Genomic DNA, 72,089 nt, shown 5'->3' with positions numbered 1-72,089 from the left:
ATTAAGGAAGAGAAAGCTCAAAAGCCCTAGCTCCAGAGCAATGGTTGGATAGTCAAAGGGGATGCAACATTCAGAAAACACTGCTGCAACGTACGACGTCTGTTACATACGGCGTCTGTTCGTGTGGTTTCAATAGACACCCAAAGTTACTGTTGAGTACAACTACAACCCGGGTCTGTCTTCACTCCCCATGGTACAAATGTATCTTCCTCATAAAAGAGATTCTATTCTTTTAGACGAGATTTAGGTTAAACCAAAAGGTGCTATAAACACAGCTAACTGTTGATTGTCACATTGATAATCCATATCTCCCCTTAGGAACCAGAGAGTGATCCCTAGTCAGAAAGACACATTATTCTTGCTCAAAATCCCCCATCTCTTGATCGACTGGTTTGAAGGAACACATTGTTCTCTCTAACAGTAGTTTCCCCCAAACGACCGGCTAATCTAAGGGAATAGACATGAGATAATAACAGGGTTAATGAAAATGTATTATTTGTGACAAGAAATTTAGATTTAAAGCCTATGATTAGATTTGTTAAATTTGAACAACACTGCTTATTCTTGTCATTTCCCCTCACGTTGCTCTCGATCAACATCTTTACCAGCACTATCACCCTAATCATTTTATTATATTATGAATAGAATACATTTCTGTTTCAGTTTTATTTTATTTTTTTGTCCATGAAATATAACATTAAGGCCGAATCATGAGACTTGAGGTCTGGAGAGAATTAAAATGAATGGATTCAAAAAGATGGTGTGTAACAATAATCTTACCCAACAAGACCATGCCACAAAACAAACCCTCATTGTCTTACAGTACATACTTTTGATGCATTCGTGCCCATGCCGATTAAACAAATAGCCTGTTGATAGCCCTATGATCCTGGTCAATTTAACCAGCCTGAATCATCAAGACCCAGATTTATCAGTAGACTCTTTTGTCTATCAGCTTCAGCATGAAAGTCAAGAGTTCAAGCTCAATTTCCAAGCTTTCTCAGCAGTTTTATGTTAAAATGGAAATGTGTCTTTGGCTTGTTGATTTTTCCACCTCAATCACAGGAATGCCAAAAATGGAGACTAAATCCCACAACACATACTTAACATACAGATGTCTAGGTAAGCCATCATCATAATGTATAATCTTGTCTCCACTGATTAGCCCACATCGGGACCCACTAGCAGACGCATTTTCCAGATTGTTTTTTAAATGGTAGATAAACGTTTTGTGTTCCATATTTCCGAAAACCATCGATGCATTCAACTGCAAGTAGAGGTTCAGAAAAGTGATCTATATCATCGATCTGTATTGATTACCGGGTTTCCCGGAATGGCATGTTTTCTTTTTCTTCCTTCTGATTGTGCTTCCTATAGTCATAATCAAGGCTGGCTGGTGTTATTTACAATTGGATTTATATTCTGTCATCTTCACTTTGTCTACAGATGAGCATAATCATCTCCTTTTCCCTGATCCTGTGATTCTAATGCTGATCCCTTATTTATGTCACTTGTTAAATCCACTTCAATCAGTGTAGATGAAGGGGAGGAGACGGGTTAGGTCACGATATGCCCTTATATGGAGCTTGATGTCACAGATTAAAGTTTTTTGGGGGGAGAAGGAGCTGATAGAGTTGATAGTTAGGCATATTGCAGGTAAAGATAGTTATGCAAAGTGGAAAAAGAGATGGCAGCAAGCTAGTGTTTGGTCCCTGGATGCACTTTATACAGAAAATCAAGGGAAGAAGGCACCAAATGTCACTGTTTTCCGATACAAGAAACAGAGAGATGCAGAAGATTGTTAGTAGCAGTTTGAAATGATGGGGACAAAAAACCGAAGGATACTAAAAGATACTGCTGTTGCTACTGTATTTCCAAATCAAATGTTATTCATCACGTGCCGAATACAACAGTGAAATGCTTACTTATAGCCCTTAACCAACAATGCAGTTAAGAAAGTAGAGTTAAGAAAGTATTTATTAAATAGACAAAATGTAAAAAAATATATAATAATGAGGCTATATATAGGGGGTACCGGTACTGAGTCAATGTGCAGGGGTATAGGGACACTGCATAGATAATAAACAGCGAGTAGCAGCAGTGTAAAAACAAAGTGGGGGGGGTGTCAATGGAAATAGTCCGGGTGGCCATTTGATTAATTGTTCAGCAGTATTATGGCTTGGGGGGTAGAAGCTGTTGAGGAGCCTTTTGGTCCTAGACTTGGCGCTCCAGTACCGCTTGCCATGCGGTAGCAGAGAGAACAGTCTATGACTTGGGTGACTGGAGTCTTTGACAGTTTTTTTGGGCCTTCCTCTGACAAAGCCTCAGACACCTGGATCTGGCGCAGTGTAAAAATACAAAGGCGTGTTTTTCAGGACCCTGTCTTTCAAAGATAATTAGTAAAAATCCAAATAACTTTAAACACTGTTTCCCATGCTTGTTCAATTAACCATAAACAGTTAATGAACATGCACCTGTGGAATGGTCGTTAAGACAATAACAGCTTACAGACGGTATGCAATTAAGGTCATAGTTATGAAAACTTAGGACACTAAAGAGGCCTTTCTACTGACTCTGAAAAACACCAAAGAAAGATGCCCAGGTTCCCTGCTCATCTGCGTGAACGTGCCTTAGGCATGCTGCAAGGAGGCATGAGGACTGCAGATGTGACCAGGGCAATAAATTGCAATGTCAGTACTGTGAGACGCCTAAGACAGCGCTACAGGGAGACAGGACGGACAGCTGATGGTCCTCGCAGTGGCAGACCACGTGTAACAACACCCGCACAGGATCGGTACATCCGAACATCACACCTGCAGGACAGGTACAGGATGGCAACAACAACTGCCTGAGTTACACCAGGAACGCACAATCCTTCCATCAGTGCTCAGAATGTCCGCAACAGGCTGAGAGAGGCTGGACTGATGGCTTGTAGGCATGTTGCAAGGCAGGTCCTTCCTGCAGGCTCATCCTGACATGACCCTCCAGCATGACAATGCCACCAGCCATACTGCTCGTTCTGTGCGTGATTTCCTGCAAGACAGGAATGTCAGTGTTCTGCCATGGCCAGCGAAGAGCCCAGATCTCAATCCCATTGAGCATGTCTGGGACCTGTTGAATTGGAGGGCTATGGCCATTCCCCCCAGAAATGTCCAGGAACTTGCAGGTGCCTTGGTGGAAGAGTGGGGTAACATCTCACAGCAAGAACGGGCAAATATGGTGCAGTCCATGAGGAGGAGATGCACTGCAGTACTTAATGCAGCTGGTGGCCACACCAGATACTGAATGTTAATTTTGATTTTGACCCCCCCTTTGTTCAGCGACACATTACGTTTCTGTTGGTCACAAGTCAGTGGAACTTGTTCAGTTTATGTCTCAGTTGTTGAATCTTGTTATGTTCATACAAATATTTACACGTGTTAAGTTTGCTGAAAATCAACACAGTTGACAGTGAGAGGATGTTTCTTTTTTTGCTGAGTTTATTTATGTCAGGGGGTTTGAGAGACAATAGACATTGTGTGACCTTACATTGCAAAACAGAACATCCCAAAAACATTGTGATAAATAAACATAGGCTATATAATGTTTTGGGATAATGTGAAAACATAAACATTCAATAAAGTAAAGTAGGTACTTAAAAATCAAATCGTATGTCACATGCGCCGAATACCACAGGTAGACCTTACAGTGAAATGCTTGCTTACAAGCCCTAACCAACAATGCAGTTGACTAGTATTTACGTTGTAGAATAATAGTGAAGACATCAAAACTATGAAATAACACATGTAGTAACCAAAAAGGTGTTAAACAAATCAAAATATATTTTATATTTGAGATTCTTCAAAGTAGCCACCCTTTGCCTTGATGACAGCTTTGCACACTCTTGGCATTCTCTCAACCAGCTTCATGAGGCTGTCACCTGGAATGCATTTCAATTAACTGGTGTGCCTTATTAAAAGTTAATTTGTGGAATTTCTTTCCTTAATGCATTTGAGCCAATTAGTTGTGTTGTGACAAGGTAGGGTTGGTATACAGAAGATAGCCTTATTTGGTAAAAGACCAAGTCCATATTATGGCAAGAACAACTCAAATAAGCAAAGAGACACGACAGTCGATCAATACTTTAAGACATGAAGGTCAGTCAATTCGGAAAATGTCATGAACTTTGAACATTTCTTTATGTGCAGTCGCAAAAACCATCCAGCTCTAAGATGAAACTGGCTCTCATGAGGACCACCGCAGGAATGGAAGCCCCAGAGTTACCTCTGCTGTGGTATGATGAAACTGGCTTTCATGAGGACCACCACAGAAATGGAAGACCCAGAGTTACCTCTGCTGTGGTATGATGAAACTGGCTCTCATGAGGACCACCGCAGGAATGGAAGCCCCAGAGTTACCTCTGCTGTGGTATGATGAAACTGTCTCTCATGAGGAGCGCCGCAGGAATGGAAGACCCAGAGTTACCTCTGCTGTGGTATGATGAAACTGGCTCTCATGAGGAGCGCCGCAGGAAAGGAAGACCCAGAGTTACCTCTGCTGTGGTATGATGAAACTGGCTCTCATGAGGATCACCACAGGAATGGAAGACCCAGAGTTACCTCTGCTGTGGTATGATGAAACTGGCTCTCATGAGGACCACCGCAGGAATGGAAGACCCAGAGTTACCTCTGCTGTGGTATGATGAAACTGGCTCTCATGAGGACCACCGCAGGAATGGAAGACCCAGAGTTACCTCTGCTGCAGAGGATAAGCTCATTAGTTAACTGCACCTCCGATTGCAGCTCAAATAAATGCTTCACAGAGTTCAAGTAACAGACACATCTCTAGATCAACCGTTCAGAGGAGACTGTGTGAATCAAGCCTTTATGGTCGAATACACAACTACTAAAGGACACCAATAAGAATAAGAGACTTGCTTGGGCCAAGAAACACGAGCAATGGACATTAGACCAGTGGAAATCTGTTCTTTGGTCTGAGTCCAAATTTGAGATTTTTGGTTTCCACCGCCGTGTCTTTGTGAGATGCAGAATAGGTGAACGGATGATCTCCGCATGTGTGGTTCCCACTGTTGAGCATGGAGGTGTGGGGGTGCTTTGCTGGTGACACTGTCAGTGATTTATTTAGAATTCAAGGAACGCTTAACCAGCTTGGCTACCACAGCATTCTGAAGCGGTACACCATCCCATCTAGTTTGCGCTTAGTGGGACCATCATTTGTTTTTCAACAAATGAGATGGTTTGGGGATGAGTCGGACCGCAGAGTGAAGGAAAAGCAGCTAACAAGTGCTCAGCATATGTGGGAACTCCTTCAAGATAGTTGAAAATCATTCCAGGTGAAGCTGGTTGAGAGAATGCCAAGAGTGTTCCAAGCTCTCAAGGCAAAGGGTGGCTACTTTGACAAATCTAAAATATAAGTGCTTTAACACTTTTTTTTGGTTACTACATGATTCCATATGTGTTATTTAAAGTTTTTGTTGTCTTCACTATTTTTCTACAATGTAGAAAATAGTAAAAAATAAAGATAAACCCTTGAATGAGTAGGTGTGTCAACTTATGACCGGTACTGTGTATTTTGATTAACAGCTGCATGGGAACTTTTTAAAGGAAGATAAGATATTTTCACCTCTCTCACTCTTCCTGTTGGTTTCAGTTTAGAAAGCTCATCATTTAGACAGATTTCAGTTGAATTTTATGTTCAAGTGTTCAACAGTTTTTTTAAATCATTCTCTTCAAAATGTTTCCAACTGTGTGACCTCAAGCACAGCAATGATGATGGTTCATGTGTGTAATAATATGTGAGTGGGTCCGGAAGGAGGCAATCATGTGTAGAGGCTTACTGACAAGAAGACATTGTGTACCTTTGTCCGTGGGTCACAGTATAATTCCTTTCTCTCTGCCTCTCTTTGAAGGTCACTTAGCATTGGAAAGGAGCTACATGGCTGATCAGGTATAGAGAGGCTGTCAGGCCAGGGTAATGTAAATTACCAAATGTTTTGTCTATGGTGTGTTATCCCTTCAGGTTTTAAACAGGCCATGGAACCAATCATATACTTTGACCTGAGGCAAATGGAGACGACAGGTTTAGGACCTATTCATAGAAAGGTGGGCAAGGGAGAAGGAAGGGGGACTGAGGTAGGGGGGGGGGGGAGTGAGAGAAAAGGAAGGTTAGAGGGGGAATGAAGGAGGGAAAATTAGAGGATATGAAGATGAGAGTACGAGGGAGAAGAGAGGAGAGCGAAAGGGAGAAAATAAGAAAGGAGATTCTCTTCAGGGCTCGTCTGTGTTCTTGGACCAACTCAGTGGCCTTGTGGTTGGTGTCAGTTGCCTGCTTGTCACTCAGCATAAAGGAGATAGATAGGGGGTAATGCCCTGCAATAGACTAGTGTACATCAAGCTGTCTCACGCTATAGAAAACGGAGATAGGCTCCTGCTCCTATAAGCTAAGGCTACTATACTTACTTATGTTCTCTTAACTATGAAGTATTGCTGGTTGTCATCTGACGTTATGAGATGTCTTACCTAAAGCATCTTCAGAGAAGAGGAGTTTGTGCCAGTGCTTCCTTATTAAGGCATCTCTACTGAGGTACATCTCAGATGTTGAGTATGAAGCATTGTTAGTTGTTTCCTGCGTGATCATGTCTTGATTAGTGTGTATGTGTGCTACTGCATCCTCGAGACAGTATAAGTGGATCCTTTGTCAGACTGGGTTTAGGACAATGAGGTGGGAAAGGAGAGGATGTGAAGAGGATAGTGGGAGGGAGATGAGAGGAAGGCAAAAGGGAGAAAAGAGGAAAGGAGATTATCTTAAGCGTTTGACTGTGTTCTCTGTGTGCAGTGTTTCCCCTATATTCTTTTAGCAGCAGTGCACCGAATAGAATTGGTTGGCGATGTCATTAAGATCAAGAGATCAAATTAAACTGTCCTCGATTTTCTGATAAGTTTCAAAGGAAGAGAGAATATTCAAATGTTCATGCATTTGAGTAATTGTCCTTTAGATTTCCATCCAATTGGAGACAGATTTTCAGATGAATATAAAATAAATCTGCCTAAAAACTATGTGTGCATTTTCCCACCAGAGATGTTTCCATCAAATTTACTTGTTGCTCGGCGTGATGACATAGTGCATTTAAAAATACATTCCCATGTACCGAATAAGTTAAATGGGTTTTCATCACATTTTCAACTCTACTGATTTTGTCACTAAAAGTGTAGCATTATAAAGCAAATGTGCCCACTCTGGTCTAGCGTACAGCTCGCAAATACAGTGTGGGTATAGCCTACACGATGAGATTATTATGGACAAAAGAGTAAGATTATTTTTATTTGTCAAACGGCAGCCAAGCATTGATCATCATGTCACCAGAATAAGACCCTTGATATTTGTTGGGAAGGAGCATCAAACTCATCACCTTGCACTTTCACCAACCTGTGAAGTACAAAATGTATTTAATGCATTATACATTTTATTTACACAAACAGATCCCACTCGCATAAAAGGTTTGTATGGAAACCTAATTATAATCGTTAAAAAATTTCTCTAGGAAGACCCCACCCGTCTTACACTCCTCAATTCTACCTCTGCCATCGCTTTAAAAATGATTTTTTTAATACTTTGTTTTTATTGTAGGAACACAAAGAAAGTACAAATAAAGTCAAATAAAATAACAAACAAAAAAAGATCTACAGTGCACTTCATACCTTCCTCATCATATCATCATATTAGTTACATTGACATCTTTGAATTAGACCTTTTCCAAGTATGAAACCCATTTTCCCAGTATTCTTGACCTCTCTCCTGTTGAGTTCTTAAAGGTCAAACGCTCCATGTGGTGTATTTCTTCTACAATGTCTATCCATTGTGTCACTGTGGGAGGGTCTTTTTGTAGCCATTTCCTAGTGACAGCCTTTTTATTGGCTGCCAGTAGGACCTTCAAGAGGTACTTTTCTCTATTGTGTAAGTTATCAGGTATTTCACCCATGTACAAAGAAACGAATGTTTGTTCTATGTCAAATCCCATTATTTTTCCAATGTTAGATCTTATTTCTCCCCAGTAAGTTTCGATTGCGGGTCTGCCACCACTTTTGAATAAAATCCTGAAGGAAACACTGGTGTGTTGAGTAAAAATCTGTGTATTGTATCATATTGTACAATAACTGATGAAACTAACACTGTAAAGTGTGAATGTTTTATCAGTGTTATTTCCTGATAGTTGCTGGTTGAAAATACACTCTACACAGTAGAGGTGTAAAATTGTGATCCTTAACGTTAAGAAAAATCCCTAACCAAAAAGTAAACCGCATATTGCGTCAATTTCCGTAACAACTAAGAGTGTTGAGACACGAGGCTCAACTTCTTCCCTATTTTGGTGCCCTGGCTAACATTCTATGAACAGTGTGACGTACAGGTATTGTGTGTGACTGTGTGAGAGCGAAGTGTTGCATCTCGCTTATCTCAATATCCTAGCCTATTCATTGATGATATGCCCTGCGTTACGGAAGTTGCGAAAAATTTCAAGCCAAGAAATTGCGGGATACACCATTCCATTGCTAGAGACGGCTTGTGATTGCCGATAAATGGGCCTAGTGCACGGTTCTGACTGTCTGCCTGGTGGCCGACCTGCCTATACTGTGCCACTCCCCTCTCCGTCCTTTGCTAGCTTGCAGTTTCCTGTGTGATCACGTCTTGATTGGTGTGTGTGTGCTACTGTGTCCTCAAGGCTGAGTATTTTTTCCCCCTGATTCTCTATATTGTTGTCCCAATCACACTCACAATCACTGCTACTGGAAAAGACTCCTCGGCCAGTCAGGACAGGTCAATTAAGACAATCTCATTACCAAACTGCCAATATCTGGTATTGTGTTTTCACTATTATGGTGCTGTGTTTCTAACAGGGTTGATTAGGACAGAAACACATGGTAACAACTGGGATTACAAATGTAAAAAAACTGGAGAGTGATGGCACTTTGTCAAAATGTAATTACAAACAGGGGAGTTTGAGCCATGAATGCTGATTGACTGACAGCCATGGTATATCAGACCATATACTACAGGTATGACATTTATTTATTATTTTTACTGCTCTAATTACATTGGTAACCAGTTCCAGCAGCATCTGGTCTCCCATCCAGTGACCTACCAGGACCAACCCTGCTTAGCTTCAGAAGCCAGCCAGCGGTGGGATGTAGGGTAGTATGCTGCTGGCTGTAACACATCAACATGTGGATTAAGTCAAGGGGTATGAATACTTGACGGCACTGTATACAGTTGCGGCCAAATATATCGGCACCCTTGCCCTTTTCTTAAATAATTCTATATTTTCTACTAAAATAAGACATTTAACAACACTTTGTCTCCACGCGTTATTGGATTTTCAACATTGCAGAACCAAATGTATTTTTGGTAACTTAAGTTTACTATTTTCATTTAGAAAATAAAGACAAATGGCATGAACAAAATTATTGGCACCCCAGAGCTAGTACTTGGAAGAACAGCCTTTGGCCAGGATAACTGTAGCCGCAAGGGGAAAGAGGATACCTAGTCAGATGCGCAACTGATCGCATTCAACCGAAATGTGTCTTCTGCATTTAACCCAACCCCTTTGAATCAGAGAGGTGTGGGGGGCTGCCTTAATGGACATCCACTTCATCAGCGCCCAGGGGTTAGTTGTAGGGGGTTAACTGCCTTGCTCAAGGGCAGAACAACAGATTTTTCCACCTTGCCGGCTCTGGGATTGGAAACAGCAACCTTTCGGTTACTAGCCCAACACTCTTAACCACTAGGCTACATGCCACCCTTGCTGAGCTTGCTGCACCTACTGGCAATTTGGCCGCTTTTCAGCAGCAAACTGCTCTAATTCTTCAATGTTTAATGGGTTCCCTCCACCAACTGCTGTTTTTAGCTCTCACCATAGGTTATGGATGTGATTCAGATCTGGACTCTTCTCTGACCACTCCAGAACAGTCCAATGTTCCTTTTTGAGACATTCCAGGGTGCTTTTGATGTTTGTTTAGGGTTGTTGTCCTGCTGGAAGGCCCACAACCTTTAACAGAGAGACAGATTTTGGACACATTGCGCTCTAAAACACCTTGATAATCGGCTGATTCCATGATGGCACACATTCAAAATCCCCAGTACCAGAGGCAGCAAAGCAACCCCACAGCGTTATCTAACCTTTCCCATGTTTGATTGTGGGCAGGGTGTTCTTTTCTTTGAATGCTTCATTTATTTATTGTATTTGGCAGCAACTGTATATATGGTTCCCTGGAGATGCACTGTTGAGGCCATTTGCTTCACTAGGAGTTAAAGGAATAAGTAAGTTAAGATCTATTTCTATATGTATATCAAGTCTATGTCTCTCTCTTGCAGGTGAGTGCGAGTCGTAATGCTGAGGCTGCGAAGAGGTGTTTGGCGACCATAGAGGAGTGTGCTCGTACCAGGGAGGGGAACCTGCTGGAGCTGGCTGTGTAGCCTGCCAGAGCCAGGTGAGGAACTAGTAAACATCGCTAGTCCCGTGGTCAGAAACCCTGGGCCCATTGTCACTTTAAAGGAAACTTTGGCAGTATGGTTTGTATAAGTAAGCAAACAATATAATAGAATACCAGGTAAGTATCGGTGTAAACAGCACTGTAATATAAAGCGCTACCATGACGGATATGTGGTTGTTTTTCCTACTAAAGATGAATGTACAGAATGTAAATCACTCTGGATTAGAGCATCTGATAAATTGACTAAAACGTAAATATGTCTAAATGAATTGCCCTTGAAGGAAATGTGATTTGCAAATGCATAAAAGACCTGTAATGTGTGCGCTGGGAGTCGGAAAGCAAGTTCAGGGAGTGCATAATTTAATAAACAAATGAACAAAACAAGTGACACGAACAACGCACAGACAAGAAACAGAAACAATGACACCTGGGGAAGGAACCAAAGGGAGTGACATATATAGCGCAGGCAATCAAGGAGGTGATGGAGTCCAGGTGAGTGTCAGTATGCGCTGATGTGCGTAACGATGGTGACAGGTGTGCACCATAACGAGCAGCCTAGTGACCTAGAGTGATAAGATTGACTATTCATTATACCCAAAGTGGGAACATGATATGCCCAACAATAATACAAGCAATTCATCCAACTTCAGCTGAGTAAAATGTAAATGAATCTACACAAGTAACACTGGTCTTGTGAATGACCACATATCCCTTCCTCCAAAGACACTCTGTTGCGAAGCATCATAAAGAACAGCTGGTTTGAAAGTTATTTATGTGGCAGGTACAGGAACAGGTGCAGTTGAAGTCGGAAGTTTACATACACTTATGTTTGAGTCATTAAAATTTGTTTTTCAACCACTCCACAAATTTCTTGTTAATACACAGTGTTTGCAAATGAGGTAAGATTAGGGAGGTAATGCAATAAATAGGCCATGGTGGAGAAGTAATTACAATTTAGCAATTAAACACTGGAGTGATAGATGTGCAGAAGATGAATGTGCAAGTAGAGATACTGGGGTGCAAAGGAACAACAACAAAAAAATTACAATATGGGGATGAGGTTGTTGGAAGGGCTATTTACAAATAGGCTATGTACAGGTGCAATGATCTGTGAGCTGCTCTGACAGCTGTTGCTTAAAGTTAGTGAGGGAGATATGAGTCTCCAGCTTCAGTGATTTTTGCAATTCGTTCCAGTAATTGGCAGCAGAGAACTGGAAGGAAAGGCGGCCAAAGGAGGAATTGGCTTTGGGGGTGACCAGTGAAATATACCTGCTGGAGTGCGTGCTACGGGTGGGTGATGCTATGGTGACCAGTGAGCTGAGATAAGGTGGAGCTTTACCTAGCAAAGACTTATAAATGACCTGGAGCCAGTGGGTTTGGCGGCGAATATGAAGCGAGGGCCAGCCAACTAGAGCATACAGGTCGCAGTGGTGGGTAGTATATGGGGCTTTGGTGACAAAACGGATGGCACTGTGATAGACTGCATCCAATTTGCTGAGTAGAGTGTTGGAGGCTTTTTTGTAAATGACATCGCCGATGTCAAGGATCGGTAGGATAGTCTGTTTTACGAGGGTATGTTTGGCAGCATGAGTGAAGGATGCTTTGTTGCGAAATAGGAAGCCATTTCTAGATTTAATTTTGGAGATTTTGGAGATGCTTAATGTGAGTATGGAATGAGTGTTTACAGCCTAACCAGACACCTAGGCATTTATAATTGCCCACATATTCTAAGTCAGAGTCGTCCAGAGTAGTGATGCTGGATGGGTGGGCGGGTGCGGGCAACGATGGGTTGAAGAGCATGCAATTAGTTTTACTTGCATTTAAGAGCAGTTGGAGGTCATGGAAGGAGAGTTGTATGGCATTTAAACTCGTCTGGAGGTTAGTTAACACAGTGTCCAAAGAAGGGCCAGAAGTATACAGAATGGTGTCATCTGTGTAGAGGTGGATCAGAGAATCACCAGCAGCAAGAGCGACACCATTGATGTATACAGAGAAAAGAGTCGGCCCGAGAATTGAACCCTGTGTCACCCCCATAGAGACTGCCAGAGGTCCGGACAATAGGCCCTCCGATTTGATACACTAAACTCTGTGAAGTAGTTGGTCAACCAGGCGAGGCAGTCATTTGAGAAACCAAGGCGGTTGAGTCTGCTGATAAGAATGTGGTGATTGAGTCGAAAGCCTTGGTCAGGTCGATGAATACGGCTGCACAGTATTGTATTTTATCGATGGTGGTTATGATATCGTTTAGGACCTTGAGTGTGGCTGAGGTACACCCATGACCAGCTCTGAAACCAGATTGCATAGCGGAGAAGGTACGGTGGGATTCGAAATGGTCGGTGATCTGTTTGTTAACTTGGCTTTCGAAGACCTTAGAAAGGCAGGGTAGAATAGATATAGGTCTGTAACAGTTTGGGTCTAGAGTGTCTCCCCCCTTGAAGAGGGGGATGACCACAGCAGCTTTCCAATCTTTGGGGATCTCAGATGATACGAGAGGTTGAACAGGCTAGTAATAGGGGTTGCTCTGGGAGGAGGTGCTCTTATTCTCCATGGACTTTACAGTGTCCCAGAACTTTTTTGATTTTGTGCTACAGGATGCACATTTCTGTTTGAAAAAGCTAGCCTCTGCTTTCCTAACTGCCTGTGTATATTGGTTCCTAACTTCCCTGAAAAATTACATATTGTGGGGGCTATTCGATGCTAATGCAGTACGCAACAGGATGTTTTTGTGCTGGTCAAGGGCAGTCAGGTCTGGAGTGAACCAAGGGCTATATCTGTTCCTGGTTCTACATTTTTTTGAATGGGGCATGCTTATTTAAGATGGTGAGGAAGGAACTTTTAAAGAATAACCAGGCATCCTCTACTGACGGAATGAGGTCAATATCCTTCCAGGACACCCCGTTCAGGTCGATTAGAAAGGCCTGCTCGCTGAAGTGTTTTCTAGGGAGCGTTTGACAGTGATGAGGGGTGGTTGTTTGACCGCAGACCCATTACGGACACAGGCAATGAGGCAGTGATCGCTGAGATCCTGATTGAAGACAGCAGAGGTGTATTTGGAGGGCTGGGTGGTCAGGATGATATCTATGGTGCTGTCAAGACAACTGGGAACTCAGAAAAATACTAGGTCAAATATTGACATCGGTGATCTTTAGGTCGGAAAGTCTGAGCTCTAGAAAGAGGCCTGAGCTCCCGAGTTGGAATCCCGAGTTGGATGACCGTTGAAAAAGATTTCCCAGTCGGAGCTTGTTTCTTTCCGAATGCCCAGTTGTCTTGAATGCACTGAAGTCGGAGATTTCCAAATTCCCAGTTGTTTTGAATGCGAAATTAATGCTCAGAGGAAGACGGCAAGGTATGCCCTTTGAGCCATGAACCAAATCTCCTCCGTAGTGACAGTGAATGAGTTGTCTGCAGCATTCGGTCACATGAGCTCGATCAGCTGTTCGATTTCACTGACCAGCATGTCAACTGAGCCAGGATAACAGTCCAACGAATTGTGAAGTTGTTCCCAAAGTTCCCTTCCAAGCGTTGGAGGTGAGCAGTCATCACTCATGTGGAACACTTACTGATGCTGTTTTCTGTTATTTTCAGAAAGTCAACCAAGTCAGTTGTTTTTACATCCATTGTGAATGACAACAGTTCCTCTCTCAATGTGAAAAATCTTTCCAACACTCCCCCTCGATAACCACCAAGCCTCGGAGTGAAATAGAACATTGTCATGCTCTGATCCCATATCGCCACATTGTTTTGTGAACAGGCGTGTGCGCAGTGGATGTGGTTTGATGTAGTTTACAGTGGAAGTTACCTGCTGCAGTAAATCTTGAGTTCTGTGCTCAGCTCTTTTGCCGTCAGTTGCTCTCAGTGTATCATACAATGCCTCCATATAGAAGAGGGAGACGCATTCATAACCAGAGTTCAGAGGCCTGCCTGCCGTCCCGGGATAGATGGAGCTCCATCTGTGCAAAAGCCCACCATTCGATCCCATATGGAATCTGTTTTTCGTCAACATGCCATATGCCGTTTCATGCTCGGGATTCGTAAGACAGAATAAGGTCCTTGTGATTAGCATCCCCCGACATGTATAGAGAACAAAAGTCAATGCATGGGCATCTCGGCCGTCAGCGCTAACGTCCATTTGGAACATAAGCTGGGGAGTTTGAGTCGGTCAGTCAGTTTCCTCTTGATTGCTAGCAATAACATCAATTCTTTGTTTAACAGTGTTCAGTGCGCTTTCTGGTTGAATTTTTTTATTTTTAAGGTTAACCACATTACAATGATTTTGAGATACAAAGTCGATATTATAATATACATAATTTTTTGTACATATTATTTTTTTCTCAGGATTCTGGATATTCTCCAGCAACCCAATTTTCATTTCAGGCTACCCATAGTTTGTGAACCGCTGGCCTATGACATTGGACTACACTTTTCTTATCGTAGCGGATGGTGGCTAGTCTCGTATTGCACTTCATAGGACTTTTAAACCATTTAATTCAGCAGCAATTGCATACTTTAACTTGATTATACATGCAATTAAAAATAACATTTAACATACATTTTATTGCTGTATATGAAATCAAAGGAGACATGGGTATATTTGATGGAAAATGGGCTAAGTAAAAAATGGACCATTATTCCCTATGTAGTGCACTGCTTTTGGCTAGAGCCATATAGTATGTGAGATGGTAGTGTTTCCTCTGCAGTCATTTATATGTGACGCTGCGCCATGGCAAAATCATTGCCGCCCAGGAAAGGCGGTAGAACTAATCAGTTGGACTGGCCTTTGGTTTCCATAGGCGGGCATGGTTTTTCACTGGACCTCCTATGTGTGCACGTGCTTGCGCATTCCACATTTTTTAAAATGAGTGTTATACTTATGCAATTAGGCCCAAGGAGGTGTTGTGGTATATGGTCACTAAACCACAGCTGAGGGATGTTCTTATGCACGACACAACGCGGAGTGCCTGGACACAGCCCTTAGCTATGGTATAATGGCCATATGTCACAAACCCCCGAGGAGCCTTATTGCTATTATAAACTGGTTACCAACGTAATTAGAGCAGTAAAACTAAATGTCTTGTCATACCCGTGGTATACGGTCTGGTATACCATGGCTTTCAGCCAATCAGAATTCAGGGCTCAAACCAGCCAGTTTATAATAAAAACCATAGGCAGCTCGTGAGTTTCAAGTTTGGGGAAGCTTACAATTTATCCTACCATTTCTACCGATCTGTGTGCCAGTTCTAATAATTTTTATATGCTCATTTTTGTGAAACTTTAATTTCAATGATAACGTTTTTGTTTCTCAAAATGATTGTCACGTGGTTCATCATAAAAATCTGAAGTAAAATGATAAAAATCGAAAAAGTTCAAATTCAACTAGGGTGAGAGCACCAGCTTCTGCCATATGGACACATACAGTGCCTTGCGAAAGTATTCGGCCCCCTTGAACTTTGCGACCTTTTGCCACATTTCAGGCTTCAAACATAAAGATATAAAACTGTATTTTTTTGTGAAGAATCAACAACAAGTGGGACACAATCATGAAGTGGAACGACATTTATTGGATATTTCAAACTTTTTTAACAAATCAAAAACTTAAAAATTGGGCGTGCAAAATTATTCAGCCCCCTTAAGTTAATACTTTGTAGCGTCACCTTTTGCTGCGATTACAGCTGTAAGTCGCTTGGGGTATGTCTCTATCAGTTTTGCACATCGAGAGACTGAATTTTTTTCCCATTCCTCCTTGCAAAACAGCTCGAGCTCAATGAGGTTGGATGGAGAGCATTTGTGAACAGCAGTTTTCAGTTCTTTCCACAGATTCTCGATTGGATTCAGGTCTGGACTTTGACTTGGCCATTCTAACACCTGGATATGTTTATTTTTGAACCATTCCATTGTAGATTTTGCTTTATGTTTTGGATCATTGTCTTGTTGGAAGACAAATCTCCGTCCCAGTCTCAGGTCTTTTGCAGATTCCATCAGGTTTTCTTCCAGAATGGTCCTGTATTTGGCTCCATCCATCTTCCCATCAATTTTAACCATCTTCCCTGTCCCTGCTGAAGAAAAGCAGGCCCAAACCATGATGCTGCCACCACCATGTTTGACAGTGGGGATGGTGTGTTCAGGGTGATGAGCTGTGTTGCTTTTACGCCAAACATAACGTTTTGCATTGTTGCCAAAAAGTTACATTTTGGTTTCATCTGACCAGAGCACCTTCTTCCACATGTTTGGTGTGTCTCCCAGGTGGCTTGTGGCAAACTTTAAACAACACTTTTTATGGATATCTTTAAGAAATGGCTTTCTTCTTGCCACTCTTCCATAAAGGCCAGATTTGTGCAATATACGACTGATTGTTGTCCTATGGACAGAGTCTCCCACCTCAGCTGTAGATCTCTGCAGTTCATCCAGAGTGATCATGGGCCTCTTGGCTGCATCTCTGATCAGTCTTCTCCTTGTATGAGCTGAAAGTTTAGAGGGACGGCCAGGTCTTGGTAGATTTGCAGTGGTCTGATACTCCTTCCATTTCTATATTATCGCTTGCACAGTGCTCTTTGGGATGTTTAAAGCTTGGGAAATCTTTTTGTATCCAAATCCGGCTTTAAACTTCTTCACAACAGTATCTCGGACCTGCCTGGTGTATTCCTTGTTCTTCATGATGCTCTCTGCGCTTTTAACGTACCTCTGAGACTATCACAGTGCAGGTGCATTTATACGGAGACTTGATTACACACAGGTGGATTGTATTTATCATCATTAGTCATTTAGGTCAACATTGGATCATTCAGAGATCCTCACTGAACTTCTGGAGAGAGTTTGCTGCACTGAAAGTAAAGGGGCTGAATAATTTTGCACCCCCAATTTTTCAGTTTTTGATTTGTTAAAAAAGTTTGAAATATCCAATAAATGTCGTTCCACTTCATGATTGTGTCCCACTTGTTGTTGATTCTTCACAAAAAAATACAGTTTTATATCTTTATGTTTGAAGCCTGAAATGTGGCAAGAGGTCGCAAAGTTCAAGGGGGCCGAATACTTTCGCAAGGCACTGTATATACACTGATCTATTGGCAGCTAAAGAAATGAGTGCATAGAAGTCAGAGATATTCTATAGGCCAATGCAGCAGTAAACCTATAACATCATTGTCAAGTAAGTAAAATACATAGACCTAAAGTAGAAACATTAAAACAGTAGGAAATATTTAATTAATCTCTAGTCTGCTTGTCTGCCTCCCTTTCTATCAGTCTTGAATTGAGCTATTGCTAGTGAAGTGCAACATTATACCAAATCATCAACTGAGTCGCCCTAAAGCAGTACTGAGCCAATGTGCGGGATACAGGTTAGTCGAGGTAATTTGTACATGTAGGTAGGAGTGAAGTGACTATGCATAGATAATAAACAGCGAGTAGCAGCAGTGTACAAAAGAAATGGGGGGGTCAATGTAAATAGTCCGGGTGGCCATCTGATTAATTGTTCAGCAGTCTTATAGCTTGGGGGTAGAAGCTTTTAAGGAGCCTTTTGGTCTTAGACTACTGGGCCATACGCACTACCCTCTGTAACGCCTTACGGTCAGATGCCGAGCAGTTGCCATACCAGGCGGTGATGCAACCGGTCAAGATGCTCTCGATGGTGCAGCTGTTGAACTTTAAGGATCTGGGGACCCATACCAAATCTTTTCAGTCTCCTGAGTGGGAAAAGGTGTTGTTTCCGCCTCTTCACAACGGTTTTGGTGTGTTTGGACCATGATAGTTCGTTGGTGATGTGGAGACCAAGGAACTTCAAACTCTCGAACCCGCTCTAATACAGCCCCGTCAATGTTAATGGGGACCTGTTTGGCTCACTTTTTCCTGTAGTCCACGATCATCTCCTTTGTCTTGTTCACATTGAGGGAGAGGTTGTTGTCCTGGCAACACAAAGCCAGGTCTCTGACCTCCCTACGGGCTGTTTTGTCGTTGATCAGGCCTACCACTGTTGTGTCGTCAGCAATCTTAATGATGTTTGGAGTCGTGTTTGGGAGTACAGGAGGGGACTAAGTACACACTCCTGAGGGGCCCCAGTGTTGAGGATGAGCGCGGCAGACGTGTTGTTGCCTATCCTTACCACCTGGGGGCGGCCCGTCAGGAAGTCCAGGATCATGTTGCAGAGGGAGGTGTTTAGTCCCAGGGTCCTTAGCTTAGTGATGAGCTTCATGGGCACTTTGGTGTTGAATGCTGAGCTGTAGTCAATGACCAGCATTCTCACATAGGTGTTCCTTTTGTCCAGGTGGGGAAGGGCAGTTCGGAGTGCTATTGAGATTGCGTCATCTGTGGAGCTGTTGGGGCGGTACGTGAATTGTAGTGGTTCTATGGTATCTGGGAGGATGTTGTTGATGTGAGCCCATGACCAGTCCTTCAAAGCACTTCATGGCTACCGACGTGAGTGCTATGGGGCGGTAATCATTTAGGCAGGTTACCGTCGCTATCTTGGGCACAATACCAACATGCTTGAAACATGTTGGTATTACAGACTCCGTCAGGGAGAGGTTGCAAATGTCAGTGAAGACACTTGCCAGTTGGTCCGCCATGCTTTGAGTACACATCCTGGTAATCCGCCTGGCCCCGCGGCTTTGTGATTGTTGACGTGTTTAAAGGGCTTGCTCACATCGGCTACCGAGAGTGTTATCACACAGTCATCCAGAACAGCTGGTGCTGTCGTGCATGCTTCAGTGTTGCTTGCCTCGAAGCGAGCATAAAAGGAATTTAGCTTGTCTGGTAGGCTTGCGTCACTGGGCAGCAGTGACCAGAATGGTGAGTGGAGCCTATCGCAGCGAGTTTGGAGAGCATGAGGAGATCTCTACAGCACACAACCAGTAAAAGCAAAAGAGAATAATACTTCAAATTGTCTTCTCCTCTGCTCTGTTTTCAATCTCCTGAGTCTCACTATTGATATGATTTATTAATCTTCTCCCAGGGTAGTGGAGTTTAAGAAGCATGAGGGCAGAAACCCTTGTCTGCTGGTGGCCAAGATGGGCCAGGACGGCCATGACAGGGGGGGGGGGGGGCAAAGGTCATCGCCACGGGATTTGCCGAGCTGGGATTCGACATCGACATCGGACCGCTTTTTCCAGGTGAACTTAGTAGCTAGCTAGCTACTGGACTTGGGAAATAAATACTCTTTCAATTCTCTTCAAGTCTTCATAGAACTCCAGGACAGCATGTGGAGATCAACTGAGGCAGGGATTCAAACCAAAGCAGATAAACAACCTGTGTACTGCGATTAAGACGTTAACAGCGAATGTGATCTCTGCCATTGTCTGGGAAGTTGCCTTTATATTTAAATCTGTTGCTTTGCATAGGTTGTTAATTTGCTTTGGATTGAATCCTGGCCTCAATGTAATTTTATTCATAACTTAACTAATGTTTACAGGTTAAGGCAGTCAATCACATATCAGCTACAATGATCACGCTATGGAACTCAGTGTGCTAACAATGGCCCTCTAATGCAGCAATGTTAACATGTGCAGACATACCACATAACACTCGTACGTGGAAAAAGGTGGGCCATACCTCGGTAAAGCCTCCTTTCAAATGATTAAAGCTGTAATTCATCTGTGTCTGTCAGTCCTTCTGGTCCACTCCATGGAAGGCAAATACAACCAAAACATTCCCTACATAGGCATACCAACTTCAAAGCTGCATACCGGCCTGTTAAGCTACCGTTTCACCACTGTTTTCACAATAAGGCTAATCTCAGTCTTATGTTCTGTTATTGGTGCTCTAGTAGCTACTTCCCCTTAGGTAGACCTACTGTACCCTATACTCCTGAGTTTCATTAGCAGGCAGCAGTCTAAACCTCTCTCTCCTAATCCCTCTCCTCTAGCCCCTCTAAACCCTCTCTCCCAGTCCAGGAAGAGATGGTGGGGATAGAGAGGCATCTGGGCTAGTAAGGTGAACGCTGATGCCACCCCCAGATAAACAGTGCCCTCTTTGCCAAAGGCAGGGGCATGATAGCTTAGCCTATACGGTAGAACGAGTATATAGCCTCTGTGGCCATTTCTGTAGCTTACAGGGCAACCAAATGTATCACAATTTCATGAGAGACACTATTTACATCATGCGTGTTTCCTATCAAATGGCCTAAATGGCACCTTATCAAATACAAATGTGCTTTGATGTGAATATGAATTAACATGTTAACAAACACAACATATCCTAAAAACAGGATGGGTTAAAGAAAAATTGACAATAGCCTATGGAATGAAATTAGGCTACTCACGACTGTTGTCTGGGAGTTTCCCTTAGTGGGCTAAATTGTCATGATAATTAGCAATTGGTCAATTTCTGACATGATCATGGTGAAGAAGAAAATACGAACTGCATTTTCCAAGATAACGCAACGCCTGATCATTTTGGGTGGCTGAAATAGGCAACGTGTGAGTTTCATCTTTGGGGAAGCTAAGAATTTATCCTACCATTTCTACCAATCTGCGTGCCACTTATGATTTAAAAGCTTATTATTAGTGGTGGTCAGAAATCAGACATCCCCAAATTCGCACTTTCTTACAGTTGCGCAGCAGGCTAGGTAGCCTACTTTATGCATGCTCAGGCACTCGGTCAACATTAACAGCACAGAGAAACAAACCATACACACGCTCATATGGAGTGCTCCAAACAAAAGACAATGAAAACATTTATAAAACTCGTAAATTATGATATGAAATAAACCAAAACAACAATCCCACTCCGAGAATGAGAATGGTAAATAACTAATTAATACATGCATTAACAGGAATTTATGTAACCAAATGCGTGCAACTGAAATGTGTCTTCCGCATTTAACCCAACCCCTCTGAATCAGAGAGGTGTAGGGGGCTGCCTTAAATCGACATCCATGTCTTCGACACCCGGGGTCCAGTGGGTTAACCGCCTTGCTCAGGGGCAGAACGACAGATTTTTACCTTCCCTGTCATTTGGTTACATAAATTCCTGTTAATGCATATATTAATTAGTTATTTACCATTCTCATTCTCGGAGTGGAATTGTAAGCCTACTCACTTGTGATTTGAAACAATCCACAGCAATTTCTTTTTAAGAAGCTAATGATCCTCTGTGGCTAAGTATTTTAAATTATTTTATTTATTTAAGGCAGGATTCATTTTATGAATTTGGTAAATTTATTTCAATTTACGCTATGATATTCAGAATCATCAAAATGATTTCTCTTTGTCAGGTATCAGGACTATAAAGCCAGTGCAACTGCCTGTTTTACTAATGGTAGGCTACCACATGGATAGGCATTCATTAAAGTGCATTGTTGGCTGACACTGTATAGCCTAGCCTACTATTCTACTTTGCGAGGATAGGAGGAGGGCGTACATTTTTTTTGTCTCGCCTAGGGCGTCATATCAGCAAGGACCGTGTCTGCGAGCAATACATCAAAAGTAAAATATAAACAAACAGGCATTACAAATGGCTAAGTGGCGTTTCAAAATATTGCAACCTCTTGCGGTTGCGCATATTGCAATTTCGCTTAAAATTTAGTTAGTTGTGCAGCCCTATGTCAAACACACACTCCTCACTGGTGTCAACATTCATGGTTACTTTGAGTCATATGTCAGCATCACTATTGATCCAACACCTCAGGACTTCAGCCCGAGTATACACACACACACGCTCTCTCTCTCATGCTCACACACACACACACACACACACACACACACACACACACACACACACACACACACACACACACACACACACACACACACACACACACAATAGGAGAGAGCTAGAGTTACATGTCACTTTCTTTATATTATCAGCTTTCATTTTCTCTAGCTTCTCTGATAAGTTTTTATTTGGTGCACAAGGACTCTTTTGAATATCATAGTATGAATATTGTCAAGCAACATGTGACCCAATCCCTCAGTGATGATAATGTCCACTATTGTCCTGTGGCTGTATCTCTTCTCTTCTCAGTCATGTGTTTTGTATTCCACATTCCATTCAGGCCAGACCTGGGCCGTCTCAGTCTTGAAATGGGACGGTAGTAGGGTGGGCATTAGTGGGATATCTAATGATATCATATATGGTTAGTGTAACGGCCGTTGGTGGAAGAAGGTGAGGACCAAGGTGTAGCGTGGTACGTGTTCATCTTTATTTATGAATTGAACACTGAATGAAAAAAACAACAAAAGAGAATGAACGAAACAGTTCTGTCTGGTACAGAAAACAACTCTCCACAAACACAGGTGGGAACAGGCTACCTAAGTATGGTTCTCAATCAGAGACAACGATTGACAGCTGCCTCTGATTGGGAACCATACCAGACCAAATACATAGAAATACATCACACAGAACAAAACATAGAAATGAAAAACATAGAATGCCCACCCCAACCCACGCCTTGACCAAACCAAAATAGAGACATAAAAAAGGAACTAAGGTCAGGACGTGACAGTTAGACCTTTTGTGCCCATTTGATTGCATTTTCTGGACTTTTCTGGCCATTTCCCCCCATTTTTTCCCCCTTTGAGACCTCATTAATGTATAGGTTATAGGTACTGAGCTAAAGGGTATAGCTGCCTCTTTCAAGGAAGCTAAGCTAATAAGAAATCCCTCTATGCCCTCCGACAAACCATCAAACAGGCATAAAAAAAAAACATAAAAAAAGAATCAATGCAGGACTAAGATCGAATCTTACTACACCGGCTCCGACGCTCGTCAGATGTGGAAGGGCTTGCAAACTATTACAGACTACAAAGGGAAGCACAGCCAAGAGCTGCCTAGTGACACAAGCACTAAATTACTTCTATGCTTGCTTCGAGGCAAGTAACACTGAAATATGCATGAGAGCATCAGCTGTTCCGGACGACTGTTCCGGCTGCTCTCCGCAGCCGATGTGAGTAAGACCTTTAAACAGGTCAACATTCACAAGGCCGCAGAGCCAGACGGATTACCAGGACTTGTACTCCGAGCATGCGCTAATCAACTTGAAGTGTTTTCATTGACATTTTCAACCTATCCCTGTCTGAGTCTGTAATACCAACATGCTTCAAGCAGACCACCATAGTCCCTGTGCCCAAGAACACTAAGGTAACTTGCCTAAATGACTACCGACCCCTTATCAAGTGCTTTGAAAAAATGGTCATGGCTCACATCAACACCATTATCCCAGAAACCCTAGACCAACTCCAATTTGCATACCACCCCAACAGATCCACAGAGGATGCACAACACACTGCCCTTTCACACCTGGACAAAAGGAACACCTATGTGAGAATGCTATTCATTGACCACAGCTTCATCATAGTGCCCTCAAAGCTCATCCCTAAGCTAAGGACCGCGGGACTAAACATCTCCCTCTGCAATTGGATCCTGGACTTGCTGACGGGCCACCCCCAGATGGTAAGGGTAGGCAACAAAACATCCACCACGCTGATCCTCAACACGGGGGTCCCTCGGGGGTGCATGCTCAGTCCCCTCCTGTACTCCCTGTTCACTCATGACTGCACGGCCAGGCACGACAACCCAAAACACCATCATTAAGTTTGCAGATGACACAACAGTGGTAGGCCTGATCATCGTCAACGACGAGACAGCCTATAGGGAGGAGGTCAGAGACCTGGCCGTGTGGTGCAAGGACAACAACCTCTCCCTCAGCATGATCAAGACGAAGGAGATGATTGTGGACTACAGGAAAAAGAGGACTTTAATTTGGTCTTTAATTATTTGTTACTTTAATTATTTTTGTATTTTTTTGTAGGTATTTTTCTTAAAACTGCGTTGTTGGTTAATGGCTTGTAAAGTAAGCATTTCACTGTAAGGTCTACTACACCTGTTGTATTCAGCGCATGTGACAAATACAATTGGATTTGATTTGACTGTAGGATAGATAACCCTAGCCTAGTTAACAGTATGACTTTTGCGCCAGAAGGATCTGAGTTCACATTTGATGGGATTGGGTACAGATATGGCCATAACTCACAGGGTTAGAAGTAGTAAATCACAGGACAATAGTTTTGTTTTGCATGTTATTAACTACCATGTTCTTGGTAACAATTGCCCATTTACTTTTTTAAATAAAATCCTATTGTGTGTGTGTGTGTGTGTGTGTGTGTGTGTGTGTGTGTGTGTGTGTGTGTGTGTGTGTGTGTGTGTGTGTGTGTGTGTGTGTGTGTGTGTGTGTGTGTGTGTGTGTGTTGTTTTCCTGGAAAAGAGCAATATGACCTTTTATAGCTATCCATTCTTCTCTTAACTGTTGATCTTCATAAAGTGTAGTACAGGGCTGAGAGGAAAGAGATCAGATAACTGGTAGATATCTGTCAGAGATAAAGGATTCTCTCTATCTCTGTGTTTTCATGGCGGCACTCTTCTTCAGGTGTCGGATCATTTTTTAAAATGTATTTATAACCTTAGTTCATCTTTAACTGACTTGCCCTGTTAAATTGTCTAATTTTGGTAGAATTTCAGCCAGTAGTTTTGAAAGTGGTGCTCACATGGCATCATACCCTGGGTTTTCCTGTTTGTTGTTATTGTGAAGAAAATGTTCAACATCTGACCCAAATTTTGATCTGCTTCTCTGAATTTCTTAGTGAAATCCTAACACTAAGATCGTATTTTATAATTTAGTTAGTCATATTGACAATAGAACAAGCTTTCAAATTATGCCCACCTGACCCAAATTATAATGGACCGCTTTCGGATTGCTTAAGCAACAACAGTAATTGTGTAAAGGCGGGGATTCAGGCTGTGTTCCAATTAAAACAACTATAAGTGTGCTTGCTTTAGTTCCTCAACGGCCCAGCTAGGAGAGCTAAAAAAACACCTTATATTTGAAGATTCTTCTTTGAGTCATAAAAGTGCATTAAGATGACTTAGGAACTGTGTGCACTTTTGAGAGGTGTGTGTCCACTTGGAAACACCAGTTAGACCTCTCACTTATATTGCACCTACCCCAAATTTTCCAATAATATTTTTATCGTGTTACTGAATGTATCCAGACTATTTTCAGATTTCGTTATCAAGAAAAAAGGACAGTAATGTTTGGATTCAGTCTTGTCAGGTCAACTGTTCTGTTCTCACCTGTTAGTCTAATAATTTTCCCATAATCTCCAAACTGTTACCTTTTACTTGCTACCATGGTCATGCCCATTTTTCTCCCGTAAGAAACATTTAAATTTAAATATCCATATAGGCCAATTCCCATGAGTGTAAGGGGCTTTTATGATGAATGCACTAACTGTAAGTCACTCTGGATAAGAGCGTCCGCTAAATGACTCAAATGTAAATGACTACTTCTTTAATACTACTTTCTCTCCTCTATAGGCCCCCCTGGAGGTGGCCCAGCAGGCTGTGGATGCAGACGTCCACTGTGTTGGGGTCAGCACGCTGGCCGCAGGACACAAGACCCTGGTCCCAGAGCTCTTCAAGGAGCTAACCAACCTCAACCGCCCTGAGATTCTGGTCATCTGTGGAGGGGTCATCCCACCTCAGGTACACTATACCCTCTGACCCCTAACCCAACCTCCATCGCCCTGACATCTGTGGAGGGGTCATCCCACCTCAGTTACACTATAATCTCTGACCTCGAACCCAACCTCAACCGCCCTGGCATCCTGGTCAGGGTAGCCTAGTGGTTAGAGCGTTGGACTAGGAACCCGAAGGTTGCGAGTTCAAACCCCCGAGCTGACAAGGTACAAATCTGTCGTTCTGCCCCTGAACAGGCAGTTAACCCACTGTTCCCAGGCCGTCATTGAAAATAAGAATTTGTTCTTAACTGACTTGCCTGGTTAAATAAAGGTAAAATAAAAAAAATAAAAATAAAATCTGTGGAGGGGTTATCCCACCTCGGGTACAGTAACCTCTGACCTCTTAGAATGATGAGCCCCTTCTCTTTCCAATACCAAATAATTTCTGATACCAAAGTCCTTGTCTTAAACAACCCCCAGCACCAAACAATTTCAAAATCAAGTTGTAAGTTCATTTGCCATGTCTAAAGAATACATTGGAAAACTCAGTCACTCAAACTCTCACGATAAGAAATAAACACACAATATTTGCTCTTTCCCACTATCTTTCTTTTCTCTCTGCAGAATACTAAACAGCGGTAGTGGTGTTTCCTTTAAAAAAGCTACTGGCACAGCCGAGTCGTCAATTACGCGTCCACAGATTTATTTTCTCCAAAAGTAACTTTTTGAGGGTGAAGTTTGCATTTACTACTAATACAACAGATACTTGGTTCCAATACAATTACATTACATTGAAAAAAGTGCTTTTCAAACATCTCATTCCAAAAATCAGGCATTAATATTGAGTTCTGGGAGGCTTTCCACTAGATTTTGGAACATTGCTGCGGGGACTTGCTTCCATTCAACCACGACCATTAGTGAGGTCGGGACCTTATGTTTGGCGATTAGGCCTGGCTCGCAGTCGGTGGTCCAATTCATCCCAAAGTTGTTAGATGGGGTTGAGGTCAGGGCTCTGTGGAGGCAAGTCAAGTTCTTCCACACCGATATCAAAAAACCATTTCTTTATGGACCTCACTTTGTGCACAGGGGCATTGTCATGCTGAAACAGGAAAGGGCCTTCCCCAAACTTTTTAAAACTTTTTTATTTTTATGCTGCAGCGTTACAATTTCCCTTCACTGGAACTAAGGTTTACCTCTCTAAGGGCCCATAAAAACAGCCCCAGACCATTATTCCTCCTCCACCAAACATTACAGTTGGCAATATGCATTGGGGCATGTAGCGTTCTCCTGGCATCCGCCAGACCCAGATTTGTCTGTCGGACCGCCAGATGGTGAAGCATGATTCATCACTCCAGAGAATGCATTTCCACTGCTTCAGAGGCCAATGGCGGCGAGCTTTACACCACTCCAGCCGACACTTGGCATTGCGCATGGTGATCTTAGGCTTGTTAGCGGCTGCTCGTCCATGGAAACCTATTTCATGAAGCTCCCGACGATCAATTATTGTGACGTTTCCACTTCACAATAACAGCACTTACAGTTGACCAGGGCAGCTCTAGCAGGGCAGAGATTTGATGAATTGGCTTGTTGGAAAGGTGGCATCCTATGGCTAATTGATGGTCACTGTTTTGTTTTTGTATTTAACTAGGAAAATCCCATTGAGACCCAGTGTGTCTTTTTCAAGAGAGACCTGTCCAAGAACGCAGCAACAATCAAATCAAATCAAATGTATTTATATAGCCCTTTGTACATCAGCTGATATCTCAAAGTGCTGTACAGAAACCCAGCCTAAAACCCCAAACTGCAAGCAATGCAGGTGTTGAAGCACATTGGTTAGGAAAAACTCCCTAGAAAGGCCAAAACCTAAGAAGAAACCTAGAGAGGAACCAGGCTATGAGGGGTGGCCAGTCCTCTTCTGGCTGTGCCGGGTGGAGATTATAACAGAACATGGCCAAGATGTTCAAATGTTCATAAATGACCAGCATGGTCAAATAATAGGTCTGGGACAGGTAGCACATCCGGTGAACAGGTCAGGATTCCATAGCCGCAGGCAGAACAGTTGAAACTGGAGCAGCAATCAATACATTACATATTTAAAACATACAACATGAATCATACAACATGATTCAGCCTAAAAAAAAGCATTTACACTCCTCTGTCCCATCAATATTTTAAATTCATTCAGTGGCACTAACATATCTAGAAGCATGGATTGTACACTATTCCATGTGTCTGGTGCACAAGAAGAGAAGGCAGTCTTGTCTAATACTGTGAATGTTCTGGGGACTTTAAGTAGCAACCACGTAGCAGACCGGATATGGTAACTGCTGGTGGTGAAGGAGACCAGACAGGGATAGTCTGGTCTCTTCAGTAAGGCCATTCTACTGCCAATGTTTTTCCTATGGAGATTGCATGGCTGTGTGCTCGATTTTATACACCAGTTAGCAACGAGTGTGGCTGATATAGCCGAATCCAGTAATTTGAAGGGGTGTCGATATACTTTTGTATATACAGTGCATTAGGAATGTATTCAGACCCCTTGACTTTTTCCACATTTTGTTTCGTTACAGCCTTATTCTAAAATTGATTAAATAATTCCCCATCCTTATCAATCTACACATAATACCCCATACTGACAAAGCAAAAACAGGTTTTTAGATTTTTTGCAAATGTATTACAAATAACAAACAGAAATACCTTATTTACATAACTATTCAGACCCTTTGCTATGATACTCGAAATTGAGCTCAGGTGCATCCTGTTTCCATTGATCATCCTTGAAATGTTTATACAACTTGATTGGAGTCCACTTGTGGTACGTTCAATTGATTGGACATGATTTGGAAAGGCACACACCTGTCTGTATAAGGTCCCATAGTTGACAGTGCATGTCAGAGCAAAAACTAAGCTATGAGGTCGAAAGAATTGGCCGTCAAGTGCAGAGACAGGATTGTGTCGAGGCATAGATCTGGGAATGGGTACCAAAAAAATGTCTGCAGCATTGAAGGTCCCCAATAACACAGTGGCCTCCATCATTCTTAAATGGAAAAAGTTTGGAACGACCAAGACTCTTCCTAGAGCTGGCCACCTGGCCAAACTGCGCAATCGGGGGATAAGGGCATTGGTCAGGGAGGTGACCAAAAACCCATTGGTCACTCTGACAGAGCTCCAGAGTTCCTCTGTAGAGATGGGAGAACCTTCCAGAAGGACAACCTTCTCTGCAGCACTCCACCAATCAGGCCTTTATGGTAGAGTGGCCAGACGGAAGCCACTCCTCAGTAAAAGGCACGAAAAGCCCGCTTGGAGTTTGTCAAAAGTCACCTAAAGGACTCTAATGAGAAACCAGATTCCCTGGTCTGATGAAACCAAAATGGAACTCTTTGGCCTGAATGCCAAGCGTCACATCTGGAGGAAACCTGGCACCATCCCTACGGTGATGTCACGCCCTGACCTTAGAAAGCTTTTTATGTCTCTATTTAGGTTTGGTCAGGGTGTGATTTGGGTGGGCATTCTATGTTCCTTTTTCTATGTTTTGTATTTCTTTGTTTTGGCCGAGTATGGTTCTCAATCAGGGACAGCTGTCTATCGTTGTCTCTGATTGGGAACCATACTTAGGTAGCTTTTCCCCACCTATGCTTTGTGGTTAGTGGTTTTCTGTTTAGTGTTTTCTGCACCTGACAGGACTGTGAAGCATGGTGGTGGCAGCATGGGGATGTTTTTCAGCGGCAGGGACTGGGAGACTAATCAGGATCGAGGGAAAGATGAATGAAGCAAAGTACAGAGAGATCCTTGATGAAAACTTGCTCCAGAGCACTCAGGACATCAGACTGGTGCGACGGTTCACATTCCAACAGGACAACGACCCTAAGCACACAGCCAAGACAACGCAGGAGTGGCTTCGGGACAAGTCTCTGAATGTCCTTGAGTGGCCCAGCCAGAGCCCGGACTTGAACCCAATCGAACATCTCTGGAGAGACCTGATAATAGCTGTGCAGCTACGCTCCCCATCCAAACTGACAGAGCTTGAGAGAATCTGCAGAGAAGAATGGGAGAAACTCCCCAAATACAGGTGTGCCAAGCTTGTAGCGTCATACCCAAGAAGACTCAAGACTGTAATGTGCTTCAACAAAGTACTGAGTAAAGGTTCTGAATGGTTACGTTCTGGTTACGCAAACAACTATTTAAAAAACGATTTATTCCAATAAGGCTGTAATGTAACAAAAGGTGTAAAACAGTCAAGGGGTCTGAATACTTCCCGAATGCGCTCTATAGTGTAGCTTACAGTGATTGGAATTAATCGTTTTTGTAATCTTTTAGTTGTCACTGTAATTGAATAAGCATAGTTGATTTGATGATGTTGAAATGAAGCTGGAATAGTGGAGGCAGCTCCTGTTTTCATGCGACTTGTGTAACTCTCCGGTGTTCTAAATCAATAGTTGTTTAGTAGTCTAAAGATGTCGGATACATTAGCTTGATTGACTATGCTGTAGGTCATACAATAGTTTGTCACATGCGATATGTTTTGTGGACTCCACCTGACATATGTTGCTCTTCGGTTTTGTGAGCCGCTGTGTCTTATTGTCTCGGCCTTAGGCCTATATATTATGGTGCCAAGGCATATGAACTAACAGGTTATAGAGCAAACAACACAATTATCACAACACATACAATAGGTTGTAATTTGGCTTTTTTTCCTAGGCTTGACTCGCCCAGTGATTTTACCCATGCACCACCACTGTTCTCATAACTATTTTTACTTTCACTCTTCATTATCATGTGTGACATTGTGAATCCTAACAGACCCTTTATCTCCAGAACTTGCCCTCAGACAAATAGTAATGACTAAATTCAATATAGATCATGGAAACCAGAATGAATCATAACTGGAGAAACACAAGAGCAGCTCTGACTACATGCTTAAATCACTCATTGTGTCATATGGGTTAGAGATTTTCCTGATTCTCTGTTCTCAAGCTCTCAAATTGGAGACTCTAACTGATGAGGGAAGGTCAGAGGTTTGCTCAAGCAGATCAGATCAGACATAATACATAGTGGACCGTTGCTGGCTACATTACGCATTTAGTCAGATAGCCTTTTGCCTTTATGTACAGTCTTTTGTAATATCTTTATCTTATTAAAAAAACCATCTGCTGGAGCTTTCAACCGGCTTATTGGAATAAGAGTTGAGTGCTATGGAGACTGATTATACCCGCTGACTGCGGTTGACTTGCTTAAGCTCACATCTCTGCTCTCAACAACATAAAGCTCAACAGCTCTTTCTTTCTCTCTGTCCATCCCACTAAACCACAGTCAATCACCATCCAGAAACAACACCTAGCCCTTAGGGATTACCACTAACCCATACACTTGGTACCCCAAGGCACTTCTGTAACTTGATCTGAACATTTTGGAATCAACTATTATAAGAGTGTGAGGTGGAGGCGGAGCTACTAGAATATTGGTTATTCCTACCCATTAATTTCAAGTACCTAGGAGGTAGGAGCTAGGGGTTATTTCTGTACAGGGCCACAGTAGCAGAATGGTTGTGTATTTTGTCCAAGGATGAACTCCATGTTTTCCTCTACATCTTTTCATGCCTGGAGTCCGTCTATCACAGATAGCTATCATAGACAAGTGTATTTTTCGACATGTGATTCTGCCCTGAGGTTCACTGACATGGGTAATGAAATAAATAATCAAGTGTTTAACTTTAAACTGAGGCTCTCCCTTTTATCTGTGTTGTGGTCTTTCTCTCTGTCTCATACACACACTCGCTCTTTTTCTTTCTTTCTCTCTAGTGTAATTAATATGCAGGATTAGAACTGTGTTTAAAAAATAAATACAATTATTTAACCTTTGTTTATCCAGCTGAGTCCATTAAGAACAAATTCTTAATTATATTGACTGCTTGGTGTTGACAAAAGCCCTGATAGTAATGTAAAGTAAATCCTCATGAAGCCGTGGCCAGTGAAGCATGTCTTATGAAAAGCTTAGGAAAGCTTACAACAGTCAATATTCCTAATACCAGCCCATTTGATGCCACGTTCTCAGGTGCTGTCTTGGTATTGATCTGCCTTCACATGATAAATCTGTCTCTTCCAGTTGGCTGGCTGGCTGACAGGGTGGGACTGGAGGATGGTAGAGGAAAGTGAGGAAATTCATGGTGAGACTGCAAAATTGCCTTCAGTTGACAGCTGAGCGAAGGAGGGGATGGGAGGGTTAGGAAGGTTGAGAAGGACAGTAGTGGGTGATGGTTGAGGGAAGGAGGAGTAAATGTTGGGTGAGGGTGGTGGATAAATGGGTGAGGGAGTCATGGGGCTTTCATTAAATAAAATATGTTTTAGTCACAGCACCAGCCATACATGTCTTTATGTTTTAAACAGTCGAAATTCCTATTAACAGCCATTTGGTGCCACATTCTCAGAGGCTGACTTGGTATTGATCTGCCTTCACATGATATATCTGGCCTTTCCGGGTAAAAGAGTCATGATGGAGGAGAGTGAGATAGGTTACAGCTGAATGGAGGAAGGGGTCAGGAGTGTTTGAGGCCTAATTGAAGAAGGGGTGAGATACGGGCGGGGGTAAGTTGTGAAGAATGGTTAAGGGGTGACGGTTGTGTGAGGAGTAAGATAGAGTGAGTGTTGCAAAAGGGGTCTTACAGTATATAATGCCTGTTGTTCTAGTCAGAGCAGCATGACTACCCAGTGTAAGACCAGGGTGCTTCCTCTCATTATGATTTCCATGCTATGTATTCCTCCACGCAGGGCCTGAGAGGAGAACAGCATGAAAGCCGCATGATGGGGGGATTTCGCTGCTCTGAAGGTGACTGTTTTTATTTGAAAGAAATGGCTGCAATCTCCAAGACACTACGGCTCCATCTCAATAGTCTACAGTGGATTCCTCTCCATGACATTATGGCTGCATCTCAATGGTCTATAGTGTATTCCTCTTCATGACACTGCGGCTCCATCTTAATAGTCTATCGTGGATTCCTCTCCTTGTGGATTTTTCTCTCTTCTTCAGGAATTTGCTGTCACAAAATCTGTCTCAAGCCATACATTGCCTACATTGCTGATCTGCCATAAAAGCAGTGACAGTGCTATGTATAATTTCCCCCTTTTAGTCTGTCCTTGTAAGATGACTTCAGTCACCCTAAGCACACCCTCACTTCATAAGCCTGAGATAAACAGTGTCGTATAAACACATTTTCCCACAGAAAGTGTTGTTCATCGTTATAGATTTCACATTGAGATGAAACGTAGCACATTTAAGTGGTATGCAAGGCTGAGGGGATAGCCAGTGAGAGGAAAGTGACAGTTGGGGCATGGCTGTTGGAGAGAGTGGCAATCATCTTTCTCTGTGTGAATAATAACTGCTACTCTCCCCAGTCAGCCAGCTCAACAGCCATGTGAAACCTTACCATGTCATTGCTTGGACACATCCAGATCACAAAATAATGGATGGTAATGTCTTCAGCAAGACAAGACAAGATGCTTTCAATCACTTCAAGATACTTTTTATTGACTAGCCGTGATAGAAAAGTAACAGGGTTTTTCTTAAAATGCTCAGCGACAGTAACAGAGGCAGAAAGAGGCCCAAAGCGGCAGAAAATCTGTCTCCCTCCAGCAGGTAGCGTTTTTTCATTGTTGCAACCAACATGCAAGGAGTTTTTGTATGGAGGTCAATGTGAAAGTGTGGAATTTGGTCAACATAAAAGTTAATGGCTTATATTCTATGTGAGATATATCCACCAATCCAAACAAAGGGTACGTGGGAGCTACACTAGACTGCCCGCCATGCTACTTTGTGGACAACGACTCCCATTGTTAGGGCAGAGAGACATGTATGTATCTTGTCAGTATAGCCATAATCTTTGACAGTAATAATGGTTGAGTGTGAGGATGACGTCACTTCTTCTCCAAAGACTGAAACATTTTCCCCATCTTTTCGATTTTGTGTGAATGTTTCTCTTAAAGAGTTAAAGAGCAGTTTTCAGTTATACAGTATTCCATATCCATTTAATTGAGCCTCTCCAGGCATTTGTTTCTCAGTGATGTTGGCTCCTGTTTTTGTCTTCCTGAAACATGTCAATGGCACCTCTTGATTAAATTAATGAGCTTCTCACCGAATTAAAAATCAAAATTAATCACACCAATTAGCACCTTCCCATAATTCCTCTCCAGTTGGCACCAATGTAGTCTTGCTTGCCAGACACATGGCGGCCGTGGAGAATAGCACATATGCTCCCAATCAAATATTGCAACTGTCGTTTTACGATATTTTTCCCCCTCTATTTTAGTCCGGTCTCTGACGTACGCCATCCAGAGAGGATTGTGGCTAGTGAGAGGTAGACATACATCCGTGTCAACAGTTATAGAGACAACCTTCAATTGTTAAAATGGTTCCGTCAAGTGACAAATGTGCCTTCTGAAACTTCAATCTGATCTCCCTTTTTAAAATCTTTGTAAGCATGACAGAAAAAAGGTTCTAAAATAAATGAGTTTCAGGTTTTTTTTTAAAGAAGAGAAGAAGTAGCTGTATCAATTAAAGAAACCTTGCGCGTGTGCGTAGTTTACAATATATTTTTAAAATGTTTTATACATTTTTCAAATGGAAACAGAATGTATTTGATTGAAAATATATGTTAGAGACAAAGAATGTCCTCGGTCAGAAAGAATAATCATCACTCCACAAATGTATTTTTCTGTAATGAAAAATGTAATTCTGATCATTTGCTTTGAGCAGTAAAATGAACAGAAAGCTACATCAGAGAAACACAACAGATTTAAATAAATGACTGTTTGAATTGCTTCTGCATCAATTATGCAAATATCAACCAATCTGCCTGTCTGAATAAATACTTATCTAACCATTATATTCAGAGCATCAATGATCATCAGTTTCATTGAACAGCTAGAGGTGTTATGAACCATTAACTTTGTCCATTAGATAATATTGGAAATATAATCAGTAGGGCCCACACTGAGCCAATAATTTATCAATAAATTGACTGTCCTCCCCTCGCTGTATCATTGTCTGTCTCTGTAGGAGCATCAATGATTTACTGTACACCGCAACCCTTATAAGCATAGTATCCATGTTTTGTAGGTAAAGGTAGACTCAGCGAAATGATGTAGAAAGTAAACAGCATAGTGGGTCAACTAATAGCATTGAAGATTGAGGTTTAACTTCTCCGCTGTTTTGGTCACGTGGCTACCACGATGTGAACGGTGTGAAGTGAACCCACGCTCATCTCAATATCTGCGGTTCTGCTCTTTGCACCGTTTTTCTCTGAGTCTACCTTTAAATGTGGACGTAGTCTGGCGTTTGAAAGTTTAAACACTGCTTGTGTCTAGATTCTTGTCAGCAATCGTTTTAAAAAAATCAAACGTGGGCATTATAGGGGATACAAGTGGTTTGCAGTCAAACAGAACGTTACATTCCACACAATTGAACACAACAGGTAGACAGGTTTTTGTTATGGCTTTGCTGTAAGGGAGTCAACCATAGCAATGCTATAAGGAAATGGAATAACTGTAATAAGTCTCCCATGCTTTTATGAATCAAGCTTGCTTTGTCCTGCAACAACCCATTGTTTACAGATGGCTAGTAGTTGAGGCTTCTGTAGCTTGGCGTCCTTTATCAACCAAACCTAAATTATTTTGTTTCACAAAAATAAAGTTTACCTGCAACAGAGGCCCATCCAATATCTCTAGCAACAATACTTACAATTTGTCAGGTTGAATGTGTTCTTTGAAACACATCTCCCATTTTCCGCCTCTGTGCTGCCATTGTCTAGACCACTATGTACTATGTAATCTCCCATTTCTACAGGTGGAAAATGGGAGACCCTGGATGAAAATGTGTTTTAAATACTTATTTGATAGCAAAAGACACATTCAACTTGATTAATCGAAATTATTGTTGATGGGAAACCTCTGTTACGGAAGCTTGCGCAACGAGTCATCTGTAAACATTGTTGCGGGCCAAGGCAACAATCTACCATTATTCTACAATACAATTAGAATGAGCTTTTCTTCTATAGTTTGACTGAGATGGGACCTAGCCAGAAATATAATGGTAGGGGGTACTTCTGCAAACATCAATAATAAATAATACAAATGTATTAATTAGGTATTTCTTTTTCATAATCAGCTATTAGGAATGGATTCAATCCGTAGCGCTGAAGTTCGACATTACAGTGTGATTGTCACGATCGTTATAAGGAGTGGACCAAGATGCAGCGTGGTATGTTTCCATCCTTAAATTTGGAAGAGAAACTCAAAGAACAAAGACAATAACGTGAAGCTCAAAGTAGTGCTCGCAGGCAACTATACCTAGACAAGATCCCACAAAGCACAATGGGGAAATGGCTGCCTAAATATGATCCCCAATCAGAGACAACGATAAACAGCTGCCTCTGATTGGGAACCATACCAGGCCAACATAGATAATTAATCACCTAGATAACCCACCCTAGTCACTGTCACGCCCCAACCAACATAGAGAATAAACAGCTCTCTAAGGCTGTTTCCACATTGGCGGAAACTGCATTCACGGTAAACGCTGCATCAGCTCAGTTGAAAATTACCTTTACATTTCAACCATGCTACAATGCTGATCTTCAGCATTATGGATTGAATACAGCCCTTAGTCAATAAATGTTGGTTTGCAAGTACACAGTGTGCTGGAGTCACTTCAACCAAAGTTCTTCATTTTTCGTCACTGATATATACACCTGTTGTTTATATGTGTACTTCATATGTGTCAAAGTGATCTTTACTTGAGTTGCAAAACTCAAAGATGGTTTTGGGGATGTGAATTGTGTCCTTTATCAATTCAAAACATGACTTAGTGATGCTACTGTAGGTGATTAAAATGTCCACATCTGAAACAGTTTTTATGGGCTTTCAGAAACAGTAATTATATAACTGTATAACAGGGATTTTATCAGGGGTTGGTCCTGGAAAATAACAACATTTTTCAAGGAACCGAAACAGATTTTTTTTTTTTTAAGCATGGGAACTGGTTAATAATGGTATTTTATTTTCTAGTCCCACAAAAAAACGAACAAAGCATCTATGCAAAGCCCTCACTCTGTCACTCAGAAACTTACTTCAGTGTCTGCCTGCAAGCTGAAAATCTTTGCCAATGTGTGTGCGTGTTTAGGCTACCTGCCCCTCCCCCCTCCGAAGCATAGGCTACTGTACTGAAGTTACAATCTTGATTCAGAAGATAGGAGGAGAGATTTTTAATTAGCTAGAGAAAAATGTATTCACTTTTTCAATGTTAATTAAGGATACTATAGGCATAGTTACCACGTTTCATGTTGGATTTATTAACTACAGAAAGGTAAAAATGAGTTTTTAAATCTTGTGCCGCTCTGCACAGACAAGCTTGTTAGCTAGCTAGCTCAAAAGACATTCAAAGTTCCTTCATAGGTATAATTCTGTGGACCGAATTCAGATAATGCATGTCATAACAAGATGCCCAGCGCTTCAAGCCTCCTCCTCAACCCTCTCTAGTTCTCTCCCCACCTGCAAAACACTGGGGTGGCAGGTAGCCTAGCGGTTAGAGTGTTGAACCAGTAACCAAAAGGTCACTAGCTCAAATCCCTGACCTGACAAGGTGAACAATCTGTTGATGTGCCCTTGAGCAAGGCACTTAACCCTAATTGCTCCAGGGTCGCTGTTCATAATGGCATTTAAAAATATGTATTTTTTATTTAACTAGGCAAGTCAGTTAAGAACAAAATGACAGCCTACCCCGGATGATGCTGGGCCAATTGTATTCCGTCCTATGGGACTCCCAATCACAGCTGTATGTGATACAGCCTGGATTCGAATCAGGAACTGTAGTGACACCTCTTGCACTGAGATGCAGTGCCTTAGACCGCTGCACCACTCAGGAGCCCCTCTAAAATTATTGACCCCACTCCCTGAGGGTGTCTCACATTTCCAATTCAAACGTGCATGTTAATAAACAATCGTACATGTGTGAAATAGCACAAATATACAGTGGGGCAAAAAAGTATTTAGTCAGCCACCAATTGTGCAAGTTCTCCCACTTAAAAAGATGAGAGAGGCCTGTCATTTTCATCATAGGTACACTTCAACTATGACAGACAAAAACAATCACATTGTAGGATTTTTTATGAATTTATTTGCAAATTATGGTGGAAAATAAGTATTTGGTCACCTACAAACAAGCAAGATTTCTGGCTCTCACAGACCTGTAACTTCTTCTTTAAGAGGCTCCTCTGTCCTCCACTCGTTACCTGTATTAATGGCACCTGTTTGAACTTGTTATCAGTATAAAAGACACCTGTCCACAACCTCAAACAGTCACACTCCAAACTCCACTATGTCCAAGACCAAAGAGCTGTCCAAGGACACCAGGAACAAAATTGTAGACCTGCACCAGGCTGGGAAGACTGAATCTGCAATAGGTAAGCAGCTTGGTTTGAAGAAATCAACTGTGGGAGCAATTATTAGGAAATGGAAGACAAACAAGACCACTGATAATCTCCCTCGATCTGGGGCTCCACTCAAGATCTCACCCCGTGGGGTCAAAATGATCACAAGAACGGTGAGCAAAAATCCCAGAACCACACGGGGGGACCTAGTGAATGACCTGCAGAGAAAGTAACAAAGCCTACCATCAGCAAGGGCATTGAAGATGAAACGTGGCTGGGTCTTTCAGCATGACAATGATCCCAAACACACCGCCCGGGCAACGAAGGAGTGGCTTCGTAAGAAGCATTTCAAGGTCCTGGAGTGGCCTAGCCAGTCTCCAGATCTCAACCTCAAAGAAAATCTTTGGAGGGAGTTGAAAGTCCGTGTTGCCCAGCAACAGCTCCAAAACATCACTGCTCTAGAGGAGATCTGCATGGAGGAATGGGCCAAAATACCAGCAACAGTGTGTGAAAACCTTGGGAAGACTTACAGAAAACGTTTGACCTCTGTCATTGCCAACAAAGGGTATATAACAAAGTATTGAGAAACTTTTGTTGTTGACCAAATACTTATTTGACACCATAATTTGCAAATAAATTCATAAAAAATCCTACAATGTGATTTTCTGATTTTTTTTCTCATTTTGTCTGTCATAGTTGAAGTGTACCTATGATGAAAATTACAGGCCTCTCTCATCTTTTTAAGTGGGAGAACTTGCACAATTGGTGGTTGACTAAATAGTTTTTTGCCCCACTGTAAGCACCCATCAAATTATACTGTCCCCTGCCCTTTAAAAGCAGACAACTGCACTCAGTCTGACAACTGAATCGGTGTAAAGTGGTCTTTTGTAACATTGAGGAACAACGTGTTCTAATATTTTTTCATCTATCTACTGTATATATATATATATTAACTTGTATTTCTTCCGTGAAGGTTTAGAGATATGATCAAATGATTGTGACAGGCCTATACATTTAAACTTTTGGTTCCCTGACAATAATGTAATTGTATTTTTCAGACATTTAAAAAGAGTACAAAGAGGGAAGTTATTTAGTATGCAACACTTAAGACAACACTGGGGTGAGGACATTGACAAACCAGTTATAGCAGAAATGAATAATCCATGAAGACGCTTACATAATAACTACATTCCAAAAACCAGAACTGCTCAATACCACAGGACTGTATTCACAATAAAGTTCCAAACTATACATACCATGGTTGCATGACAAGCATGACAACATTATTTGGGGTCATATAGGGTAATTCCCCCCCCCCCCCCCCCCCCCCCCCCCCCACAATACTAGGGAAATAGGATATGTACTGTATACCTCATCTTCATGGAGCTCCTAAACTACGTATATATTTGTAGGAACTAGAGGTTGACCAATTATGATTTTTCAACGCCGATACCGGTACCGATTACTGGAGGACAAAAAAAAAAAGCCAATACCGATTAATCGGACGATTTTTTAAATGTATTTGTAATAATGACACTTACAACAATACTGAAAGAACACTTATTTTAACTTAATATAATACATCAATAAAATCAATTTAGCCTCAAATAAAATAATGAAACATGTTCAATTTGGTTTAAATAATGTAAATACAAAAAGTGTTGGAGAAGAAAGTAAAAGTGCAATATGTGCCATGTAAGAAAGCTAACGTTTAAGTTCCTTACTTAGAACATGAGAACATATGAAAGCTGGTGGTTCCTTTTAACATAAGACTTCAATATTCCCAGGTAAGAAGTTTTAGGTTGTAGTTATTATAGGAATTATAGGACTATTTCTCTCTATACCATTTGTATTTCATTAACCTTTGACTATTGGATGTTCTTATAGGCACTTTAGTATTGCCAGTGTAACAGTATAGCTTCCGTCCCTCTCCTCGCTCCTACCTGGGCTCGAACCAGGAACAGCAGCCACCCCGGAAGCAGCGTTACCCTTGCAGAGCAAGGGGAACAACTACTCCAAGTCTCAGAGCGAGTGACGTTTGAAACACTATTAGCGCGCACCCTGCTAACTAGCTAGCCATGTCACATCGGTTATACCAGCCTAATCTCGGGAGAGGATAGGCTTGAAGTCATAAACAGCTGCTGGCAAGCGCACGAAAGTGCTGTGTGAATGAATGCTAACGAGCCTGCTGCTGCCTACCATCGCTCAGTCAGACTGCTCTATCACTTAGTCATAACATGATAACACACAAAAATACGAGCCTTAGGTCATTAATATGGTCGAATCCGGAAACTACCATCTCGAAAACAAAACGTTTATTCTTTCAGTGAAATACGGAACTGTTACGTATTTTATCTAACGGGTGGCATCCATAAGTCTAAATATTTCTGTTACATTGCACAACCTTCAATGTTATGTCATAATTACGTAAAATTCTGGCAAATTAGGCGGCCCAAACTGTTGCATATACACTGACTTTGCGTGCAATGAACGCAAGAGAAGTGACACAATTTCACCTGGTTAATGTTGCCTGCTAACCTGGATTTATTTTAGCTAAATATGCAGGTTTAAAAATATATACTTCTGTGTATTGATTTTAAGAAAGGCGTTGATGTTTATGGTTAAGTACACATGGAGCAACGATACGCACCACATCGATTACATGCAACGCAGGACACGCTAGATAAACTAGTAATATCATCAACCATGTGTAGTTAACTAGTGATTATGATTGATTGATTGATTGTTTTTTATAAGATAAGTTTAATGCTAGCTAGCAACTTACCTTGGCTTACTGCATTCACGTAACAGGCAGTCTCCTCGTGGAGTGCAATGAGAGGCAGGTGGTTAGAGCGTTGGACTAGTTAACTGTAAGGTTGTAAGATTGAATCCCCCGAGCTGACAAGGTAAAAATCTGTCGTTCTGCCCCTGAACAAGGCAGTTAACCCACCATTCCTAGGCCGTCATTAAAAATAAGAATGTGTTCTTAACTGACTTGCCTAGTTAAATAAAGATTAAATAAAGGTGTAAAAAAAATATTTTTTTAATCGGCCAAATCAGTGTCCAAAAATACAGATTTCCAATTGTTGTGAAAACTTGAAATCAACCCTAATTAATCGGCCATTCCGATTAATCGGTCGACCTCTAGTAGGAACCCAGATGCATCACCTATGAGATTAGTGTACAGTCTATGGCATAGCCCGGTCAACTAGATGCATGAAATCCCCATCATCAATCCATGGTTGCCCACCCAGAGGAGCCTGGGGATATTAAACAGAATTAAAAGGAAATATGAACAGACACCCAATTCGTCCTTCACATATTCAGATTCCGTCCGACCTCAACTATGACATTTCAACCTCCTTAGTGGCTGGCGTGTGACCTTTGAGGCTGGGCTGGGATCAGTCCTGAGCACTAGAAGCATCCGTTTCTCCATCCTCTCTTCTCCTCATGGGATCAGTCCTGAGCACTAGAAGCATCCGTTCCTCCATCCTCTCCTCTCCTCATGGGATCAGTCCTGAGCACTACAAGCATCCATTTCTCCATCCTCTCCTCTCCTCATGGGATCAGTCCTGAGCACTAGAAGCATCCATTTCTCCATCCTCTCCTCTCCTCATGGGATCAGTCCTGAGCACTAGAAGCATCCATTTCTCCATCCTCTCCTCTCCTCATTGGATCAGTCCTGAGCACTAACAGTGCTCTTTAGTGCAGGGCACTACTTTTGACCAGGGCCCATATGGCTCTACATAGGGGATAGGGTGGCCCCAGGCTTAGTGTCTCCATCCATCCTCTCCTCCATGGGAATACGGTCACTTCCTTCCTCTGCATTGATCAATGGCAGCTGTGTCTAAAGAAAACAGCCCACCTACTGTACGCTCTGTCCATTCAAACCGTATACAGTCTATGATTCCCTATTGGCTATAGCATATTGTCAATCCTCTTCACTCTGGCAGCCAATTGGCTTGGGAACAAGTCCAGAAATCCTCTCATTGGATGCCATTTTTCACTCACATCCATTAAGTTAAGATACAGTAGTGCAAACACGCCCTCTTTCATGTAACCATCAATACAGGATTTGATATTACCCTGCAAGTTGTTGCACACAACAGTTGTACTTATTAAAGTATAACTTGTCTTTATGTAAAACTATTTTCATGCCAGCAGCAATTGATATAACAATAAAATCATAGATATTGGTCTTAGCTCATTTCAAATTATATACTGTATGATGTCCTCCCTCCCCCCCTCCCTCTCCGAGGCCTTCCTATTGGCTGTCGAATGAGTTTAACCTGGTCTCCATCTTCCGGCTCTTCCCAGAGGACAACTTATCCTCAGTGGTCCTCCCAGCCACCGTGGCCACCACCTTCTCCTCATTCTCCGTCCGGCTGCCGTCACACACCAGGTAGATGGCGTTGTCCGTGATGTTGTTCCTGGCTCTGGAAGCATGGCATGCGTTGGATCTACCACACAGCTGCTTCACCTCCTGCTTAAAGGTCTTGCTGAAGATATAGTAGATCAGGGGGTTGTAAAGAGTGGAGGACTTAGCAAACAGGCAGGGCAGCATGGTCACCTCTGGCCGGATGAACTCACTGCCCCTGACGACAGACACCAGGCTCACCAAACCGTATGGAGCCCATGATAAGATGAAGCCCAGGCTGATCAGGACTGCTATCTGCAAGATAGAAGAAACACTGTGAAAATGGGCAGGCAGAGAAAACTATCTGAAACAGAGGGCAGAAAGCAAACCAGCTGAATATACTTTGAAGACCATGCAGTTGAAACATTGTTGTTGAATCCATATCTTCAGTTAAAATCTGATTTGAACACTGTCCCTGAAACAGGATCTTGAACGGTGGGATTTACTTTCTCTTTCTTTGGGCATAAGAAATAACACTGTTAAAATGAATGTATTACCTATGTTTTTATACTTATTTCAATGTATTCCTATCTTTCTGACAAAATATATTTTTTAATCTCCATAGATAAACTGATATCTGCTTTTATCTGGAACAAGAGAAACCCTTGGATACGTAAGAGCGTATTGCAGAGATCTCACCAACAGGGTGGTCTAGCACTTTCAAACTTTTTCAATATTATTACTATTACAGGCCCGAAATGGATGACCTTGGAGATGTCATCCTGTGGACCCACCTCCTTAGCTGCCTTACTCTGTTCTAAACTAGCTGAGACAGTTCATTTCCAAATACATTAAGAACCCTATTGTGAAACATTCTCTAAAAAAATTGAAATAGTTCAGGCGATCGTTTGGTCTCAGTGAATTTTCAACTTCTGCCCCGTTATTTAAGAACCATACATTCTCTCCATCATTATTAGACCGGGCATTTCATATCTGGGCTGGAAAAGGGATCTCCTCACTGAACGTTGTACGAGATCTTTAGTTTCTTGGCAATTTCTCACATGGAATATGCTTCATTTCTTAGAACAAGAATAGACTGACGAGTTTCAGAAGAAAGGTCTTTGTTTCTGGCCATTTTGAGCCTGTAATCGAACCCACAAATGCTGATGCTCCAGATACTCAACTAGTCTAAAGAAGGCCAGTTTTCAGCTGTGATAACATAATTGCAAAAGGGTTTTCTAATGATCAATTAGCCTTTTAAAATGATAAACTTGGATTTGCTAACACAGTTCTATGGAGTGGCACAACAGGAGGCCCCTCTAAACAGTTCTATGGAGTGGCACGACAGGAGGCCCCTCTAAACAGTTCTATGGCAACATGCTGGCATGTACTACTCTTCTAGCTAGATGTCTTCTACTAACTAAGTGGAAGGATCAGTTTCTTCCTACTTTTAACCATTAGATAAAGGAAGTTATGCAACATCTCAAGCTAGAGAAAATACGCTACTCCATTAGGGGATCTGCAATTACATTTTATAATATCTGGCAACCTTTCCTATCCTTTGTAGAAGACATGGACCCAGCTAATTTCACAACTCCATAAACCAACCCAAATTAGGATTTGTATAACTATTTTTACTATTTTTAACTTTTTGTTTTATAATATACTTTAATTTATTTTGTACTATTTGATTATTTTACTCATTCTATATCATGCCTGTTTTAAGTCTGGTATTGGGGTGGGGCTCTGTTGGAGCATGGGGGGGGGTTGGTTTGATTTGGTAGGGGATCAGTGTGTGTTTTGCGCTCTACCTGTTATGTCTGTATTATCTGTATAATCATAAAAAAATGCCAAATAAAAAAAACTTGGAAATCTGCAAATGTATAAAATAACAAATTATTTAGAGGCTGTTTGTTCCTCTCCTTTTGGAAGAAAATATCACACATTTCTCAATGTCTGAGCAGTGGAGCTGGAGGCAGAATAATTTATACAATACGTTTATTCAAAAGGAAGTTTGTTCTGAAGTGTTTTTACATGTAACCCCTTTTTGGCACGATGTCTCCCTATATATATATCTCTCTATATACAGTACCAGTCAAAAATGTAGGACACCCCTACTCTTTCAAGGGTTTTTCTTTATTTTTAGCTGGTTGAGGGAATGCCAAGAGTGTGCAAAGCTGTCATCAAGGCAAAGAGTGGCTACTTTGAACAATCTCATATATAAAATATATTTTGATTTGTTTAACACTTTTTTGGTTACTACATGATTCCATATGTGTTATTTCATAGTTTTGATGTCTATTATTCTACAATGTAGTAAAAAATAAAGAAAAACCCTTGAATGAGTAGGTGTGTCCAAACTTTTGACTAGTACTGTATATACTTTATTTAAAAAAAATGAAATATACAACAATAGACAATATAATGATATTATTACATCTATACAATATTCCATCAATATTACGTCCCCTTAGTCCTACAGTATCTGACATCCTAAGAGTCAGAATATCTTAATGTTCACATTAATGGTTTGCCTTTAGCCACTTTTTCAGGTTTGCCTTGAAGCTAGCAAAGGTACTACACTCTCTCACACTGGTTGTGAGAGAGTGTAGAGTGTTCCACGCAGAGTGTTCCAGTCAGATGCTCTGACTGAAAAAGCAGTCTGGCCAAATTTGGTGTACCTAAACTGAGCATTCCCCTCTGGTTGAAGCTCTTGTGGTTTTCCTCTGGGATTTAGTCTGTTCTTAGCTCTATCCTTTTTCTTTTCATCCTGAAAAACTGCCCAGTGTGTCAAGCATACCCATAGCATATACCAGCCATATACCATACCCATACCAGCCACCACCATTCTTGAAAATAAGGAGGCAGTTACTTAGTGATGTGTTGTATTGGATTTGCCCAAAACATAAGGCTTTGCATTTGGGTCAAAAAGCGTATTGTATTGCTGTTATCTTTTTTTCAGTATTACTTTAGTGCCTTGTTGCATGCATATGCATGTTTTGGATTATTTCTGTTGTTAATCCATCCTGTTTTCTCCAGAAGTTGGAACCGGTTCAGGGAACAGAAACAAAAACTGGGAACGAAAGTGATCTATACTGTTCCGGAACAGAACTGTTATTTTAAAAGCATGTGAGCTGGTTAATAACGTTCTTTTACGTTTCCGGGCATTTTTTGTCAGTCGCACAAAAAACGCAACAAGGCGTCTGTGCAAAGCCTTCATTCTTTTTCCAGTGGTTGCCTGCCAATCAGCTGAAAAATACTGACGTTACAAGCGTGAAATTAGGGAGAAAGATTTTTAATTAGAGAAGAATGGGTTCAGTTTTTCAATGCTAGTTAAGGATACTATAGTTATTATGTTTCAAATTAGATTTATTAACTACAAAAAGGTATGAAGTGTTTTTATTTAAATAGAACAGCGCCGGCTTTAACAGGTCAACATTTAAACGAGTGTGCGTTTGACAATTGCGCCAGCTTAACCCCAGCCTAAAATAGAGCCCATACTGAAAGATGCAGTTTCATTCATTCAACTCATGAAAAACGTTATAATTATATACACTGAACAAAAATATAAATGCAACATGTAAAGTGTTGGTCCCATGTTTCATGAGCTGAAATAAAATATGTATTTCTCTCAAATTTTGTGCACAAATTTGTTTACGTTCCTGTTAGTGAGCATTTTTTTCTTTGCCAAGATAATCCATCTATCGGACAGGTGTGGCATATCAATAATCTGATTAAATAGCATGATCATACACAGGTGCACCTTATACTGGGGACAATAAAAGGCCACTTTAAAATGTGTAGTTTTGTCACATTCACAATGCCATATATGTCTCAAGTTTTGAGGGAGCGTGCAATTGGCATGCTGACTGCAGGAATGTCCACCAGAGCTGTTGCCAGTGAATTGAATGTTCATTTCTAAACCATAAGCTGCCTCCAACGTCGTTTTAGAGAATTTGGCAGTATGTCCAACCGGCCTCACAACCGCAGACCAAGTATATGGCGTTGTGTGGGCAAGCGGTTTGCTGATGCCGATGTTGTGAACAGAGTGCCCATGGTGGCGGTGGGGTTATCTTATGGGCAGGCAGGCATACGTTAAGGACAATGAACACAATTGCATTTTATCGATGGCAATTTCAATGCACAGAGATACCGTGATGAGATCCTGAGGCCCATTGTCGTGCCATTCATCCGCTGCCATCACCTCATGTTTCAGCATAATAATGCACAGACCCATGTTGCAAGGATCTGTAGACAATTCCTGGAAGCTGAAAATGTCCCAGTTCTTCCATGGCCTGCATACTCACCAGACATGTCACCCATGTTGCTCTGGATTGACGTGTACGACATCGTGTTCCTGTTCTCGCCAATATCCAGCAACTTCGCACAGCCATTGAAGAGGAGTGGAATAACATTCCACAGGCCACAATCAACAGCCTGATCAACTCTATGCAAAGGAGATGTGTCCCACTGCATGAGGCAAATGGTGGTCATACCAGATACTGACTAGTTTTCTGATCTTTTTAAAGATATCGGTGACCAACAGACACATATCTGCATTCCCAGTCATCTGAAATCCATAGATTAGAGAATCATTTATGTATTTAAATGGACTGATTTCCTGATATGAACTGTAACTGTTGCATGTTGCGTTTATATTTTGGTCAGTATATATAACAGAATAAGTTAAAAGTATGTGTAAATAGGCCTGTATAATGTCCATATTCTAGTCCTTTAAAAAATAAATTTAAATTAAGATGGTGTGACAAAAACAACTCTATAGGAATTCAACTCCAAGTCAGCAAGTCACTCACTATGAGAAGGCGGCGGTGCATCTTGATGATGTTTGGGATATTTTTGCTGTTGTCGAGGGACTTGTAGGTAATGTATAGCTTCAAGGCAATGCCAAAGTAGCAACAGAGGATGATGAAGGAGGGCCCCAGCAAGTTGAAGGAGAAGACGGAGATGACGAAGGAGAAGCCTTGTTCCTTCATCTCTCCCCAGGCCAGGGTGCAGGAAAGGCCAAAGGGCTCTGGACCGTACCGGCCCCAGCCCAGGAGAGGGAAGCAGGCCCACAGCAGGGCATAGAGCCACGTCCACAAACACAGGAGCTTCACGTTCCTCCGGCTGATCTTCTCCTCTAGGGAAACACACACAGACAGTGGGTCACTAAGAGGTTTAGGGGGAGAGCAGTACTTCCTGTGTGGCTCAGCTGGTAAGAACACTAGCAACAGAAAGGCCATGAGCTCATGTCCTGGAGGGCTTACATACGCACACCAAACATGTAAGCACTCACTGTACTGTAAGTTGCTCTGGATAAAAGCATCTGCTAAGTAGTATATATTACACTTCTGACCTCAAGGTCCGAATTTTAGACATTTTCCCTGATCTCTGTACTGTGAGAGTGAGAATATAATTTGAGCAGCTTCATATAGTTTATCTGTTGCTATTTCTGGGTTGTATTCTTCAAAAACAAGAGGTATATTTCAGGTTTAAATGCTTGGTGGGCATTGAGAAATCAGTTGGGGCCTCTAACCACACACCACTTTTGTAAATGTTTCCTTGTTTGTGTGTTTTTTATTCCAAACATTCACAATTACTTTCCAAAATGTTCCTATGATGACAAGTGGTGGTATCACTCACTCACTCACTCACTCACTCACTCACTCACTCACTCACTCACTCACTCACTCACTCACTCACTCGCTCACTCACTCACTCACTCACTCACTCACTCACTCACTCACTCACTCACTCACTCACACAGCCTATACACAAACTGACTCAAACATACACAAATTCCAATGGTCCTAACATCATTCCCTGTGGTACTCCTACTCCACATGCTCTATATACTCACTGGGAGACTGGAGGCTGAGGGAGACGACGAAACGCACCACAGCCATCACGGTCATGGTCATTATGCTGGCCGTGCCAAAGAAGAAGCCTACCAGGCCGTAGTAGATGCATGTGGTGTCTCCTCCCAGCCAGTGGTGGTTCCAGGCCGAGGCCACAGCCAGAGGGTACATGGCGACAGCAGCTCCCAGGTCGGTCACTGCCAGGTTGACACTCAGCAGCTCCGGGGGCTTCATGTGAGATGAGTGCTTAAATGCCATGATGAGCACCAGCAGGTTCCCCACAATGGACAATATAGCTAGAGAGAGGGGAGAGAGACAAAGAGGGAAAGGGAAGAGAGCGAGAGAAAATGGGAAGGAAGTATAAAGAGCAATATGATGAGAAAGAGAAACAGGAAGAGAGATAGCGATAGAGAAAATAGGAAAAGAGAAAAGACCTTGCCTTAACCCTCCATTTCCCAACACCCAGGCCAGACCCAACAATCAAACCAGTCTAACATTGGTTATTTTCTTGTCTGGGTAAACACTAAATTATTAGGCATTCAAAAAGCACATGAATCCCTCCAGAGAGAGATTGATTTGGTCAACATTGGTCAACACCTTCAATGCCCAATGTAATGGTTTAGTGAAAGAGATGACATAAAGTTAACACAAGATAGAGCAATAGCATGAGCCATAGAGAGTTAACCGTTGAATTTTCAGACAACCCAGAGGGTTAACTGAAGATCAGAACTAGATTCCTCAAGCTGTCATGGCGATTGGACCATTGAAAAGAAACCTCTGTTTACCAACAGGAAAACATCAAGGTTGTATAAACTGTGAATCTTTTCTCAATGGGTCTTTTGTTGTGCCAATGAATGGCGAGCACATTCAGTTTTGTTTGATTGGGAGTATTTGAGGTCATCAGTAATAGACAAGAAAACAGGTCTGATAGGATCTGACAAGGATCCCATTTTGAGCCTAATATAATTTCCAGATAAAAGAAATATGAAGAGTATATGCCTCTGGCAGAGGTTCGTCGTCTGAGTAAATTAATGTGGGCCAAAAAAATATCACGTTACCTTTAACTCCAAATACACAGGAGTTAGATAAGATAAAGTAAGATCGAGTTCAGACTTCAGCAGGATATTGATAACTTAGTAAAACATTGTAAATTGGTTTTATTTCAATGCACATTGAATTAAATAAAAAAGCTATTGGAAAAACAAATCCCGTTTTCTGTGGTATACCCCACACAACTGCAGGTCAAATGGAAGGAAAGAGACATCCCACTAAAATCAGCAAAATAAGACACCTGATTCCTGGACAAGGACAACAGTGGAAATGGCAATGAATGAACTGTATAGACTACAGGACAGCCTCTCAACAGACAATGTACGACAGATGGGGCACTGGAATACTTAGGCTACTGAAACACTCTTTTTGAAAATACAATCATAGCACCACTCAGGAGATCTGTCTAAATGAATAACACTTTAATGACTATTGGCTATGCAGCTTAAATGACAACCAATTCATTGGTAGGCTATAGCCATGATGTATTTGTTCAAGCAAACTGACAAGTGAACAGGACAACGTGATGATTGCTATGATCTGGACAATTATTTGCGAATGCTCCCCAGCCGATAGGCTCCAAAGGCCTGGGTGTCTTCGCCCAAGACATTAGTGACCATTGACCCGCTGTTTGTGTTAGAGATGTGAGAAAACAACAATCCTAGCCCCATGTCATCACAAAGAGGAACTATAAAAACATCAGTGAACATTTTTTTTTTTACATTATCTTTATTTTAGTGACCTTGCTCGTATTTCAGCTGTCCCTGAACCTGATTTAGCTTTGAAGCTTTTTGCAGATGTCTTCCACACTATTGTGGATAATCATGCTCCCTTCCAAAAATTAAGGGTTAAAGCTAGATCGAATGCCTGGTACACTCCGGAATTATCAGAAGTCATTCATAAAAGAGATGATGCTTGGGTCAAGAACAAGAACAGAGGCTTAGGCCTGGACTGGCAAGCTTTTAAGCAACTGAGGAATCATTGTGTAAACTAATCAGAAAGGCCAAATCTGATTATTATGTAACCGCTCTTTGGATTGCAATGGGAACATGGCTAAATTCTGGACTACTGTCAAATCCCTGAAGGGTTCTACTTACTCCTTTGGGCCACCACAAAATCATTTAGACACTGGTCTCATTACAAAAAAAGAAATGTCATCATTGATGCATTTAATTACCATTTTACTTCAGCGTGCTATCTCTTTGAAAAAACTTCTAAGCCTATTCACAATGATATTGCGCTGGAAGCTGATAGGGGAAACTGGCTGAATGATCAGAGAAATTATAGTCAAAAGCTTTTCTTTTAGGCTATTTACAGAAAAATAAGTCCTGGATGCTTTGCTAGCAATAGACAACAAGAAATCCACAGGGGCCGACCAATTGGATCCTGGTCTGTTTAAGTGTGCAGCACCCATCATTGTTTGCTCAATAACCCATATTTTTTATTTAACATTGTTATCAGGAAATATTCCAAAAGTATGGAAATCAGCTTGTGGCTTCCTTGTCTAGCTAAGATTCTTGAATCCTTGGTAAATGTACAATTTAGCTTGTTTTATGTAAACCAATCATGGTTTAGGCCTTATTACAGAAACCACTATAGTTGTTAATGATCTTGTCAATGCTTTAGACACTAAAATGAAATGTGTTGCTTTGTTTCTGGATCTGTCAAAAGCTTTTGATACTGTTGATCAGGATACTTTATTGAATAAGTTGTCCTCGATAGGCCTGAGCTCTGACATTGTTTCATGATTGTTTCATGATTATCTTATTGACAGAACTCTGGCCATCAAGATTGATGGAGTTAAGCCTGAATTTCTCCAAGTACATAAAGGTGTACCACATGGGGTGGATTTTGGGACCTGCTCTCTTCACTATTTAAAAAAACACCATTGGTCAATCAAGTTCATCTATACGCGGATGATACATATGCTATTGCGCCATCTGTTGATCTGGCTGTGTCAAATCTACAGTTAGATTTTATAGCTACTGTATGCAGGAATCCCTTGCTGATTTGCTTAATCAGGCCAATATGAAATACATGTTGTTTTTAAACTCTCGTAAGAATGTTGCTGATTAATTACATGTTCATTCATTAGACAGTTCTCCAATTGCACGTGTTACCGCATATAAATACTTAGGCATTTGGATTGATATGAATTTGACCTTTAAAAAACATGTAGATGAGCTGGTTAAGAAGCTAAGATGTAAAGTAGGCTTTTTCTACTGAAACAGATCATGCCTTTCCCTAAGCAATAGGAGGCAGATTATTCAGTCAATCTTTTTATCTGTTCTTGATTATGGTGATATTATTGTGAGTAGTGCTACTACTATTAAACCTTTGGATGCCATTTAACGTAGTGATCTTCGTTTTGTTACAGGTGACAGTTTTGATACTCACCACTGCATCCTGTATCAAAAGGTCTCGACATTACTGTATTTTTGCTTACAAGACCCTACTACTTCATAAACCTCCGTCTTATCTAACTTTGCTGTTGAAGTATCGACACCTGAGTTGCCTAACCCTTTCACAGGATTGGTTAACTCTTGAAGTTCCTAGGGTCTCCACCAAGCTAAGTAAATCTGCTTGTAGGTTTAATTAATCGCATTGTTGGTACAAAGTTCTAAATACATTTCATCTTGATGTTCTGGTGCCTTTTGGGCAATTTACAGTATTGATTGAGGACTTATTTGTGGAGGAATGTAACAGTTTTTCTGGGTGATTTGTGATGTTTTATTTGTGCTTCCCATAACTTTTTAATTTAATGTGTATATACTGTATATGTTGTATTAAGGGCACATTTGAAATATAGACCTAAGTCTCAATATGTCTTCCCTGTTAAAATATATATATACATACAGTTGAAGTCGGAAGTTTACATACACCTTAGCCAACTACATTTAAACTCAGTTTTTCACAATTCTTGACATTTAATCCTAGTAAAAATCCCTGTCTTAGGTCAGTTAGGATCACCACTGTATTTGAAGAATGTGAAATGTCAGAATAATAGTAGAGATAATTATTTATTTCAGCTTTTATTTCTTTCATCACATTCCCAGTGGGTCAGAAGTTTACATACACTCAATTAGTATTTGGTAGCATTGCCTTCAAATTGTTTAACTTGGGTCAAATGTTCAGGGAAGCCTTCCACAAGCTTCTACAATAAGTTGGGTGAATTTTGGCCCATTCCTCCAACAGAGCTGGTGTAACTGAGTCAGGTTTGTAGGCCTCCTTGCTCGCACCCACACGGTTTTCAGTTCTGCCCACAAATTGTCTATAGGTTTGAGGTCAGGGCTTTGTGATGGCCACCCCAATACCTTGACTTTGTTGCCCTTAAGCCATGGAAGGGGGTGAGAACCGTGAGCCTCTTAGGTTTTGTACTGAAGTCAACATACCCAGAGGAGGACAGAAGCTAGCTGTCCTCTGGCTACACCATGGTGCTACCTTACAGAGTGCTGCTGAGGCTACTGTAGACCATTGCAAAATAGTGTGTTTTAATCAACTATATATTTAGTATATTTTTATCTAAAAAGGTCACATTTTTTAGGTTTCACAATTTTTATTTTTACAAAATTCATTGAGGAGGATGATCCTCCCCTTTCTCCTCTGAGGAGCCTCCACTAATGTACAGTACTAGTCAAAAGTTTGTATACTCCTACTCATTCAAGTTTTTTTTTACTAAATATTTGTACCATTTTCTACATTGTAGAATAATAGTGAAGACATCAAAACTATGAAATAACACACATTGAATCATGTAGTAACCAAAAAAGTGTTAAACAAGTAGCCACCCTTTGCCTTGATGACAGCTTTGCACATGTTTGGTATTCCCTCAACCAGCTTCATGAGGTAGTCACCTGGAATGCATTTCCTGTCCTTCTTAATGCGTTTGAGCCAATCAGTTGTGTTGTGACACGGTAGCGGTGGTATACAGAAGATAGTCCTATTTGGTAAAAGACCGAGTCCATATTATGGCAAGAACAGCTCAAATAAGCAAAGAGAAACGACAGTCCATCATCACTTTAAGATATGAAGGTCAGTCAATGCGGAACATTTCAAGAACTTTGACCGTTTCTTCAAGTGCAGTCACAAAAACCATCAAGCACTATGATGAAACTGGCTCTCATGAGGATCTCCACAGTAAAGTCAGACCCATAGTTACCTCTGCTGCAGAGGATAAGTTCATTAGATTTACCAGCCTCAGAAACTGCAGCCCAAATAAATGCTTCACAGAGTTCAAGTAACAGACACATCTCAACATCAACTGTTCAAAGAAGACGTGAATCAGGCCTTCATGGTCAAATTTCTGCAAAGAAACCACTACTGAAGGACACCAATAATAATTTTTTAAAAAGAGACTGGGTTGTGCCAAGAAAACACAAGCAATGGACATTAGACCGGTGGAAATCTGTCCTTTGGTCTAATGAGTCCAAATTTGAGATTTTTGGTTCCAACCGCCTTGTCTTTGTGAGGCGCAGAGTAGGTAAACGGATGATCAAACTACATGTGTAGTTCCAACCATGAAGCATGTAGAAGGTGGTGTGATGGTGTGGGGGTGCTTTGCTGGTGACACTGTCAGTGATTTATTTAGAATTCAAGGCACACTTAACCAGCAGGGCTACCACAACAATCTGCAACAATCGGCCAGTCAATCTGGTTTGCGCTTGGTGGGATTATCATTTGTTTTTCAAAAGGACAACGACCCAACACACCTCCAGTCTGGGTAAGGGCTATTTTACCAAGAAGGAGAGTGATGGAGTGCTGCATCAGATGACCTGGCCTCCACAATCACCCGACCTCAACCCAATTGAGATGGTTTGGGATGAGATGGACCGCAGAGGGAAGGAAAAGCAGCCAACAAGTGCTCAGCATATGTGAGAACTCCTTCAAGAATGTTGTTAAAGCATTCCAGGTGAAGCTGGTTGAGAGAATGCCAAGAGTGTGCAAAGCTGTCATCAAGGGTGGCTACTTTGAAGGATCTCAAATAAAATGGTTACTACATAATTCCATATGTGTTATATCATTGTTTTGATTTCTTCACTGTTATTCAACAATGTAGAAAATAGTAAAATTAAAGAAAAACCCTTGTCTGGTGTGAAAACCCGTGTGTCCTAACTTTTGACTGGTACTGTATGTGCTATTATTTCATTGTGGAAAGGAATTTATTTTATTTATCCATCTCCACGATTTTGTCTGTTGGGAAATGTTAATATTGGTCTAATTGCTGCAAAAAATTGTATAGCCATCAATTGGAAACGCCTCATATTCACACTCAATAACAAACTGGAGGACTGAACTATCTAGTTACGTTCCACTAGGTAGCCATCAATTGGAAACGCCTCATATTCACACTCAATAACAAACTGGAGGACTGAACTATCTAGTTACGTTCCACTAGGTAGCCATCAATTGGAAACGCCTCATATTCACACTCAATAACAAACTGGAGGACTGAACTATCTAGTTACGTTCCACTAGGTAGCCATCAATTGGAAACGCCTCATATTCACACTCAATAACAAACTGGAGGACTGAACTATCTAGTTACGTTCCACTAGGTAGCCATCAATTGGAAACGCCTCATATTCACACTCAATAACAAACTGGAGGACTGAACTATCTAGTTACGTTCCACTAGGTAGCCATCAATTGGAAACGCCTCATATTCACACTCAATAACAAACTGGAGGACTGAACTATCTAGTTACGTTCCACTAGGTAGCCATCAATTGGAAACGCCTCATATTCACACTCAATAACAAACTGGAGGACTGAACTATCTAGTTACGTTCCACTAGGTAGCCATCAATTGGAAACGCCTCATATTCACACTCAATAACAAACTGGAGGACTGAACTATCTAGTTACGTTCCACTAGGTAGCCATCAATTGGAAACGCCTCATATTCACACTCAATAACAAACTGGAGGACTGAACTATCTAGTTACGTTCCACTAGGTAGCCATCAATTGGAAACGCCTCATATTCACACTCAATAACAAACTGGAGGACTGAACTATCTAGTTACGTTCCACTAGGTAGCCATCAATTGGAAACGCCTCATATTCACACTCAATAACAAACTGGAGGACTGAACTATCTAGTTACGTTCCACTAGGTAGCCATCAATTGGAAACGCCTCATATTCACACTCAATAACAAACTGGAGGACTGAACTATCTAGTTACGTTCCACTAGGTAGCCATCAATTGGAAACGCCTCATATTCACACTCAATAACAAACTGGAGGACTGAACTATCTAGTTACGTTCCACTAGGTAGCCATCAATTGGAAACGCCTCATATTCACACTCAATAACAAACTGGAGGACTGAACTATCTAGTTACGTTCCACTAGGTAGCCATCAATTGGAAACGCCTCATATTCACACTCAATAACAAACTGGAGGACTGAACTATCTAGTTACGTTCCACTAGGTAGCCATCAATTGGAAACGCCTCATATTCACACTCAATAACAAACTGGAGGACTGAACTATCTAGTTACGTTCCACTAGGTAGCCATCAATTGGAAACGCCTCATATTCACACTCAATAACAAACTGGAGGACTGAACTATCTAGTTACGTTCCACTAGGTAGCCATCAATTGGAAACGCCTCATATTCACACTCAATAACAAACTGGAGGACTGAACTATCTAGTTACGTTCCACTAGGTAGCCATCAATTGGAAACGCCTCATATTCACACTCAATAACAAACTGGAGGACTGAACTATCTAGTTACGTTCCACTAGGTTTCTATATACTATGAAGTCAAACAAAAAACAGACTTATATGACAGAGTTTGGAGGCCATATGTGGACCATTTCGGGGAGTGTGGTGCTTAAGTGGAAGTGACGGCTACTTGTGCCGCGCATGTGTGCCGGTCGGGGCTCGGGGGTTTCCAAATTTCTGACTGGTTGTGGTTGTGCACATGTCGCGTTTGTGTTTTTGTGTGTGATTGTGGGCAAGAGCGGGCATGTATTTGTGTGTTTTGTTTTTGCAGTGTATTGTTTCTGTTTGTGAATGTCAGTTTATTTTGGATAGATGTTTTACTTTAATATTTTGTTCAATATACAAAAAAAAGTTATTTGTGAATGTTGAACCATTATCAAAATAAACATATTTTCTAGCGAATAAGCCATAATATTGTCTAGATAAGGGGTGGGCAATTCCAGTCCTCGAGGGCCTGATTGGTGTCAGTTTTGCCCCAGCTAACACACCTGACTCCAATAATCACCTAATCATGATCTTCAGTTTAGAATGCAATTTGATTAATCAGCTGTGTTTGCTAGGGATGGAGAAAAAGTGTGACACCAATCAGGCCCTCGAGGACTGGAGTTGCCCATCCCTGGTCGATGATGCACTGATTTCTCTTCATGGACAGTACTGTACCCTACCCTGGTGACCAAAGTAGTGCACTATAGAGAATAGAGTGCCATTAGAGACACAGCCTATGTTCCGTTAAGAATAGATGACAGGAGAGGAGAGGAACCTCTTGAAGCCATTAATGGCAGCATCACTCAGCTTAAGTGCCTGTGTGTGTGTTTGTGTGCATGGATGTGTGTCCCACCCTAAATCAGTCCTGTTCCTGAGGGACTGTGAGGAGTGTCTCTCCCCGTCTACCTGAGGGACTTGTGGATGACATTAGATCAGTCAGGCCTACTAATCCAACTAATGACTCCCTCATACATGCTCACACACACACACGCACGCACGCACGCACGCACACACACACACACACACACACACACACACACACACACAAGCATATATAGACACCTGTGTTGGAGCTCAAAGCCTCAGGCTCTTAAAGCCATCTTCCCTCCTATTCCCCTCCACCCCCTCACCTCTCTGTGTGTCACGGTGAATGCATAAATGTGAGGAGATATTCCATTATGAAAGGAATTCAATAGGTGGCTGCATTGCTTAAGCCTGGCCTGGACTCATTAAGGTCAGGGTCATAATATCAACACACACACACACACAACACACCCACTCTCTCTACCTGGGGTGACTTTCCAGTACATCTCTCTCAGACTTATAGGAGAGCTGGAGCTGGAGGCATCGCCTCAGGCTCTTCAAACCACCTCCCCTCCTCCAGCTCTCCCCTCTCTCTACATGTACATACTTACATACAAGGTCCATGGTCACAAAAGCAGCACTTCTATTAATACATATGTGAGGAGACATTCCATTATGAAAGGAATTAACTTAACTGGCTGCATTGCTCTAGCCTGGCCTGTATCTGTACCCCGTGCTTCTACATCTGCATTGCTTGCTGTTTGGGGTTTTAGGCTGGGTTTCTGTATATCTGCTGATGTAAAAAAGGGCTACATAAATACAATTGATTGATTACGATTAGGGTAATAATAACAGTAATTGTCTATGGCTGAATATGGTAAGCTAAATGTTTCATACAGCAGGTCAGCATATAGCAGCATATAGCAGCAGTGGCCATTCATCATTCAGGGCACATTGAGCCCCACATTTCTAGCTAAAAAAGTATTAAAATAAAATAAAGAAATTGGGCATTAAAACGTGTCACATATATATCATTGAGTTAATAAAGCCGCATGGTCTCTTTTTTGTTTTCTTGAGTAAGGCAGCTCCAAAATGCAGGTGTTTCAGCCTAGCTCAGTGCTTTCTGTGGTGGTGGGGCAAGCCAGCAGAAAATACGGAGCATTGCGCCATGATTGTCTCAGTGTTTTGTCACTCATGGGGACACTACGTTACCACCAAGTCTAAGGGTAGACCTCGAAAAATGTTGCCCTTTGGGTGCTGCCATAGAGTTACATTAGAAGTGCCCATCCAAGAAGGCTCTAGGTCATTGGCCACAGATAAAATTACATAAAATGACATTATATGTACAGTAGCTTTGATTGGACTGATCATGTCAAAATCATACTTTCCAAATCTTAGCTAGCAGTCATCATCGTGAATCAAGTCGACAATCTACTGGCAAATCCTTTTTAATCTTTGTCATATGAAGAAAAATAATGAAGAGAAATTACAGATAAAACGAATTGGTGCTCATCAGCCATTGGACATAAACATTACACAACAAGTTGGAAATCGCAAATTCAACAATGAGTGGTTTGGAAGGAATTAGTGACAGTGGCTGTGTGGTCCCAAATCTGGAATTAAGGGGCTCTTTTCCAAGTTTAAAATGATAAACATTCAACATTGGCCATGCTGTTGATGAGGCATGATTTGTACCGTGCCCAAAAGAACAGTTAACTCGGAACTGCGAAAACTTGACTTCAGCGAGTTCAATAACTCAGAATTGTAAATCCGGCCTCTTTCTTGGTGCTACGACCTGAAGAATATTTACATCATCATGATTCAACCTTGTTTTTATCAGAGTTCCCAATTGTTTAAAAAGCACCATAAATCCAGGGAATGCCAGACTTTTATGACAAAATTTGCCCATGAAGGACCGCCGCGCCAACTTCCTGTTCAAGTGAGCACAGCACAACAAGGTGAGTCCAAAAATGTATTGTATGATGCTGCATAAATAATGTAATATGTCAGGGAGATATGTATACAGTAGCTAAGAAAGTAATACTAAGTATATGTTGTGTAGTAAGATGTTAGTAGCCCATGTGCAGCAGCCTAATCATTTGGTCTATTTACCCCTCTTAATTTCGCCAACTGTTCTGACTTGGTGGTGCATATGTAGCCTGTAACCTGTTTTAGAGAAATGTAATCATTGAATATTGTAAGAGCTTTCATTGTCTGCTTATATGCCCCCTTTATTTATCCTACGGTTCTGACTTGGTGTACAGGGAGAACACTGTAAGAATGGCCCATGTTCTGAGTTCTGTCCCTGTACATTTCAATAGTTATGTTGATTACGTCTGTCGAAAGGATGAGAGACATTATTCCAGCATTTCCAAAACTCTGTCCTGGGGACCACAAAGGGTGCACGTTTTGGTTTTTGCACTGCACAGCTGATTCAAGTAATAACAGCTTGATAATGAGTTGATTATTTTAGTTGCTAGGGCAAAAAATCAAATGTGCACCCCTTGGGGTCCTGAGGACCGAGTTGGGAAATACTGCATTATAGCAATATTAGTTTGACGGTATGACAATGGAAGTGGAATAGAAAAGGCTTCTTTGTGATTCAAAACCAAAGTGTTTCTGAATTACATCAATTGGTGTGCTAGAGAAAGCATAGCTTAAAGTCAGTGGTGGGAAAAGTATCCAGTTGTCATACTAAAAGTACAGATACCTTAATAGAAAATGACAAGTAAAAGTCAACCAGTAAAATACTACTTGAATAAAAGTCTAAAAGTATTTGGTTTGAAATATACTAAGTATCAAAAGTAAATGTAATTGATAAAACATGCTGAAGTATCAAAATCATTTCAAAGTCCTTATATTAAGCTAACCAGATGGCATCATTTTCCTGTTTTAATTTTATTTGTGCATAGCAACGATATCATGAGAGAGTAAAAGGCAGCAATCACCCTGTCGCATGGATGGTCACACACACATTCACGCACACACGTGGATGGTCACACGCATGCACGTGCAAGTTTCTCGCCGTACACATCACGGACAAACTGAAATGGTCCACCCACGCAGACAGTGTGGTGAAGAAGGCGCAACAGCGCCTCTTCGACCTCAGGAGGCTGAAGAAATTTGGCTTGTCACCAAAAACACTCACAAACTTTACAGATGCACAATCGAGAGCATCCTGTCGGGCTGTATCACCGCCTGGTACGGCAACTGCTCCGCCCACAACCGTAAGGCTCTCCAGAGGGTAGTGAGGTCACCGGGGGCAAACTACCTGCCCACCAGGACACCTACAGCACCCGATGTCACAGGAAGGCCAAAAAGATCATGAAGGACAACAACCACCCGAGCCACTGCCTGTTCACCCCGCTATCATCCAGAAGGCGAGGTCAGTACAGGTACATCAAAGCAGGGACCGAGAGACTGAAAAACAGCTTCTATCTCAAGGCCATCAGACTGTTAAACAGCCATCACTAACATTGAGTGGCTGCTGCCAACATACTGACTCAAATCTCTAGCCATTTTAATAATTAAAAATTGCATGTAATAAATGTATCACTAGTCACTTTAAACAACACCACTTTATATAATGTTTACATACCCTACATTAATCATCTCATATGTACAGTGGTGCAAAAAAGTATTTAGTCAGCCACCAATTGTGCAAGTTCTCCCACTTAAAAAGATGAGAGAGGCCTGTAATTTTCATCATAGGTACACTTCAACTATGACAGACAAAATGAGAGAAAAAAATCTAGAAAATCACATTGTAGGATTTTTAATGAATTTATTTGCAAATGATGGTGGAAAATTGGTCAATAACAAAAGTTTATCTCAATACTTTGTTATATACCCTTTGTTGGCAATGACAGAGGTCAAACGTTTTCTGTAAGTCTTCACAAGGTTTTCACACACTGTTGCTGGTATTTTGGCCCATTCCTCCATGCAGATCTCCTCTAGAGCACATGGATGGTCACACACACACGCACGCACGCACACACATGGTCACACACGCATGCACACACACACATGGATAGTCACACACACGTGGATGGTCACACAAGCATGCACGCACACATGCATGGTCACACACGCATGCACGGACACACATGGAATGTCTCACACGCATGCACGTACAAATGGATGGTCAAACACGCATACACATGCATGGTCACACACGCATACCCGCACACACATGGTTGAGCAGTCTTACTACTATGTACTGAGCAGACAGTGTGTCTGAGCCAAGGCAGTATCACTTTTATTTATTTATTTATTTATTATTATTATTTTTTTGAATTTTACCCCCTTTTCTCCCAAATTTCGTGGTATCCAATTGTTGTAGTGGCTACTATCTTGTCTCATCGCTCGGGAGAGACGAAGGTTGAAAGTCATGCGTCCGATACACAACCCAACCAAGCCGCACTGCTTCTTAACACAGCGCGCATCCAACCCGGAAGCCAGCCGCACCAATGTGTCAGAGGAAACACCGTGTACCTGGCCACCTTGGTTAGCGCGCACTGCGCCCGGCCCGCCACAGGAGTCGCTGGTGCGCGATGAGACAAGGACACCCCTACCGACCAAGCCCTCCCTAACCCGGACGACGCTAGGCCAATTGTGCGTCGCCCCACGGACCTCCCGGTCGCGGCCGGTTACGACAGAGCCTGGGCGCAAACCCAGGGACTCTGATGGCACAGCTGGCGCTGCAGTACAGCGCCCTTAACCACTGCGCCACCCGGGAGGCCCAAGGCAGTATCACTTAATCTTAATCATCCTCTCCTCCTCTCTTACTCTCCTTTCTTTCTCTCTCTCTTTCCTTCTAGAGGAGAGCATAGTGGCATGTCGCTCGACAACCAGAGATGCAGAGAGGAAGGCATGGGGAGGACTCTGCTGGAATCACACACACACGTACACTCACACGCAGACAGGCAGGTGCACACACACACACACACACACACACACACACACACACACACACACACACACACACACACACACACACACACACACACACACACACACACACACACACAGCCAGGCACACTAAACATGGTCTGATTCACATCCTCCGCTAACCACTTGTCTGCCACCGACTTCTGTCTATGACACTAGACGAACAGTGAAATGTGTTTATGGTCATTGGTGTGTGTGTGTGTGTGTGTGTGTGTGTGTGTGTGTGTGTGTGTGTGAGAGAGAGAGAGAGAGAGAGAGAGAGAGAGAGGATGAGGGAGGATGAGAGAGAGAAAGAGAGTGTAAAACAGAATAGAAAAGTGTGAAATGTTTGAGAAAGTATGAATTTGTCTTGAGAGCCTTTATGACCCTTAATGACAAGACTGTTTAGAAGTGGAGACTAATAAAGACATTACCATCGAATCAGACGGTAACTTGAGAGACATATATTTCAAAATCCATGTACACTTCATAATACGTAATAATAAAGTTGTTCAATAGACTAGTTGAGTAGGCTAATAACCAAGCCATCACTCGCCATGTGTTTGGTAAACAGCTGAGGGATGGGAGCTGAAGAAATGTAAATGCTGACAACCATGAGATCAAAATGATAGGCTATGTTTTGAAGCTATATTGTTTGTTTACGATTACATTGTTTACAAACAATGGAGTAAAAATAGCATAGGCTTATTTTGGGTTCGATGGGGTGAGATTGTTGAACTAATCTCATGAAGCATTTCTAAATTATATTCTTCAATAATCATGCACCAATCCCAGATTGCCCGTTTATTAATTTGGCTAGATTAGGTACTGTAAATACTTCATCAGTTTCTTATCATCAAAACTATTAGATAAATCGTAAAAGGCTAACCATTTGGCGCGCGACAAATTAAACTAAACATTTACAGTGACATATGAAAAAGCGTTTACCTATAATGAGTAGAAAAGCACCGGCAGCGAAATCCACTGAAGGTGATAACTTCGACGAGTAAATATCCATCTGGGACATTAATTTGTAGATTTGCGCCGAAGCACAAATCCAAAGGCAAAAAAGCTGTAAAATGTTCTGCTTTCATGTAAACGCAAACCTAAATACGCAGCGGAGACAGACACAATTGATGTTGTGGATTTCTTGTGTCAAAACCATCTGATTTGAAGAATCCAGACCAGCAGCCTGTACTAACTAGGCTAGCTGCGATGTGAGAGAGGAGCGCGTTTAAATGGAGTTGACACTGCTTCCAACCAAGTCAGAGATTGAGTGTGAGAGAAGGGTGGGCTCGGTATCTGAAATCCCGTGCAACCCATGTGTATATCAAACACTATCGTCTGGGGGAGTGTTATGTTGAATACAATTCAGTCACATAACATTAGAACAGGCACTGTCTTTGTCCATGAAAACAACTTTTGAGCGTGCATAATAAACGTGTGTGTAAAGTGGCGGTCGTGGACAGCGCAGACAACCTGGTCTCAGAGCATTACGTATTATTCTGTACATAAATCCGAGACGCTCCATAAACAGTTTTATGATGTTATGTTTGGTATGGTTACATATGACAGATGGTTACCCAAGGCAGAAACAAAAGAAGGGTGGTTGGTCGAGGTGGAAATGTAATAGCTCAAATCTTATCAAGACAACTTTAGCATTTTATCTAATTAGAAACTTTTCAATTACTTACTACTTTTTAGTTACTTTGCACCTACTTAGCATGTTAGCTAACCCTTTCCCTAACCCCTTTAGCTTACCCTTCACCTAACCTTAACCTTAAACCTTAAACCTAACTCCTAAACTTAACCCTAACCCTAACCTAGCTAATGTTAGCCAGCTAGCTAATGTTAGCCACCTAGCTAGAATTTGTTAAAATTCATTACATATTGTACGTTTTGCAAATTCGTACCTTATTGTTTATTTATCAATTATTTGATTTATTTATCAAATATTATGTAATTCCTAACATATCATATGAAATGGGCATCCAGAAATTAATACATACTGTAATGAAACAGCAGGGAGCAGGGAGCAGGTCTCGAACCCTCGACCTTCTAGCTCGAGTTCCGGTGCGCTATCGACTGTCCCGCAAAAGCATGCTCGGACGGCAGAGTCGATTTCCGAGCTGATAAACCCAGGGTCGTTACACTACTCCCTCCTTTCAAAGAGCGCGTCCTCGCGCTAGCTTGCGACTCTACGTCTTACAGGAACGCGCTTACCGGCCAAGCACACGCACTGTCGTGGATGCAAGGTACGATCACCTCTGACACCAATGTAATGAAACAGCAGGGAGCAGGTCTCGAACCCTCGACCTTCGAGCCCGAGGTCCGGCGCATACAAAATGTAACGGAGTCCGGATTTACGTACAGAATAAATCCAAATGCTCTGAGACCAGGTTGGCGCAGACAAGCAGTCCCATAAATAGCCAGTTTGTCACACTTACATTGCATGCATGTGTGATGGATCATCTTTGTCACCTTTTCTTGCACAGGGACTCCCTCCCAGGCAAACTGGTGACCCAGGAACCCCAATCATACTTTAGCACAAAAAATACGTTTCACATGTCTTGTCTTATCATCAGGTGAATGAAAACAGCAAGGAGAAGTAATCAACATGAGCAGAAAATGAGTATATTTGGTGATAGTTTTTCACAATTTGACCTCCCCACATTATAAACGGAAGAGGAAGTGTAAACTCTAACATAGTCTACTAGCTAGAAAGGTACATCCAAACACATTTTCGATAAGAGCAGCTACCCAGCTAACAAAAGTACTTTCCAGGGCGTGACCAAAGTTATTTTAGTCCCCACATAATTGATGATAATGTTATTGTGAGACGTGCCTTCTACGTAGCATTGGTGTCCGCTGACAAAACATACATCCCAAGTCTTTTCAGGACGTAGAAATGTGTGGGACTTTAAACAGACAAATAACATTATTTAGTAACGTTATAAGAGATGGCCTTGAATGGTCCCTGAACGTGCACACTGTTACGTGTCTTATTGGTACTGTAGGTACCCACTGACGAAAGTTACGTTCCCAGTAGTTACCAGAAACTGCATTTTGTGGGGCTCTCAATGTACTTTCTGATGTTTAGCAACGTTATGAGGTTGACCTAAAAATTATGTTTTCATATAAAGTCTCCTAGATGTACCTGTGGTGTAAGTGGACACAAGTTACGTCCCAAGTCACTTCAGGAAGTTAAAATTTGGGGGCCTCTGAATATCTAATGACATTACAATACATGCCATTTAATCTACCCTGAAAATATTCAGTCTCCTGTCGGTAGGTGTCCACTGACAAAATATGCAAAAATACAGAAAATATATATTTTTTAACTTAAACTGTATTACAAAAGATTCGGAAACAAAATCATAGCAATAAGCTCACAAAATAAGTCAGTAAAAACATGAACACTGCACTCCAATCAAGAACTGTAAAACTGCATAAAAAGCTATATGTTATGTTAGTTTGTAACTGCCTTGTTACTGATTTAATTCATTTGACATTTTTATAAATACACATTTGATTTACCATCACTTGACCAATAATACTATACTAAATGTCTACTTGTGCATTTACTTACTTGTGACAGCATCATAGATTGATAGCTTGTTAAAGGCCATCTTCCCCTTCAAGGAGTATCCTGTACACAGCTCCTCTGTTCCGATTTTTATCATCATTCGTGTGATTCCTGAGCCCAGGTCCTGGCAGAGGGTCAGGTATCAGATCTGATAAAAACAAAAGTCCCACTCATTTGTGTTTTCCTCTGCTAAAACAGCTGACCATACAGTTCTGATTGATAGTAAGGAGAAGTCATTTTTGTAGTGTATCATGTAATCATGAGCTAAAACTTGTAAACAGGCAGAGGGCTGATCATTTCTTCTTAAGACAAGTGTTAATTGTGAAATCAATCCAAACACTAAATAGGCATTTGGCATTTATGACAACTGCATTTGACATTAAGATATTTGGATTCAATAATATTGCAGGTTGCAATCTCTCAAATCTGGTCACATTTCAGTGGCTCTTGATAAACAGCTAACTTTTTTTGTAAATTGCTGTTCAAATACGTGATATAGATTTTTTTTTATAAACAAAGACATTTTAAATGACCATCCCTACTATTTTCTTTCGATAGTATTAGTCTAAGTGTTTCGAAGATATCCTTCAGTACCTCATTTGTTTCTGCAGGGTTTTGCAGTATTTCAAGTTGCCCCAAGGAATCCGACTCCTTTGGCTGCCGGGCCTCTATAACTTGGTTCAGAGCAGTCTTGAACTCTGTTCGGATCATCTCCAGTTTAGTTATTATCCTCAACTCCAATGCTTAAAGATCTGCAATACTCAATTTAGTTGCAAGCAGCGTGATGATAAGTACCAGGCACGACATGTACAGTATGACGGCCATGTGAAATACCTCGATCAAAATATCCACCCTTCATATTTATTAGTAGTATTAATAACCATATAGCTGCTGACAGCCATACAATTTGGAATTGACGTTGATAATACAAGAAAAGCAACATGTGTAACATATACGGTAGCATAATTGACCTTCAATGTATCCAGCGGGTACCACAGGCTCATCAAACAGGGATGGTAGCTCTAAAATATAAGTAAAAAGTCATGCTGTTATTTAAACTTTCTACATTTAAGATTTCAAGATCAATATCTTCATGGCAAAAGAAACCTGATTCTGATACTCTGTCTTGGCCAGTTTCTTCCTGGATGCCACTTGGACTAACTGAGAAAACAGAAGAAAAAAATGAAGACATACTTTGCATGCTTTTGAAACTGGCACAGTACCAAAGTGAAGGGATGTAAATCAGGAGATATTTATTTTTTCTCACTTTTATTTAACCAGGTAGGCTAGTTGAGAACAAGTTCTCATTTACAACTGCGACCTGGCCAAGATAAAGCAAAGCAGTTCGATACATACAACAACACAGAGTTACACGTGGAATAAACAAACATACAGTCAATAATACAGTAGAAAAAGTATATATACAGTGTGTGTAAATGAGGTAGGATAAGGGAGGTAAGGCAATAAATAGGCCATGGTGGCGAAGTAATTGCAATATAGCAATTAAACACTGGAATGGTAGATGTGCAGAAGATGAATGTGCAAGTAGAGATACTGGGGTGCAAAGGAGCAAGATAAATAAATAAATACAATATGGGGATGTGGTAGTTGGATGGGCTAATTACAGATGGGCTATGTACAGGTGCAGTGATCTGTGAGCTGCTCTGACAGCTGGTGCTTAAAGCTAGTGAGGGGGATATGAGTCTCCAGCTTCAGTGATTTTTGTAGTTCGTTCCAGTCATTGCAGCATAGCAAGGAAAGGCGAAGGAAAGGAAGGAAAGGCGACCAAAGGAAGAATTGTTGGGTAGAGTGTTGGAGGCTATTTTATGAATGACATCGCCGAAGTCGAGGATCGGTAGGATAGTCAGTTTTATGAGGGTATGTTTGGCAGCAGGCTGTTGAGTCTGCCGATAAGAATGTGGTGATTGACAGAGTCGAAAGCCTTGGCCAGGTCAAGGAACACGGCTGCAGAGTAATGTCTCGTATCGATGGCCGTTATGATATCGTTTAGGACCTTGAGCGTGGCTGAGGTGCACCCATGACCAGCTCTGAAACCAGATTGCATGGCGGAGAAGATACAGTGGGATTCGAAATGGTCGATAATCTGTTTGTTAACTTGGCTTTCGAAGACCTTAGAAAGGCAGGGTAGGATAGATATAGGTCTGTAGCAGTTTGGTTCTAGAGTGTCTCCCCCTTTGAAGAGGGGGGTGACCGTGGCAGATTTCCAATCTTTGGGATTGTCAGATGATACGAAAGAGAGGTTGAACAGGCTAGTAATAGGGATTGCAACAATTGCGGCAGATAATTTTAGAAAGAAATGTCCAGCCTGGCTGATTTGTAGGGGTTCAGATTTTGCAGCTCTTTCAGAACATCAGCTATCTGGATTTGGGTGAAGGAGAAATGGGGAGGCTTGGGCGAGTTGCTGTGGGGGGTGCAGGGCTGTTGATCGGGGTAGGGGTAACCAGGTGGAAAGCATGGCCAGCCGTAGAAAAATGCTTATTGAAATTCTCAATTATAGTGGATTTATCGGTGGTAACAGTGTTTCCTAGACTCAGTGCAGTGGGCAGCTGGGAGGAGGTGCTCTTATTCTCCATGGACTTTACAGTGTCCCAGAGCTTTTTTTGAGTTTACACTGCCTGTGTATATTGGTTCCTAACCTCCCTGAAAAGTTGCATATCACGGGGGCTATCCAATGCTAATACAGAACGCCACAGGATGTTTTTGTGCTGGTCAAGGGCAGTCAGGTCTGGAGTGAACCAAGGGCTCTATCTGTTCCTGGTTAAGCATGATTGGGGCGTGCTTGTTGGTGCTTATTGGGGCATGCTTATTTAAGATGGTGAGGAAGGCACTTTTAAAGAATAACCAGGCATCCTCTACTGACGGGATGAGGTCACTATCCTTCCAGGATACCCGGGCCAGGTCGATTAGAAAGGTCTGTTTTAGGGAGCTTTTGACAGTGATGAGGGGTGGTCGTTTGACCGCAGACCCATTACGGATGCAGGCAATGAGGCAGTGATCGCTGAGATCCAGCAGAGGTGTATTTGGAGGGCAAGTTGGTTAGGATGATATCTATTAAGGTGCCCGTGTTTACGGATTTGAGGTTGTACCTTGTGGGTTCATTGATAATTTGTGTGAGATTGAGGGCATCAAGCTTAGATTGTAGGATGACCGGGGTGTTAAGCATATCCCAGTTAAGGTCACCTAGCAGCACGAGCTCTGAATATAGATGGGGGGAAATCAATTTACATATGGTGTCCAGGGCACAGCTGGGAGCAGAGGGTGGTATATAGCAAGCGGCAACGGTGAGAGACTTGTTTCTGGAAAGGTGGATTTTTAAAAGTAGAAGCTCGAATTGTTTGGGAACAGACCTGAATAGCATGACAGAACTTTGCAGGCTATCTCTGCAGTAGATTGCAACACCGCCCCTTTTGGCAGTTCTGTCTTGTCGGAAGATGTTATAGTTAGGGATGGAAATTTCAGGGTTTTTGGTGGTCTTCCTAAACCAGGATTCAGACATGGCTAGGACATCCGGGTTGGCAGAGTGTGCTAAAGCAGTGAATAAAACAAACCTAGGGAGTAGGCTTCTAATATTAACATGCATGAAACCAATGCTTTTATGGTTACAGAAGTCAACAAATGAGAGCACCTGGGGAGTATACTTGGAGCTAGGCACTGCAGGGCCTGGATTAACCTCTACATCGCCAGAGGAACAGAGAAAGAGTAGGATAAGGGTACAGCTAAAGGCGGTCAGAACTGGTCATCTAGTACGTTCGGAACAGAGAGTAAAAGGAGCAGGTTTCTGGGCGCGATAGAATAGATTCAAGGAATAATGTACAGACAAAGGTATGGTAGGATGTGAGTACATTGGAGGTAAACCTAGGCATTGAGTAATAATGAGAGGGATATTGTCTCTTGAGACGTTTAAACCAGGTAATGTCACCACATATGTGGGAGGTGGAACTAAATGGTTGGTTAAGGCATATTGAGCAGGGCTAGAGGCTCTACAGTGAAATAAGACAACAATCACTAACCAGGACAGTAATGGACTAGACATATTGATATTAGGTAGAGATATGCATAGCCGAGGGATCAAATCAAATCAAATCAAATTTTATTTGTCACATACACATGGTTAGCAGATGTTAATGCGAGTGTAGCGAAATGCTTGTGCTTCTAGTTCCGACAATGCAGTAATAACCAACAAGTAATCTAACTAACAATTCCAAAACTACTGTCTTGTACACAGTGTGAGGGGATAAAGAATATGTACATAAGGATATATGAATGAGTGATGGTACAGAGCAGCATAGGCAGATACAGTAGATGGTATCGAGTACAGTATATACATATGAGATGAGTATGTAAACAAAGTGGCATAGTTAAAGTGGCTAGTGATACATGTATTACATAAGGATACAGTCGATGATATAGAGTACAGTATATACGTATGCATATGAGATGAATAATGTAGGGTAAGTAACATTATATAAGGTAGCATTGTTTAAAGTGGCTAGTGATATATTTACATAATTTCCCATCAATTCCCATTATTAAAGTGGCTGGAGTTGAGTCAGTGTCAGTGTGTTGGCAGCAGCCACTCAATGTTAGTGGTGGCTGTTTAACAGTCTGATAGCCTTGAGATAGAAGCTGTTTTTCAGTCTCTCGGTCCCAGCTTTGATGCACCTGTACTGACCTCGCCTTCTGGATGATAGCGGGGTGAACAGGCAGTGGCTCGGGTGGTTGATGTCCTTGATGATCTTTATGGCCTTCCTGTGACATCGGGTGGTGTAGGTGTCCTGGAGGGCAGGTAGTTTGCCCCCGGTGATGCGTTGTGCAGACCTCACTACCCTCTGGAGAGCCTTACGGTTGAGGGCGGAGCAGTTGCCGTACCAGGCGGTGATACAGCCCGCCAGGATGCTCTCGATTGTGCATCTGTAGAAGTTTGTGAGTGCTTTTGGTGACAAGCCGAATTTCTTCAGCCTCCTGAGGTTGAAGAGGCGCTGCTGCGCCTTCTTCACAATGCTGTCTGTGTGAGTGGACCAATTCAGTTTGTCTGTCATGTGTATGCCGAGGAACTTAAAACTTGCTACCCTCTCCACTACTGTTCCATCGATGTGGATAGGGGGGTGTTCCCTCTGCTGTTTCCTGAAGTCCACAATCATCTCCTTAGTTTTGTTGACGTTCAGTGTGAGGTTATTTTCCTGACACCACACTCCGAGGGCCCTCACCTCCTCCCTGTAGGCCGTCTCGTCGTTGTTGGTAATCAAGCCTACCACTGTTGTGTCGTCCGCAAACTTGATGATTGAGTTGGAGGCGTGCGTGGCCACGCAGTCGTGGGTGAACAGGGAGTACAGGAGAGGGATCATAGGGGTCCAGTGAGTGGTTGGGCTGGTTGGAGACACAGTGATTCAGACAGCTAGCAGGCCGGGGCAGGCTAGCAGTCTAGCGTTCCACATATCCGAGAGAGGTTAACTAGTAAATAGTAATCTACATCTACGTGTGTTTCAAAAAATTGTAACTTGTTAACAATTTCTGCTAGTTATTTTTAAGGGGTTATAGCTAACTTGAGCCTGCTAACTGAGGAGTGTTCATTCACCTTTTTCCATACATTTTTCATTTTTAAAAACTTTCATCTTACAAAGGAGTTGTTTAATCTAACTGCTTAACTACTTATCTGTACATGGAATTGTATTTATTTTTTTTACTCCTTTTTTCTAAACTTTACAGGAAAATGCCACGGGCACTATCTGATGTGTGGAGACATTTCACTGCAGCTAACGTAAATGGAAAAACTGTGTACATTTGCAAATACTGTGCCAAATCATATGTGAAGAATTCAACAATGATGCAGAATCATCTGGCCAAGTGCATAAAGTTCCCTCAGTACTCACAACAAGCAACCTCTGACAAAAGTCCCTCTACCTCTATTCGAGGTGAAAATGATGAATCAGACACGTTATTGATAGCAACAGCTGATGGTCCTCCTGGAATCAGAAGTTTTTCTGACTCAATGGAGGAACGTAGTCAGAGAAATGCTGATGAATGTCTTGCTCGAGCTGTATATGCAACTGGTTCACCTCTGATGCTCACAGGTGTTCGGTTCTAATTTTCAAGGTAAATATCTCACGGACACTAGAGAAGCTTAACCAAGTTTAATTCTGCCCAAATGGTCGATACAGCTGGATTCAGACATCACATGTTTCCACCACAACAAGTATATTTACTCCACTTTGGACACTCCTCCTTTTCTTCAATCCTTACATATTTTATGGTCTGAAAGGAAGACGAAGTGATAGGATAGGATAATAAACCATTGTTTCTACCTTAAGGGAAACTGACCTGACCAACCCCCTTGAGGTCCAATCCAAAGATCTCCACCAGTCTTCCCTAACACATTCCACAGACATCTGTCTCCTACAGATAACCATTAACTTCTGATGTAAAAA

At 41.8% G+C, this 72,089-nt stretch overlaps 1 protein-coding gene and 1 pseudogene across 1 annotated transcript; one reads left to right on the top strand and one right to left on the bottom strand.

Annotated features, from left to right (window-relative positions):
- Window positions 1–19,259: 19,259 nt before the first annotated feature.
- LOC139408051 (methylmalonyl-CoA mutase, mitochondrial-like) lies at window positions 19,260–26,566 on the top strand (annotated as a pseudogene).
- A 16,037-nt stretch (window positions 26,567–42,603) lies between these two features.
- LOC139407835 (opsin 8, group member b) lies at window positions 42,604–63,151 on the bottom strand. The gene is given in 5 exon segments (XM_071151705.1): window positions 42,604–43,011; window positions 47,511–47,836; window positions 48,557–48,850; window positions 63,006–63,126; window positions 63,128–63,151. Coding segments are annotated over 5 exon segments (1,173 nt in total).
- Between the last annotated feature and the right edge of the window lie 8,938 nt (window positions 63,152–72,089).

Source organism: Oncorhynchus clarkii, chromosome 4 (assembly GCF_045791955.1).
Source record: "Oncorhynchus clarkii lewisi isolate Uvic-CL-2024 chromosome 4, UVic_Ocla_1.0, whole genome shotgun sequence".
Taxonomy (NCBI): domain Eukaryota; kingdom Metazoa; phylum Chordata; class Actinopteri; order Salmoniformes; family Salmonidae; genus Oncorhynchus; species Oncorhynchus clarkii.
The sequence above is the reverse complement of the archived record's forward strand: the minus strand, read 5'-3'. Positions and strand labels throughout refer to the sequence as shown.